Source organism: Dioscorea cayenensis, chromosome 18 (assembly GCF_009730915.1).
Source record: "Dioscorea cayenensis subsp. rotundata cultivar TDr96_F1 chromosome 18, TDr96_F1_v2_PseudoChromosome.rev07_lg8_w22 25.fasta, whole genome shotgun sequence".
NCBI lineage: Eukaryota > Viridiplantae > Streptophyta > Magnoliopsida > Dioscoreales > Dioscoreaceae > Dioscorea > Dioscorea cayenensis.
Genome location: NC_052488.1, coordinates 11,032,495 through 11,104,583, shown reverse-complemented (window position 1 = coordinate 11,104,583; position 72,089 = coordinate 11,032,495). Strand labels below are relative to the sequence as shown.

At 35.5% G+C, this 72,089-nt stretch overlaps 1 protein-coding gene across 1 annotated transcript; it reads left to right on the top strand.

The window, feature by feature from the left end:
• The first annotated feature begins 45,235 nt into the window (after positions 1 to 45,235).
• Positions 45,236 to 46,228, top strand: LOC120282783 (leucine-rich repeat protein FLOR 1-like). Its single transcript, XM_039289630.1, has one exon. The coding sequence runs from the start codon at positions 45,236 to 45,238 to the stop codon at positions 46,226 to 46,228; it is 993 nt and encodes a 330-aa protein (XP_039145564.1).
• The last annotated feature ends 25,861 nt before the right edge of the window (positions 46,229 to 72,089 follow it).

The window sequence follows — 72,089 nt, the reverse complement described above, 5'->3', positions numbered from 1 at the left end:
CCAAACAATGTCAATGAGGGGCTTAATGAGGTCCTCATTGAGCCAGTATACCACTCCAATGAGGTCCTCATTGAGCCCATTTTGGAGAGTGATTGTGGGGGTATTGAGGGACTTTTGGAGGACTTTTGGGGGGACTTCTTGGCAACCAACACTTGGGGAGAAGAAGAGAAATGAAGACATCATTTTGGAGAGTGTTTTTGGCGAGAGGCTTGGAGAGATCTAGGGCTTGAACTTCAAGGGGAGAGCTTTATCATCAAAGGAGGAGGAGCATTCAGCCTTCCTTGGGTTAGAGGAATCGTCATTCGGCCGGCATTCTCCATCCTCATCATCATTCGGACTAGGGAGTGCTATTTATGCATTTATTTCTTGTTTTTGTTGTGTTTGAGATACTTGTTTGTGTGATGGCACACTAGACCCCCAAGGCCACCGGATGTAGGTGAACCTTGGGGGGTTCATCATGTATTTTGGATGCTTCACTTTTATTTGGAATGCATTGGTGTGATTTATGGTTTAGCTCATTGTGTTTTATGCCTAGAACTATTATGTGGAGAAATCCTTAGTTCTTGTTTGGGTTGTACACGTAGACGTGACCTACTTGTGTATACTAGATCATTATTGAGCTAGAAGGGGAGATCTTTGACCAACATGCAGAGAAATTGGATGTAGGTTGCCCCTCCGAACCATGAGGATGAACTTAGGTTAAGTGTATCCTTGTTGCGCGACCTCCATTCACTTAATGAAATTTTAGGGATATGATTAAGGAGAGATCCTTGTCATCATTTGTACGGGATTAGGGTTTAACCGCCGAGAAATTAGGGTTGAACTATTGTTGAGGTCTGTCGGTCTAAATCACCCTTGCTATTTTATTCTTATGCATTCATACATCATGATGACCCCTCTTGGGAATCCTCATCCCTAGGCCTGTTCTTATCATCATTGCTCTTGTGATTCTCTTGCTCGCCTTCGAATTGTTATACTTGTGTTTTATTTACATTCTTACATGTATTAGATTAGTAGATCATGCTTAAGTTGTAAGGTTAGAAAGTGAGTGATGGAGGAGTGATAGGAGCTCCTTAGCCCCGTGGAATACGATCCTTTACTTGGCGACCACGTACACTTGCGGGAAATCAATCAGAGAACATCAAGGAGCTTGCCGGCGCGGATCCGACCAGCTCTCATCACTATCTTCTGGTCTTCATCTTAGGGGAGTTTGCTTTGAGCTTTGTCTTGTATTTCTTGTTTTCTATGTTTTCTCCTTTGTTGATGATGAACTAGACTCCTAAGGTCACCGGGCATCTAGAGAACCTTGGGATGAACTTGCTTGGTTGGATGCTTTAGTTTACATTTATGGCGTTTGTGTGATTTGTGGTTTAAGGCTTGTAATCTTTGATGTGTTGGTTTGCATGAGAACTCTTCATTTCAACTTCTAGGTTATACTTGGTAGCGTGACCATCGCCCTTGTACTAGACACACTTGGTTTAGAAGGGATATATATACCAATACATCGAAGGATTTGGGTATTTAGCACCCCTCCAACTATTAGGGATTGACCTAGTTTGACTATTGGTTCTAATTAGAGAGATCCTGACACTTAATGCAATCATAGGAGGATTTAGGCAGAAGTGATTCCGACCCAATACTTGTATGGGATTAGGGGTTATCACCGTGACCATCCGGGTAACCTATTTTTGGATGTCTCTTGGCCTAATCACCATTGCATTTGTAATTTTAGCATCCCTCTAGCTTTAGTAGTCACAAGGAGATCCTAGCTCGGGGACCTTGCACTTTCATTGCTACTTGCTTCTTTAACATGCTTATGTGGTGAGCCTTAGTCCATGTGTTTATAGTTTTCTCTTTGTTATTTCTCTTATCTTGTTTCAATCCTATATTTAGTAGACTAGACAGTGCCGTCTAGGGGGAAGTAATAGCAGTTCTTGGAACCCCAGGGAATACGACCCTCTCTTGCGTGCACGAGAGGTATTACTTGATGACCCGTGCACTTGCGAATTTATGATCAGTATTACTTAACGACCAGTACACTTGCGGCATTCACAAACTCATTATTTGCATAATTGCACTGTTATTCTAAAATACCTAATAAGTGTCCATCAGTAGTATATTCTCTTTTTGTAACTATTTTGTTCATGACATATCTCCTAATTTCCTCAAGCATGGTAATTACAGGCCTACTCCTAGCTTCAACCATAACTCTATTGAAGGTCTCACACATGTTGTCAATAACATGGGACTCCCATTACAACAACATTCTTTAATGGTAGTGACACCTTACAAATATATGATCTTTGACACCAAGTGACCCGTCTTAGGAAGGTTGGTGGTTCTTTGGAAAAATATTATAACGACTTGCAAGCCTTATAGTGAGAGATTGGTTTTCTATATTCGAACCAAATAATTTGTGCTACCAATATCCAATTGTAATATAGCATGGTTCAACACGAACATGTTTATGTGTTTTTGGATGGCTTTGATAATAAACTCAATAAGATTCTTGATAACATTCTTCAAATATAGCTATTCCTAACAGCTATTCCCAATAGTTGAGAAGACGTAAGCTCACGTTTGTTGAGAAGCTGTGTGACAAGCTGACATCAGAGGAGATGTCGTGAAGGCTCCTTCAGGTGTTGTTTCCGCTTCAAAAGGGTGCATATATGGGAAATTAGTCTCCTCCTCCACCAGTTCTCTTTCTCTTGATAGTAATGGTAAATCCAACTCAACCAACCAAAGATGACAAGTTGATGGGCTAAAATATTCTCACTGTGGAGGGTCAAAGCATATTCAAGACACATGCTTCAAACTGGATGGTCATCCTGATTGGTAGCATTTACTCCAAGCTAAAAAATTTCGTGAGGATTATGAACACTAATGGTGTCTTGGCAAGGTTGTGATAGTAGTAACCAAATCACATTTCTCTCACTCCTCCAGTTGAGAATCCACCATGATAGATAACATACTCCACTTTTCTTTCAATGCTACACTTTTTTATCATGATATAGATGTTGATAGGAAGGACTGGATACTTGACTCAAGAGGCACTGACCACATGACATACGATGCCAAGGATTTTTCACAGTTTTCCATACCTCACTACACTGGCTTTAGAAAAATGGCAATGGGATGGTTTCTTTTGCTACTAGGGCTAGCACTATTATGTCATCGCCTACATTGCCATTATCTTAGACTTTCCTTGTCCCTTCTCTCTCACATAAATTGTTATCTATCGGATAAGTTACTAAAGCCTTAAATTGTGTTGTTTATTTTTATCCTCATTTTTGTCTTCTTTAGGATATTCTCACCAAGGAGGTTATTGGCGATGGTAGTAAGTGAGGAGGGTTATACTATCTTGATGATTTCAGCATGGGCCAAGCAGATCACATGCATCATTTAAGTGATACATTTAAAGAGCACATGCTTCATTTGGGTATATGTAGCATTTGTTTGTCTCTTTATTCTCCAAAAAGTTAGATGCAGCATGTAACTTTAATTCACAATGATGTATAGGGTCCTTCTCTAGTATCTAAATTGTTTGGGATTTGTTGGTATATGATATGTGTTGATGATCACACTCGGATAATATGGCTTTTCTTACTAAAACATAAGGATGTGGTCTTCACCATTTTTCAATTCTTTCATTCCATGATTCTCGAGTCTAACAATGGTGATGAATTTGTGAATAAAAAATTTAAGGACTACTTCCGTATTCATGACCACATGTAATGCACTCTCCTTAAGTGTACCAGTCACACACAAGTAATATAGTGGTATTCCGTGAGGGTTAGGGTTGTCGAACCACATGGAATAGACTCCTAGTACTTGTTGATCTTTTAATGTCTAACCGGATCACAAATTCAGGATAAGTGTGATAACTAGATAGCCTAAAAGAGTGAAAGATGACAAGTAAGGGCTGGAAATAATCTAGGGGAGAAACACAGAGATAGAGCAGTACCCCAGACTAATCCCCTGGAGAAATGTCTATAGACTTGCTTCTAATGCCTACTAGGTAAATCCTAAGATCCTTGCTTGTGCTCAAAAGTAATGTTGCATCTATGGTTCTTAAATACACCAAGTTTTGCTAAGGTAACTATGGGTTTCATACACATCGAGTTTTGCAATCACACAAGGCAACTACCTCTATGGTAATCCACACACCGAGTTTTACCCAAGCAACTATGCAAATCAAACACATCAAGTTATGCAAACACAAGATTTAACATAAGAATACACTAGAACTCTGTAGACATTAAATGTAAGTAAATCAACATAACATATAAACATCTAAGTTCATAGATCCGGGTCACCAGAGAATGGTTAGCCCCTTATAGTTGTACAAATCAATACAATGCTAAGGAAAACAAAAGAATAAGAATCCATGAAAAACTCTCCTCTTTGCTTGTAAATCACTCCAACAGTGCTCCGATGAAGTCCCGTCGGCTAAGCTCTGGTCCACTCAACACATTTCTAGGGCTAGAGTGAATCTATGGTGTAAGAGTGAGAGTGGAGTGGAGCTTAGCCAGCGGGACTTCATCGGAGCACCGTCGGAGTGGTTTACAAAGCAAAGAAGGGAGTCTTTCATGGCTTCTATGTCTTTTGTTTTCCTTAGTCTTGTATTGATTTGTAAAATTATGAGGGTTTAACCATTCTCTAGTGCCCAAGATCTATGAACTTGGATGTTTATGTGTTATGTTGACTACTTGTTTCAAATGCCTATGAAGTTCCATTATTTTCTTATGTTTATTCATGTGTCTGCATAACTTAGCATACTTATTCTGCATAGATGTTTGTGTAAAACTTGGCATGTGTGGATTACCATAGTTGTGATTACCTAGTGTAGTTGCAAAACTTAGCTTGTATGAAACCCGTAGTTATACTTGCAGAACTTGGTGTATTTGATAGCCATAGATGCAAAATTGCTTTTGAGCACCCTCAAGGATCTTAGGATGTACCTGATAGACATTAGAAGCAAGTCTATACACATTTTTCCAAGGGATTAGTCTGGGGCATTGCTCTATCTTCGTGTTTCTCACCTAAAGTTCATTTCCAGCCCTTACCTGTCATCCTTCCTCCTTTTAGGTTATTTAGTTATCATATTTACCCTGAATTAGTGATTCTGCTTAACATTAGAAGATCAACTAGTACTAGGAGTCCAGTCCTTGTGGTTCGACAATCGTACCCCTCATGGGGTGCCACTGTATTACTTATAACGATTGGTGTACTTGCGTAGATTTCATCAAGTTTTTGGTGTCATTGCCGGGGACTAGCAACTCTTAGGAACATTAGGATTCTAATGATCTAGCTATTTATCTTTTTTTCTGTATATATTTCTTTTTATTTTGTTTTTGTTTTATTACCAAATTTTTTAATTCATCCTTCATTTGAGGAGAATCAAGCTATTGATGAATTTCTTTAAATCTTGAGAAATTGTGCAAGTCGCTCATCTGATTATCATCCTAACCATTCCCAAGAAGAGCAAGATATAGCTGATTTGCCAACAAGCTACAAGCAACATAATGTTACAAGGATGCAAGAGTTGGAAGAAATATGGCCTAGTATTCCAGAAGATCTAGATTGGTTTTCAAAATTTATTGAAACTCCTGCATTCTATGAAACACCTCCACAGTGCCAAAGCACAACGAGTTTGGGTGATGGGATACCTCCGATGAACCAAGAAGATCCAGATTGGTTTCTGAGAATTATTGAAACTCCTGCCTATGAAGCATCTCCACTAACAACTCCATATTTTTCCATTCCATCTGAGATAAATTCTACCCTGGACAAATAGAAATCTTTGAGATAGGAGGATGTTTTGACACAAGAGGCACCAATTTCAGAATCAATTGGTTAAGTTGAGAATCAATATTTGCATTGTTCTAATGATAATGTTAAAGCAATTGGGAGCAGCACATTTCATGATTGGATGGGATTAAGTTCATTGAGGGAAGAAGCTCCAATTCTGGTTGAAATTCGGTGCATTCAAGGAAGTGAATGGTACAAATCTCATATTCAAAATTTGATAAAGGCACTTAATGATCCTATACCAGATTAATCTCATGAGCCCATTTTTAATTTCGATCAAATGATTTGGGGTGAACATCATGAGACTGAAGTCCCACAGGTGGAGGAAAAAATGCTTGTAGAGAAGAGAATTCCCTCAAATAACTAGAATCAAGAGTTGGTCACATTTATTTCAGAGCATACACTACCAACAATTCGAGTCAAGGAGCATTGGGATTATGCTAAAAGAGAAGAGGTGAATAAAACATACTTGATTGAGTTTGAACAAGTAGCCTCTTCTCACAAGGATGAATGGTCACATAAGAAGAGAGTAGTTCAAGGAACTAATCTAAGTCATGCAAAAAGGTTAAAGCAATCTTTAGATCCTCCTGTACTAAAATTGAACAACTCCTGTCCCGGGTTGTTCCCTTGGAGGCCTAAGTGTTGATGTTTGAAGCTTCTGTCATTGGTGAGAGCTCGAGGAAAAGGGCATGAGGAGGTCGATTGTAAAAACATAGAGAATTTGGAGACAACCCCTAAAGCCATGTCACATATCTTGGAGTTTAACCAAACTTTTCTCAAGGAATTCACCGGTAAGCTGACAAACTTCTCATTTTTTGGAATCAACTATGCAAGCTATGGACGGAAGGAACACTTGTGTTTTCAAGCCAAAATATTAGAAGAAGAAGCAAACACCAAGACAATGAAACACAAGACTTCTTGTAAGGTTGATGAACTTATTCAAGGCAAGAAGAAAATGTTGGGAATTGAGGAAAATGTGGGTAAGAAATGTAAGCCATCTAAAGACCACATGTGCATGTACTGAGCTTGGATAACTCCCGACCTAGACTATTCCCTTGGAGGCCTAAAAGAAGATGGTTAAAGCCTCTGACATGTATCCCTCTGTGGTGAGTAAATTTGTGCTTCAATGGTAGTAGTTATGCAATTAGTAGCCGGGAGGAGCACATTCTCTTCAAACCTCCCTAAGGTCAGTGATCAAGTACGTCAAGCTAGTGACGTTAAACAAGCACTTCTTCGGAGGCAACCCAAGCAATATTTGTTATTTTGTGTGTTTCTTGTGTTCTTAGTTTATTTTAATTGTTTCCTTTGTGTTGTTTTGTTTAGGTGGTGGTACTTTTGATAAATTTCTTGTTCGATTCTTCGTGTTTTTGTGCATTCTTTATTGCTTATTTTTATTATTAATTGTTAGGGCGGCAAGCCTAGTTCATGAAAGTTTTGTAAAGTAGAGAAAACTGAGCTCTGAAATACTTCCAGGCTGAGCATGGGCAAAGTATGCCCATGATCATGCCATAATTTTCTCAGTTTTCTAGCTGCTGAAGCATTCTAGGTTGAGCATGGGTTGAGCAAGCCCATGCTTCCCAATGAGCATGATCTGTGTGCTCCTTACACGACTGTGCTTCCCATAAAGCACCACCATGCTGACCCTGTTTTCCTGCTATTGTTAATTGGTTATTATTGTTTATTGCATGGCACATTAGCGAGAATAAGAACCGCAATGATGATTCTTGAGCGTCACCATTCTTTATTTTCATTTTTGTTTTCCTTTCCTTTTGTCTTTTATTTTTCGTTTTCTTGAGCTTCACTTGTGCCCCTTTTTGCTTGTAGGATGTGATCCGCATTGGAACATGGAACTAACACTTAGAGAGTGGCAACTACATCACTCCCTCATGCTCAGAAAAGCCTCTCAAACTTCTCCCCAATTTTATATGCCCTCACTTTATTTCTTCATGCATGCATTTGTACATTGAGGACAATGTACGATTTATGTGTGGGGGAGTGTTTTAATTTTGTATTCATTGTGATGAGGCATGACTTAGGAGGATCTATGATTTTATTTTGTGAATTTTCAAGTCTAGGGGGACACTAGTGTGTTTGTGTATTTTTAATGACCTTAATTGTTAGTCTCACTCTTGCTTTGAAAACCCCATTACTTCTCACTTTACCCTAATTTTGGAGCCACTTGTGCTTAGGGAATGCTTTAGCTAAATGACCATTAGTGTTATTTGTTTGTCTAAAAAAAATTGAAAAGTCAGATTTCTTGTGGGATGGCCTACCGGTTATTTGTCAAAATTCTGTTAAAAGGTGGTAGAAAGAGCTATCACCCTAGAAGAGTGAAAGCCGCACTTAAGTAGTCAAATTTTGGGCACTACAAGTGTACATTTGATGACCTATCAGGAGAGAAGGCTACCTTTAGGGTGCATTGTTAGCTAAGCTGATCCAACAATGCATGGGGCACATAATTTAGGGTAATCACACACACACACACACACACACACACACACACACACACACACACAGAGTATAGGGCGAGGGTGAGACTTATCATTTTTTATCAGCTAAACACACTCTAACAACTGGTTTCCCTGTGCACTTTTGAAAATTCCATTACTGAGATCAGAGGTCATGTACTTATCTTCTTTCTTATATGTTGATGTGTTTTTCTTGAGGACAAGCAAATGTTCAAGTGTGGGGGTATTTGATTAATACATTTCATATAGATATTTTTATATCCTTTTCATGAATTCATCTTGTCATTAAGCATTTATTTATTGTGATTGGATGCTACTATGGGTATTATTGTGTAATCGTGCAGGAAAACAGGTTCTTGTGCAAAAGAACAAGATTCGGCACAAATATAGTATGAAAAGATGTCAAAACACAGTGTTACAGGTGAAGCACAATCTGAGCACGGCGTGCACCCTCCCCATGAAAATCTCTAGAATTCCACATTAGGTGAAGCATTGGATTGTAGGGAAAACACTACAGTTGAGTTACCGTAGCAATTTGCTATAGCAATCACTATAGCACAAGTTTGGAGAAATAGCATGGTTTCAATGCTCCTTTTATGGCCGTGCTCTTTTGAAAGCACGGGTATGCTATTTGAAAAGCACAGGCATGCTCATGCTGAATTTCTGATTCAATTGTCTAGACTTTCCTGAGAAATCCACGGGGTAAAAGCACGGCCTAAGCACGATCATGCTTACCCCGAAAAGCACCTTTTAAGTTCAGATTTAGGTCATTTGCAAGGATCTTTTTCTTTTCTTCTTAGGGGCGGCTGCCAAGGTCTTTCCCAATACATTTCTAGGGCTGGAGTGAATCTATGGTGTAAGAGCACGAGTGGAGAGGAGCTTAGCTGGCGGGACTTCATCGGAGCACCATCGGAGTGGTTTACAAGGCAAAGAGCGGATTTTTTCATGGCTTCTATTTCTTTTTCTTTCCTTTGTCTTGTATTGATTTGTAAAATTATGAGGGGATAACCATTCTCCGGTGCCCCGGATTTATGAAGTTGGATGTTTATGTGTTATGTTGACTACTTATTTCTAATGCCTATGGAGTTCTATTATTTTCTTGTATTTATTCATGTGTTTGCATAACTTGGTGTGCTTGATTTGTGTAGATGATTGTGTAAAACTAGACGTGTGTGGATTACCATAGTTCTGATTACCTCGTGTAGTTGCAAAACTTGGCGTGTATGAAGCTCGTAGTTACAGTTGCAGATCTTAGCGTATTTGATAGCTGTAGATGCAACATTGCTTTTGAGCACCCGCAAGGATCTTAGGATGTACTTGGTAGATATCAAAAGCAAGTCCATACACATTTCTCCAAGGGATTAGTCTGGGGCATTGCTCAATATCAGTGTTTCTCACCTAGTTCATTTCCAGCCCTTACCTGTCATCCTTCCCCCTTTTAGGTTATTTAGTTATCATCTTTACCTAGAATTAGAGATCTGGCTTAACATTAGAAGATCAATTAGTACTAGGAGTCCAATCCCTGTGGTTTGAAAACCCTACCCCTCACGGGGTACCACTATATTACTTGTAACGATCCGTGCACTTGTTGAGAGTTCATGAACAAGCAAGGAGAGATACTAGAGATTAGTGGGTAAGCTTATTTATCTCTCACATACTCGTCCAGATATTGACTATACCATGAGTGTATTAAGCCAATTCATGCAATGTCCAAGTGAATACCACATGAATGCGCTAACTCGAATTCTCAGATACTTGAAGTTTTCTCTTTGAAAAGGACTTATATTCACAAAATAAATAAATAAATAAATCACCTAAGGATGGAATGTTATACAAATACAAACTAGGCATGAAACATTTCAGATAGGAAGTCAACCTTAGGGCACTTCACCTTCCTTGGTAAAAAACCTTGTTACTTGGAGAAGCAAGAAACAAAAAGTGGTAGGATTGCCAAGTGTTGAGGCTGAATTTCGTGGAATAGCTAAAGGTGTGTGGGAACTCCTTTAACTTAGAAGATTGTTTACAAAAATTAGATTTGCTTCAAACAATGAGATGGATCTTTTTTGAGACAACAAGGCTGTTATTGATATTTCTCATAATCTTGTTCAACATGACTAACCCAAACATGTAGAGGTGGAAAGGCATTTCATCAAACAAAACCTTGATGCAATGATAATTTGTTTCCAAATTTGTTAAATATGAAGGTAAACTAGTAGACATTCTCATAAAAGCAGTATGTAGTAAGAACTTTCACAGATCACTTGACAAGTTGGAATTTAGAGATTTGTACTCACCAACTTATGGGGGAATATTTTCATGAGTTGTAAGCAAGCCATATTGTAGGCATTATTATGAAATATTTTTTAATTGGAAAATCTTTTCATATTTCTTAAACCTAGTCTTTCCTTATTCACAAATGCAATCATGCCTAGAATCTTGTATAACTAAACATAGAATGAAAGCCTTTATATATAAATCTTTTCTTTATAAATGAGGTATGAAAAATTAGATAAATCTCTTATTATTTTTCTTCAATTTTATCAGAAGATTATTTGCTTGATTTGGGAATTAGTTAGGTTAGAGTAGAATTAAAAAAAATGAAAGATCTCACAAGAAAAAGATGAATGGCCAAGAGTTGAAACTCAGGACTAAAAGATTACAAATTACAAGCTAATGTTAAGAGTGTGCCCACGAATACCAAGGAGTATACTTGTATTAGAGCATTTCATTTGTATAATAATAATAATCAAATAGACGGATCGTAACAAGTAATAAAATGGTACCCCATGAGGGGTAAGGTTGTCGAACCTCAGGGACTAGGACTCCTAGTACTAATTGCCCTTCTAATCTTTAGCCGGTCAACAATGGGTTGGAAATGATTAAACTAGAGTAAGATAAAGGAGAGAGATGGAAAGGACAGGTGGACAAAGGCAATTAGTACTAGGAGAAGTAATGCCTTAAACTAATTCTCAAGTGCATTAGTGTGCTGACTTGCTTCTAATGACTATCAGGTACATTTTAAGGTTCTTACATGTGCTCACAAGTAATGTCATATCTATAGCTCCAAATAAGTTGAGTTTTGTAATTGTAACATGGGTCTCTTACATGTCAAGTTTTGCAATTACAACTACAGCAATCGACACACATCAAGTTTTACAACAACAACTATGAAAATCAAGCACATCAAATTATATGACACAAGATTTACATAAGAACACAAAAAAACTCCATATTCATTGAAAACAAGTAAATCAAAGTACACTAAGCAACATGGTTCATAGGCCCGGGGCATCGTAAAATAGTTAGCCCCTCATAGGTTCACATAAAAGAATAAAGGAAAGAGATATAAGACAAAGAGAATTCATTACTCCCTCTTCCAAGCAAAATCTCTTCAATTATGCTCCAAAGAACTTTTACAGAGGCTAAGCTTCACTCCTCAATGTGCCTTCAACTTTGCCTTGATCTTTCTAGAGAGTGTGGTGAAGATTACTTGTGGCCTACGTCTATCATCTTGAAGTGGAGGTGAAAATCTTGGTCAAGAAGCTCTCAATAATGCTTAGATCTGGGCTTAAAAAACACTTTTCAGGGCGAGTACAGCCTAAGCACAGTCGTGCTTATGCCTTGCGTTTATCTGAAAATTGGCAAAAAATGGCTAAGTGTCCAAAAAATGAAATGCACGGGAAGAGCACGGTCGTACTATGCATGTGCTCCCCAGAAGCACACCCATGAAAGGAGCAGAGAAACTGTTCTTCAGCTATTTGGAGGAGTCTCTGGAATCCAGTGAAAAACACGGGGAAAAAGCGCAGGTGTGCTTAGCCCGTGCTTCCCTTGGAATACACCCGTGCTTGCATTGTTGCTCAACCATCCTGAAACTAGCAATATGCATAGCTAATAAGCACAACTGTGCTTAGGTCGTGCTTAACTTGAACATTAAGGAATTGATGTTCTTTTGCTGATTTTTACTTTGAAACTTCTTCTGTTGTTCTAAAAGCTATCATTCTGCACAACAACAATAGAATACCCAGAATAGCATCGAAATATATACAAATAATGCTAAATGACAAGAAAAATGTAGATCAGAGTTAAATAAAATACAATATGAAATGCACTCATCAAATACCGCCACACTTGAATCATTGCTTGTCCTCAAGCAATGCCTAGATGAGTGCATGAGCTTTGATCTCATAAGAATAGAAAATTCTAAAGTGTAGAGGGACTCTCGGTGGTTAGTGTAAAAATCAGGAATGCACAAATAAAAAACTTCACTCTTACCTCAAAAACCTTGTGTGTGTGTGTGTGTGTGTAAAACCTTACGTTGTGTGTCCCATGTATTTTTGGATTAACCTAGTCAGAACAAACCTTATTTCTAACTGACTAAATGAGTAGTAGCTTCATACATCCTAGAGGTAGCTATTTTTCTCAGTAGGTCATCAAATGTACACTTATAATTCTCAAAATTTGACTATGCAAGAGTGGCTTTCACTCTTGTAAGGGGATAGCTCTTTCTACCATCTTTTTACACAATATTTACACAAAACCAGTAAGTCATCTCCAAAGGAATCCGAATTTCTAGTTTTTTTTTAAAAGAACTCACCCTAGGTCTCTAAGCTAGGTTTCAATCCTAAACACAAGTGGCTCCATAGTCAAGGTGATGTGAACAAACCTAAGTTTTCAAAGAAAGAGTAAGTCTACAATTAGGTTTAAAATAAAGGCACTAACACACACATGCCCCCCTTGACTTAGGAATTTCTATCAATACTAATCATAGATCATCCTAAGTCAGGCAATCATCACAATAAACAAAAAGAAAACCCTCCCCCATACTTGAACTGTACATTGTCCTCAATGTACAAACTTGCATGATGAAATAAAATTGAGGGCTAATAAAAAGAGGAAGGAGTTTATTGGAGCTTCCCTAAACATGAAGAGTAATGTTGCCACTCTCAACGTGCGTTTCAATTTCCATTCATCCACACAATCCTGAGATATAAAATAAGGCACACAAGTGAAGCTCTAATTGATAGAAGATAACTAAATAACAAAAATAAAATACAAAAGCAACAACTAAAATGAAACTAACCAAACTGTTAGTTTAACAGGGGACTCCCCTTACTAACTGAACCAAATACATAACTAACAAGCAAGAAAAACAAAATACAAAAGCTGAAAAAAGTCACAAAATGTCATTCTCGATGTTAGTGTAAAAAACAATGTCTAACTCAAATACTCTATCCTTTGCCACATCATGTACTCCATATATAATTTTGGCAACTTCAATCACACCTTATTTACATATTAGTTTAGACAATTTAAGCTTCTCAATTTTTGTTTTTGCTACTTTCCCTTTAACTCTGTGGAAGCTCCTTATATCACACCTCAAATGTGATGAGGACTCCTAGGCCCTCCCTGGAATCTGTATTGGTGATTTGAAAAAAGCCGGTGCAAGCTCCATCTCCCAAAAGATGATGCATCTCCTCATCTAGGCCCACCTTTTGCAAGACCTCCCAATTGATTGTCATCAACATAATTTGTAAGTGTAATAGTTCTAGTAAAAATAGCCGTTAAATAAAACAATGACAGCATGAGTGTGCTTAAAAGAAGAACGTGCAGGCACAATTAAAGAGCATGGCGGTAATCCAGAAGAAACAAGGCCATGCTTCGGGGTGATCATCTTCCCTGAATGATCACAAGAAGAAATTGAAGGTTCTAGCAACAAAGTGCATTCAAGGATGTTGAGAATTGAAGAATAACATGGAATTATACATTTCACAACGTTTAAAATAAGAATTGCTAAGGATTTCTCTAAATAAAAGAGAAGGTTTTAAATTAACCCTCATGATTTGAAGGGGGAGGAGAAAGAGACAAAATAGAATTAAAAATTGATAGAGCAAAGGTGAAAAACCTAACAATTAATGCAAGGATTATACCAGAAGGAACAGGGAACGAGTATTTTCCCCAAGAGAAGGTGAAGAAATACCCAGTGAGGCAATTGGTTTATAAAGGGAAACCATAGGAAGATGATTGGTTGCCCTGAAACTCACCTAAGCATGGGCATGCTCTTGATGTGCTCCTTTCCAAGGAATGAAGAAGTGGGAAGACATGGTCGTGTTTCCCCCATGCTTGGAAGCCATGTTTGTCATGGGTTTTTAACAACAGCCTAGCAAAATGAAGCACGGTCTCTAAAGAAGCATGTAGACCGTGCTTTTTGGGAAGCATGACGTGCTTCCTGAAATGCTTCAAAAACTTCAAAATCAGAGAAATTCACGGCTTAAGCATAGGCATGCTTTGAGCGTTCTCAGCCTAGAAGCATTCCAAAACTCTGTTTTCTCTACTTTACAAGCTAAACAATAAGCATAAGAGATTTCTCCAACAAGAACAAACTACAGACTAAAGAAACTCCAACCAAGAACAAAAGAGAGACAAATATCCAACAAAGCACAAAATCTACCAAACCAAAGGAGCAACAAAACTATAAAATAGAATACCAACACTACAATTAGAAAATACAAAATCTTGGGTTGCCTTCCAAGGAGTACTTGTTTAACGTCACTAGCGTGGCGTATCATTCTTGCTCATCACTAAGGTTCCTAGAATCGAGAACTCTCATTGCTACCTAAAATGCAATTACATGACTATGGTATTAAGGAGTTAATCAGATTGATCTCACAAAAATTCCAAAATGTAGATCCAGTTGAAGTTGGTGGTGAGACATGTGGCTTCATCTTTTTGGTGGTCACTTGTTTCCACCATTGCTTTGCGCGGGAGATTTTTTTCTTCGATGGTTCCTGTGTCAGAGGAGTGTCAGTAGTAACAAAATCTTGGTTGTACACTTCTTCCACCATTTCATCAGGTTCTTCATCAGAAGGGTCATCTTCTAACAGTTCATATAGTTTGTCCTTCATCCATGTGTCCTGCACATAATCAGAGACAAGGTCATCAACAATATCCACGTAATAACATGTGTCGTCAAAATCCATGGAATGTCGCATAGAGTCCCTGAGCTTGAATGTGATCTTTTCCTTACCCAATCGCAAAACCATTCAACCATCCTTGACATCGATTAGAACTTGAGAGGTTGCCAAGAACAGTCTTGCCGGGATGAGGTGGGCTTTTACCTTGTCATCTACGTTGATGAGTGCATTTCATATAGATATTTTTTATACCCTTTTTCATGTATTTATCTTGTCATTAAGCATTGATTTATTGTGGTTCGATGGTATTATGGGAATTATTGTTTAATTGTGTAGGAAAATAGTTTCTTCTGCAAAAGAATATGATTTGGCACAAATGCAATGTGAAAAGAAGTCAAAATACAATGCTTTAGGTGAAGCATGGGCCAAAAACACAGGCACTATAGCAAAAACTATAGATAAGTACTGTAGCAAATCACTGTAGCACAACTTGGAGAAAAAACGTTGTTTTGGTACCCAGATCACAAGCTTGCTTATGGGAAGCACTGGCCAAGCATGCCCATGCTTAAGCCATGAAAATCTCTGATTTAGTAGAAATTTAAAAGCATGGTCCTGTTCTAGAAAGCACGGCCTAAGCATACCCTTGCTTAGGCCGTGTTGAGCATGAAAATCCGCTTTCAAGCTAGATCTAGGTCATTTTAGGGGGATCCCTTCTTCTATTTTCTGGGGGATGGCTACCAAGGTTTTTCCCTATATATTTCTAGGGCTAGAGTGAAGCTTTGGTGTAAGAGCATGAATGGAGCGGAGCTTAGCCGGTGGGACTTCATTGAAGCACCGTCGGAGTGGTTTGCGAGGCAAAGGATGGAGTCTTTCATGGATTCCTTATCTTTTGTTTTCCTTGGTCTTGTATTGATTTGTAAAACCATGAGGGGCTAACCATTCTCAATACCCTGAATATATGAACCTGGATGTTTATGTTTTATGTTGACTTACACTTTTGCTTTGTCTATGGAGTTTTATTGTGTTCTTGCATTAATTCATGTGTTGCATAACTTGACATGCTTGATTTGCATAGTTGTTTGTGTAAAACATAACTTGCATGGACTACCGTAGTTGTGATTTCCTTGTGTAGTTGTAAAACTTGGCTTGTACAAAGTCCATAGTTAAACTTGCAAAACTTAGCTTATTTGAGAGCCGTAGATGCGACATTGCTTTTGAGCACTTGCAAGAACCTTAGAATGTACTTGATGGATATTAGTAGAAGAGTCCATACACATTTCTCTATGGGATTAGTCTGGGGCAATGCTCAATCTCTGTATTTCTCACCTAGTTCATTTCCAGCCCTTACCTGTTATCCTTCCCCTTTTTAGGTTATTTAGCTATCATCTTTACCCTGAATTAGTGATCTGGCTAGAGATTAGAAAATCAATTAGTACTAGGAGTCCAGTCCCTATGGTTTAACAACCCTATCTCTTACAAGGTACCACTTGATTACTTGTTACAATCAGTACACTTGCGGAGAGTGTATCATACGTCGAGGATTACAAAATCCACCAAGAAAATAAACTTTCCCAACTTCACTAATACATCTTCAATAATACCTCTTAGGTGTTGGGCGAACTTGTTTTCTAATTGAAGCGTCATGGTGGTGGGCTTTGGTTCTCTGAGCTAGAGTTTCTAGAAAATCTTATAGGGCACAAGAATAATGCTCATTCCAAGGTCTGCAAGTGCTTTCTCATCTACAAGTCCTCCAATCGTGCAAGGGACCCCCGGGGTCTTTTTCTTTCCTTGGAATCTTTTTAGATATTATTGCTAAATGTTTTTCACTAAGTGTCACTGTGGACACTTCTTCCAGTTTTCTCTTGTTCATGAACAATTCTTTTAAAAATTTTGCATACCTTGGCATTTGTGCAAGAGCTTCAACAAATAAAACATTTATGTTCAAGGTCTTGAACACATGAAGTAATTTCTTGTATTTCTCTTGTTGTTGATCCTTTTTTATTTTGGCGGGATAAGGAAGTTTGAATTGATAATCAGGTAATTCGGTTTTTCCCTTTTCTATTGCCTTCTTCCTACTATCAACCTTAGCACTTGGACTATCTTGCACTAACTGCTATGCTCTTGGTTGTGGATCAAAAATTTTAATTTCAGCTTCCTTCAAAGTAGGAGATGAGAGTTGCTTACCACTTCTCAAAATGAGAGCTTTCAAAGACTCCTTCAGGTTGATTTTAGTATTACTAGGAAGGATACTTGGGATTCGCTCTGCAAGTGTTATAGCCATTTTTTGGGCTACTTGGTTCTCTAAATTCTTCACAGAGGCATTGGTGTCCACAAAAATTAGGGTGGTTCCTCCACCCCGCATTGTAAGTGCTATTATATGGATTGTTCTGGTACCAGCTATTCTGACCAACATAGTCGACTTTTCTACTTGCCCGACACTAGAATCAGCAGGAGAGGAACTTGGACCTACCTGTGCCCCCAACTCTCATAACTCATCATTGGAGCCTGAGAAGGTGACTGCCATGCATCCAATCTCTTTATAATTCCTTCAACCTGCGCTGCTAATGTGGTGATGGCATCCACTTTATGGATACTAACCGCCTTGATTGCCTGTTCCTCTTGGAATTCCATTGGTACCATTGGTTTCCATCTCCTCAATTAAATTTTGTGCGACACTCGGTTGCTTGCTACACAGAGAACCCCTGGATGCTACATCAAGCATCTGCTTTATTGCAATGTTGATCCTATTGTAGAAGATTTAGATTTGCATCCATTCCACTATACCATGTTATAGGCATTTCTTAGTAACTCCTTGTACCTTTCCTAAGTGTCATACAAGGGCTTAGACTCCATCTGACAGAATGAGGGATATCACTTCTCAACTTGGTAATTGTTACCGATGGAAAATAGAGTGTCAAGAATTTCTCGGCCAAAAGCTTCCATGTTGTGATCGACCTTAAGGCAAGGAAATTAGTCACTATTTGGCCCTTCCTCACACAAAAAAAGGGAAAAAAATTTAGATGAACTACATCCTCAGACACGTTGCTTGCCTTAAAAGTGGCATAGATCTCCGAGAAATTCTTCAAATTCTTATATGGGTCTTCGTCTTGAAACCCATCAAACTAGCACATTTGTTGTACCATTTGGATGAAGTTTGGTTTCAATTTGAAATTGTTCGCTGCTAAAGGTGGACAAACAATGCTACAGCTAGCTCCTTCCAAGTTTGGTTGTGCATAATCGGAAATGCTATGTTGTTGATTCCTAGCCATTTCTTTCGCTTACTCTACCTCAATACTCACTTCAACTGATCCAGTGTTTCTTAGATTAACTTGCCTTAATCTTCTATGAAATTCCATTCAATATCAGGATTAGGGCTTGCCAATGGAGATAAGAAGCTCCCTTGGGGCATATACTTGTTCCTTCGAAATTAAAAAGGAACAAAATAAGAAAAGAAAACAAAGATATATACCACAGAATGATAAAAATAAAAGAGATATTCACAAATATCAACAATATAAATAATGTTTAGATCACTAGATTCCTATTTTTCCTAAAAGTTGATAGTCACAGGCAACGGCACCAAAAACTTGATGTATACTTTTCGCAAGTGCACGGAACGTATATATATATGTTTACAATCATATATATGTTTCTTCTTGAATATGTTACATTGTATAAGCACATGGATACACTAGTGTGTTTGAAACTCTATATGCATGGCTTGTATACTTGTCTAGTTTCTTGGAAACCTTGTTGTATTTGTGACAAGCATGTTTCATTAAACTCTATTATCAGGTATAATATTATTGCTTCCCCTATGTTTTCTTTGTGTTCCTCATTTTTGTATATTTTCAACTTGGATATTTTGTTCAATGTTGTTCATTCTAGGTATTTATTCACCTTACCACGACCCAAGGGTTGAGTGGCGTGGGTGTCCCTCCTTGGGTTGTTGTGGCGGTTGTCGCTTGTCGGTCACATGGGATGAGGCATAATAGCATTCCTGAATTAATATCTCAAGGAGGAAATATATATATATATATATATATAGAACAGTGTAAAGGTTTCATGTCGAAAGCTATTTCTTATTAAATATGTAAGCTTAATGGGTATATTTAGAAACTTAAGCAGACATCCTGCAGTTGGAATCTTTATTTTGATGTAGTTGTTAAAACTTTTTAATTTCACAAAGAATGAAGATGAACCGTATGTCTACAAGAAGGTTAGTGGGAGTAAGATATCATTGTTGCTATTATGTATAGATGACATTTTGCTTATAGTGAATGATATAGGCAAGTTAACTTCGGTCAAAACTTGCTTTTAAACATATTCTCCATGAAAGACTTGGGAGAGGCTACATTTATCTTTGGAATTCGCATCTATAAGGATAAAGTGAATAGGATGATGGGGCTTTCCCAAGGTCTTTACTTAGAGAAAGTCTTGAAGCAATTTGGGTTAAAAAACTTGACACACCCTTACGTGTGTACTGCAAGTGCGCAGGTGTCGAAGTAATAAAGTACCCAAAGGGTGGGTAATCGAATCCATAGGGAATAGACTCTAGAAACAAATAATATTGCTAATTAGCTAAGGAGATGACAAATTGATGATTGTATTTAAGATGTTAATGAAATAAAAGAGCAAGAAAATAAGCTAAAGATAAAGAGAAGGAAACAATCAATGATAAAGCGGGGTACTTGAACAGTGCTCCCCTAGCACTATTATTTCAAGTGCAAGACTAATATTATGCTTCCCTTATTAAGTTTCAAAGAGTTGTGGAAATCCAAAAACACATAGTCCCAAATCTAAGGTCAACTGTGGCTAGCCCTCTACGTATACCCTGGCAGAAAGGAATACTCTCAACACCTCACACTGCGTGGGACTGCTTGGGGTTATTGGGACTCCAAGTAATAAACTCTATTCCCAAATCTAGATCTAACCCTTTGGTCCAGGCGAAAGACCACCTAATCACAACTAAGCCCCAGCGGAAAAGATCTCTCAACACTTCACTCAATTATACATGCACAATTAAGCCCCAGTGGAGGAGATCTATCAACACTTCACTCTATTGTTATTGCAAATAACTCTTGGAATGTGGATGTAGGATAAATCACATCGGAAAAAAAGGGAACGCTCCACTAGCTCTCGACTCACCCTCTCAACTCTCTTCAATCTTGCTAAGTCTAAGCCTAATGGTGATGGTCACTAATCAAAAGGGTAACTAGATGGATTCTCAACCCTAGTGTCACTCTAAGAGAAAATCAAACCATAAGCATTCAAGATTAAAACTCGATTAAAAATGCAATTGAAAGAAATATAATAAAAAACAATGAAACAAAATCATCCTAGGGTTTACAAGTTCAAGCACCCACTAGGGTAGCTCTCCATGGAGCAATACATGATCAAAGAATAAATCAAAGATGAAATCAAATTATTCATAAAAATAACCCCCTTGTTGTCCATGGTAATGGTCTCCAAAAGCCACTTCTCCATCTCCAAGGACTCCTCCGTCAAGCCTAGGGCACCCCTAGCCGAAACAATGCCGTCGACAGCTCCCCAAATAACTCTCCTTCAAAGGAAATTGATGTCGAACCCAGTGAAACACTCCAAAATTTGGCGAAAACCTCCTCCAAACCCTAGTTGCACTCTCTCCAGAAGATAGAAAAAAACTCCCAAATAACTCTTCGAGGCGGATATTTATAATGCTGAAATCGGGATTTCACACACCCCTATGGAATATCCACACAGGCATGAGGATTCTCAGGTTTTCTGAATTTTGCATTTTGTAAACAGTAACAGCTACAGTACCATGAATAGTACTTTTCTGCAGTATTTGCTACAGTAATCCCGAATACCTTTTCTTCCATTGAGGCCACACGGTTGGGCACACACCCATGCGGTAGGTCATGTCGACTGACGCTCTCAAAAACTCTGCACAAGCTTGAACATGAGTTTGTGACTGCCTTTGTGCCCTTCCAATTTGTAGATAACTTTGCACATTATTGGAAGTTGGCACACACCCTCATGTGTTTGATCATGGCTCATGTCTTGACACTTGTTCCATATAAGAGAATCCTCAAAACCTGCATTCATGACCTATTTTCACTTCCTTTCTTCTTATACTGCCTCCACAACCTTGAATGCACAAAAGAACACAAAAACACATGAATGAGCCATAAAACCTAATAAAAGCAATACTCATTATAAGTAAAACATGCTCAATAATATGTATACACAAGAACTTATCAAAACTCTAAAAGGATTCTTCTTGTAAGGTATGGAGTACACTTCTCAAAGCCCATGAGTCCTTAGGGTGAGCAAGATAGAAAGGTGATGGGTATAGTACCCTATGACTCTATGGTTGGCATGGTTGGTAGTCTAATGAATGACATTATATAGTAGACCAAACATTGCTTACACTGTCAGCATTATGAGTTGGTTCCAAGCTAACCTAGGGAATGAGCATTGGATAGCTGTAGAGTGTATTCTAAAGTATTTGAGAAAGGTTAAAGATATGTGAGAAGTGTTTGAGTAAACATATTTCTTTATATGTTTTACATGCATTGAGCATCATTTTTATCATGTTATATGTCTCATAAATTGTATTTGTGACACACCCCTTGCGAGTGCGTACCGCAAGTGCATAGGTTGTCGAAGTAATAAAGTACCTTGTTGAGTGGGTAGTCGTATCCATAGGGAATAGTGCTCAGAAACACAAGTATTGCTATTTAATTATAGTGAAGATGATTTAAGAGTGGTGTGAACGATATCAATACAAATAGAAATAAAGTAAAGAAGAAAGAGACGCAATGGAATAATAGGAGAGGTAATTTATAGAATATGGGGCACCCGGATATTGCTCACCCTAGGACTATTATTTCAAGTGCAAGACCAATCATTATGTCTCCTAATTGATGTCTAATGAGTCGTGGAAATCTAAAGATAGACGGTCCCAAACCTAAGGTCAACCGTGACTAACCCTCACACTACGCCCTGCCGGAAAGGGATACTCTCGACGCCTCACACTGTGTGGGGTTGCATGAAGATTTGTGGATTCCAAGTGATAAACCCTATTCCCTAATATAGATCTAACCCTTTGGTACAGGCGAAAGACCCCTAGTCACAATTAAGCCCCTGCACTAAGGATTACTTCAACACTTCACTCTGTTGCTCATGTGACTAAGCACCAGTGGAGTTTGTCTCTTAGTACTTCACTCTATTGTGACCGCAAAGAACTATTGGAACGTGGAGGTAAGATAAATCACATCGGAAGAGAAATGGGACATTCTGCTACCTCTCGACTCACCCTCTCGACCCTCTCTAACTTAGCTTTGTCTAACCCTCATGGTGTATCACTCATCCACAAGGATTACCAAGATAGATTCTTGACCCTAGTGTCACTCTAAAGGAAAATCTATCCAACAAGCATTCAAGGTTGGAACTCAATTAAAAACATCAATAAAACAAAATCATCCTAGGGTTTACAAGTCCAAGCACCCACCAGCGGTTTAGCTTTCTATGGAGCAAGATACAATCAATAATGAAATCGAATTTAAAAGCATGTAATCCATAAGTAAAACCCCCTCGTAGTCCATATCGATGGTCTTGTGGAGTTGCCTCGTCTTCTCCAAAGGTTCCCTCATCAATCCTAAGGCACACCTCGCCGAATAGATGCCGACGAAAGCTCCCTCAATAACTGCCTTTGAAGGAACGTGGTGTCGAAGGCCATAGAACCACTCCAAAGACCTAGCCAAAGCCTCTCCCCTCTCCAAATCCTAACCGCAAGCGCCTCCAAAGATGGGGAAATGATGAGAAAAAGATTCCTTACAATGTCTGAAATCGTGGTTTTTATAGAGGCTGGAATCGGGCATCGACACGGGCATGTGGAATTTTCACAAGCTCGTGTGAATTTCCAGGAATCTATTTTCTATGAGTTATGAACAGTAGTTGCTACAATGATTTGCTATGATGGTTTGCTACAGTAAACTACTACAGTACTTCGCCAAAATACTTCTGAATCCACACTTTTCATCTTGGCCACATGAATGGGCACACATCCATGCGGTAGATCGTGTTGCGTCTTCATTGAAATCACATTGACGAAGATCTTGCTAGTGTTGAACAAGTCAGAACATATGAGTATGATTGCCTTTGTGCCCCTCCAATTTGTATATTTTCTTGAACACAATAGAGGTTGGCACACACCCAAATGTCTTTGAGCATAACTTGTGTCTTCACGTTTGTTCACTCCCAGACTTTATCAACAAATGTATCCATGATTTACTTTTGATTCATTTCTTCCACAATTATCTTCAAAACCCTAGATGCACAAAAGAACACATATACACACGAATAAGCGATAAAATCTGAGAAAAGTAATGCTTAATGTAAGAAAAGAATACTTCGTATTATTAATACACAATCACTTATCAATTTGCTATTTTTTTGTACAAATAGGATTGTGAAGGCCTTTAGAGAAGAAAAAGAAGCAAAGATAGGTTATGAAGGCACATTTTGGGAGTCTTTTGTGCAACATAAGGATCAAGACACAAGTGGAGCTCATACACATGAGGGTGTGTGCCAACTTGTAAGAGAATTCAAGCTAGATCATGAGGTGGAAGAGCTCATACACTGTAGCAAGTCAATGTAGTAATACTGTATCAAAATACTGTTCACACAATCTGGTAAAAATTTCACCCGGTCATGTGGGTAATTCTCCAGCCCACACGGGCGCGTGGAGGCACATGATAGACATGAGTTTTTGAGTTTAAAAGGCCGATTTGCCTTATTCTTTAAGATAATTTGGACGGCTTTTGATAGGCAAAGTGGCTAAGGTTTGGAGAGGAGGTCTTTGCGAATTTGGGGGGCGCTCTTCACTAACTTTGATAGATTCTTTCTTTGTCATAACATTGAGAAAGCCATCGGCGGCCTGGCTTTGTAGAGGAATCCTTCAAGATGTTAAACGACCCATTAAGGCTATCATCATGAATTCAAGGGGGTTAGATTCCATGGTTTTCATTGATTTACATTGCATTATTTGTTTGTGACTTGCTCCATGGAGAGCTAGACCCTAGAGGGTACTTGGGCATGTGAACCCTAGGATTTTATTCTTTGTATTGATTTACTTTGTGTTTCTATTAAATTCGAGTTTAATTGAGTTTCAATCTTGCTTTCTTATTACTTGCTTGCCTAATTGATCTTATGGTTGATTGGTGTGAATGATTTGTTTACCTTGGTGAGAAAGAGGCCTCTATTAGGGCTAGAACCTCAATATTGAAGAGGGTTGAGAGGGTGAGTCATGAGATAGTAGAGTGTCCCCTTCCCCCTCTGATTAGTACATTCTATCTCCGTATTCCCTAAGCTCTATGCAACCATATTTAGTTTGAGGTGTTGACAATGAGATATTTCTCTGCCGGGACCTAGTAGGGGATTAGGGATCTTTCACCTAGAACTAAGGTTAGGTCTATCCTTAAGAATCGGATGTACTCTTAGGAATCTGACATGACTGATTTGCGTGTGTATAACGTAAGTATAGGGGTATTGAAGTAATAAAATACCTGGTGAGATGGGTAATCGAATCCAAAGGGAACGAAAGTATTAGTAATAAACACTTCTCAGTTATCTAGTCAGAATCAAGATTATGATGAAATGAACTTAATTACAAGAATAAGACTAATGTAATCAAGCAAAGGGAAAGTAGAAAACAAGGGAGATCACAATCAATAAAGATGAGGTACCTGGGTAATGCTCCCCCTAAGATCTAAACATGAAGTGCAAGACTTACTAAATGTTCCTAAACCGAGTTAGATGTGTCGAGGTAATCTAAGAATAATCAGTCCCTGCCTCTAGGCCACCGATACTAATACCCTACGAGGTCCAGGTGGAGAAATCACTCAATCTCAACACCTCACACCACATATGGCCACAAGAAGCTCTAGGGATACCTAGGAGTGCAACCGATTCCTAAAGATAGACCTAATCCTACTTCTAGGTGAAAGATCCCTAACCCCTACAAGGTCCCGCTGGAGAAATCCCTCAATCTCACACCTCACACCAAATATGGTCGTATAAAGTCTAGGGAAAATGGAGATAGGAAGCACTCATCGGAAGGAAAAGAGAACAATCCACTAGCTCATGACTCACCCTCTCAACCCTCTTTAATCATGGAGTTTTAACCCTAATGGAAACCTCTCTCTCACCAAAGCATTAAGTCATGCATTAAAAATCAACCACAAAGATCAATACGACATGCAAGCAATGAGAAAACAAGATTAAAACTCAAATAAACTCATAATTAATAGAAAATATAAAGCAAGTCAGTACAAAAGATAAGATCCTAGGGTTCACATGGCCAAATACCTACTATGGTTTAGCCCTCCATGGGGTAAGTTATAAAGCAAAGTATAATGCAATAAAAAGCAATGTAAACCATAGAGAAAAATCCCCTCGAATTCGTGATGATGGCCTTGATGGGTCGCTCAACGTCTTGAAGGACCCTTCTCCAATGCTAGGTTGCCGAAGGCCCTCTCAATGCTATGACGGAGGAAAGATCTATCAAAGTTGGTGAAGAACGCCCCCTCAAATTCGGCAAAGACCACCTCTTGAACCCCAAGCCACTTTGCCCTACGAACGCTCGCAAAAAGTCTCCAAAGAATGGTAAAAAGGCTATTTATAGGCCTAAACCATGACTATCACGTGCCTCCACGCAACTGTGTGAGATTTCATTTGCCCGCGTGAGCTGCAGAAATTCCCATACAACAATGTGGAATTTTCAAGAGGTCGCGTGAACAATGTTTTTGCTATAGTACTAGTACAGCAAAATACTGCACTGTTTTGATACATTAGTCTTCATAAACATGGCTCACATACTCTTCTCTTGAGGCCACATGGTCGGGCACACATCCATGTGGTAGGTTATAAGACTTTTCCTCGTCGAATCATCATTTGGAAGCTCTTGCATTCTTCAAGTAGGGACATGGTTATGTGACTGCCTTTGTGCCCTTCCAACTAGCAAATTGGCTTGAATCCTCTTGGAAGTTGGCACACACATCCATGTACATGAGCTCCTCTTGTGTCTTGATCCTTAGATTGCACAAAAATTCCCAAAATGTGTCTTTATAACCTATCTTTGCTTCTTCTTCCTTTAAGGTATTCACAACCTAATTTCACAAAAGAACACCAAATACACTATATAAGCCATAAACCATCGTAAAAATGATGCTCAATGCATGTAAAACATATAGAAAAATATGTCTACTCAAGCACTTATCAGAATCCTTAGAGTCTATTGAGGTCATATGTGGTGTGAGGTGTTGAGATTAACCAATTTCTCCACTAGGACCTCGTAGGGGATTAGTATCGGTGATCTGGTGGCAGGGACCGGTTATTCTTAGATTTTTTCTACTTGATTAACTCGGCTTAGAAACACTTTGTGAATCTTACGTTTAATGTTAAATCCTAGGAGAAGCAATGCCCAGGTATCTCCCTTTCATGGATTGAGATTTTCCTCATTTTTACTCTTTCTTGTTTTCTTGTGACATTCATATTTCTCATGATTAAGTTCATTTTATCATATTCTTGATTCCAACTAAATAACTTAGAAGTAGTCATTACTAATAATTCCATTCCCTGTGGATTTGACTACCCACCCATTGGGTTCTTTATTACTTCACACCCATGCACTTGTGGTACACGCACATAAGAGGTGTGTCAATATGCTTCTAATCTATGAATATGGAAAGTTAAGAGTGGATGGTTACATAGATTAAGACATTCAACCTAATGTTGACCACCGAAAATCCACTTCGTGGTATATATTCACTCTCAATGGTGGAGCAATAAGCTGGAAGTGTTATGAACACGATACCATTATATATTCCACCGACGAGGCAGGATATGTGCCTACTTTAGAAGCTACCAAGGAGGCTATTTGGATTAAGAAGTTCTTGATAGAATTTCATGTGGTTCCAAGTGTGGAGATCCCATTATCATTTTATTGTGACAACAATGAAGCTATAGCGTGGACTAAGAAACTAAGGTCTCACAACAAATCCAAACATATCGAGTGTTGATACCAAATCATTCGAGAAATTCTTGGAAAATGTAGCTCAGCCATGCAAAAAATAGCCTCACCAGGTAACTTAGCTGACCCACTCACCAAGTCACAATCATAGGCTGTGCTAGATCAACATCTTGAGGAGATAAGTAGAAGATACAATAGTGGTTGGCATGGAGTGGAAATGAGAGATTACTAGGAGTATGCCCTCTAATGCCAACAAGGATATTTGTATTAGGTCATTTTATTTGTATTATACATTATTATTATTATTATTATTATTATTATTATTATTAGGCATTTATCTTGATATTCATATAAATCTTGTGATGATATTTTAATTAATTTTGGGCATTATAGTCCTTGTGTATTAAATTAAACTTCTACTCTTTATGGGATAAAGAGGAAGGCAAAATAAGGGTTTAGTACTTATACACTTAAATAGTTCACATATCAAAGAATCTTTTATTTGGCATTAAAGATTCGAAAGGATTTGTATGGCATATACTTTGATGAAAAGTGCTAGTTTGACACTATGGGATAGTGGGAGCATATGTCATAGATAAATCAATGGGATTTGTATGTTTAAATATAGCTCACAACAATCAAATCACATGGGTTTTAATCTTTGACAGTCAATAATTGGGAATGTTGATCATGATCATATAAGTGGGCCTTAAACCTAAGATGCCATAATTACGATGTGCTTGTGATGCTTAATCAATTACTAGAGTAGTTAGGCTAAGTTTACCTATAGTAGGGTCAAACCCAAAGTATGGTTATGTCAGGTATATAGCAGTTATGAGTGATCACCAAAAAAACATTCATTCTCTCAGGAATAAGGGAGTTAGCATCCCATGCATTCATAAGTAGCTGAGACTAGAAGACCTTTCCTAAGCAGTTAAACTAATTTTGTGAGACACGAAAGTAGTTTAGCAATCTTACTCTACTATAATTATTTACATCTGACCTAGTTTAGTGAGTTTAACAATATTGATGACTCTCAGTCCGTTGGGACACAAGAACGAAGGGTCTTTACACGTATAATAATCATAATCGGAAAGGTTCATAATCATCTACTTACTCTTGTTCGATTGGACTAAGACATGGGGTCACGGGAATGACTAGGTGTCACCCATGTCCCTTAATATCCTCCAATTGGCAATTGGGACAAATCTATACAGTCATGCTTAAAGGAATTGAAAATCAGTCTCATTTTCAATAATGGGCAAAATTGTCAATTTATAATTTTACGTTATGGGATGAAATGAAATTGTAAATTGGTCTAAGGTTTTGTCTTAAGTTTAAATTTTGATTAAAATTTGATGGAGTTGGATAATTAATAAAAATTTTAACGGCTTGAAGACAAGAGTTGTTTTAGGGTGTGTTTGTTTGGTAGGATTTTAAAGTGCATATAATTGGAATTACCAGATTTTTAAAAATCTTATGTTTGTTTAATTGGATTTGAGAAATTCAAAGTAGTTATAAATGCAATGGTAAGGGATTTTGTTGGATTTGTAATTATGCCCAAATCAGACGTAGTTTAGTCTCCTGCACTTAGTAATCTAATGAGAGTCTTACACGTGGTGTCACGTGAGACTGAATGAGAAGGCCATGGAATTCAAGTCATCCACTTTATCTCTCTTCTTTTTTCTTTTTTTTTTTTGGTAAAATTACAGGTTTAATTTACTTTTTCATTTATTTTGTAAATTCATATCTTTTTATTGTTTCTCAGACCAAAATATTGGCAGGGCAAGAAAAAAATTAGTTCATTGATCTCATTCCTAGATTAACCGGTTCATCTTTACCATTTTTTTTTTTTTTGAAACTAGTAAATATCCCCATTTTTATGTATTTATTATTTTGTAAATTCTTATCTTTAAATTTTTGTTTGGCGGGCTAAGATCTTCCATCTTGTAGGATAAAGAATAGTATATTGTTATATTTTATCTTAATATAAAATAAAAAAAATTAAAAATAAAGGCATGCCACTATTTTATCTTAATAATAAATACTTATTATTATATTTTTATCAATACTTTGCTTTAAATAAAGTCATAAACTGTGTAATATATTTGATATAATTATTAAAAACAACAATAAATTATAATGGAAATATAATTATATATTAAATTAAGTAATTATATTCATAATTATTTTTGTTAATATTAATAACATTTAATTGCGCATTTATAATTAATTAAACTTAATGCTAACCGAAGGTAGGGGTAACTTCACCAAGGGTGTTTATATCCTATAAATACATCTAACCAAGCACATGTTTTCAAATCCAGATTTACAAATCCTTCTAAACAAATATAAAATTTTGAGATCCAACATTTTCAAACACTAGATTTGACTCTCTTGCATTTTCATATTTAGGATTTAAAAATACACTATAATTGGAAATCCATTACGTTTTCCACTACATATAACCAAATGCTACCTTAGTTGCTTGTTTTTGGATTCCAGCATGTGATATAGAGCCGTCGGACCTTTGTTCCAAACTAGAAGATCTAGGATAATCCGATGAACAAATTTAACAAATAAAAGGAATAGATTTGGAACATTCAAAGATATTTTTCAAATCTTTATTTAATTAGAATCAATTAAATTATTGTGTTTACCAAATCGAATAGTTAATATTGCAAATTTGTTTTCGCTTCCGCATGGCTTTAATTGCTTTTGTACAATTTTGTGATGTTATTTTACAGCTAATTCCTCAAGATAAGGGGAGTGATCACGATTATTATGTTGGAAACCAAAATTTGCAAAGTTATCAGATATTAAATCCATGGGTCACGTGAATCTTCTAAAGTAGGGTTTGGTTAGATGTAGTTAAAAATGCAGTGTCTTTTCAATTACAGTGTAATTAAAAATTCTTATATTTGAAACTATAGAAGAGTCAAATCCAGTGTTTGGTTGGATGTTTTTGGAGTGGTGGATTATAAAATTTTGTGTTTGGTTGGAGGGATTTGGAAATCCGGATTTGAAAAGTTCATATTTGGTTTGATGTATTTAGAGGTTATGGATACCCATGGTGAGGTTACCCCCACCTTGGGCACCCATAGGTTTTGTTAAGTGTAAAACACACTATTAAATTCTTTTAATTATAAAATAAATACTTAGGTATATATTTATTTAATTTATGTATGATTAATCTAATATATGCTAATTTTTTTGTTTCATTAAAATTTATTTGTCTAATATTTATGTATGGAAACTAATTTTATGAAGATACATGTGTTTAACAACTAGTTTTATAGATGAAATCAAAGTAAATAAATCTTAGTCAAACAAAACTTATGGCTAATTAAAAAAACAGTTTCAATCAATTTAAAGAGAGTAATCATATGAAAGAAATAATATCCTCACTATCCATTGAAAGAATTGAACATAACAACATTGACCATTCAAAGAGGTAAAAATAACAACATTGCTAATTCATAAAACCAAAACATAACAATATCATGACATTGTAACAATAATGAAAAGGGTATAATTATATCATTCAAAAATTCCAAGTTGCTAACATTTATCGAAGTTCTTCAATAACATAATAATGTCTCAAAAACTCATAATAGTTGTACTCAATAAAAAGAGATTTTGATGTCATGTTTCTTTTTCTTCGTCTTTACTTCTAGTGCTAGCCATGTCATAAGTCAAATCCAGGAGCTGCAACGCAGCAGAAAAATAATCTATTAATTTAATTGAATCAAAACAACAAAAACCTCTCGCATAAGCATGAGAGGGTCATACTCGCTGGGGTCCCAAGATCTACTATTACTTACTATTTTAAAATAAAATAAGAAAATTAACAAAAGAGAAACTTATAAACAAAATGGACTAAGGCACACCACATATGCAAATTAAAAAAGCAAATGACAATGAAAGTGCAAGACCCAGGGCGAGGATCCCCTCCGAAGAAGAACAAATAAGGATGAAATGAGGAAATTAGGTGCGAAGTTGGCTAAAGTTGATCCGCATAGACTGGGAAGTCGACTACCCCGAAACCTCCGTGATGCAGTCCTAATTTGGTACGGGTTGCTCCATCCGGAAGATACCCTTATGATGTCTTTATGCACAGGGAGCCTTGGCTAGGGGAGTTCTAAAGCTCTGCAGGCTAGAACTATCTTGAAATCCACAGGGGGCTATTGGCACCCAGATTCCTTTGTGTACCAATACACTGGATCCCAATTCAAACTATGTGGATCTAATACAAGAGCGTATCCTGCGCATCAAGTACAATTGATAAAATGAATCACAGAGTTCTCATGCAATCTAAGAAAATTAAGCTCACATAGAATGAAACTACACAAACAAGGCAACAATCCATTCATAACAAATAACATTATCCAAACAAGGTCTTCTCCCAAGGTTCACCAGATGCTCGGTGGCCTTAGAAGTCTAGTTCAACATGAATATGAGAGGATCTCAAAATATATAGAAAGCATGAACAAAATCATAGACAAATTCTCTTTGATGTGTTGACTAGAAGGTTGAGATGAGAACTTGTCGAATCCATACCGGCAAGCTCCTTAATGTTCTCTTTGATAGCTTTCCTCTTCTCCCCTTGATCTTTCTCCTCAAATCCTCCTTCTCCAGCTTCCTGGAAGCCCTAGATGATGATGGTGTAAAAAGAGTGGCCTAAGACTCTTTCTTTGATACCCTAACTTCCTTTAGATACTCTTCATCCCGAGCCTTACGAATAGTCCATGAAGGCGCATGGTAGCAAGCAAAGCTCCCAGCCGATTCCCGCACAAAAATATCTCTGGTGCTACAGTAATCCATCTGCAAATAGTAGGTGCGAGATTTTCTAGTGAACCTCATGGGCAATCCATGTGGGCACAAGGTAGCCCATGAGGCTTTTCAACCAATTCTTTGTAGTCACATAAAGTCTTTCAGTTACAATATCAACTACAGTACGCGATGCTTTAAAATGTCATTTTTGGTGCAGATTTCTTCCCAAATGCATTCTTAAGTCACCATGGCTTCTTTTAGGTTTGTAACACAAATAAAACTAATTTAAACACAAAAAATGGTATCGATTCATAAAAACACATATGAATAGTACAAGAATTATATGTATTAAATACATGCACTTAGTCGCTTATTAGGGGGGCAAGTATGCCTCGATGGAATGAATAGAGACTGGCACCAAAATGGTCACTACCAAGTGAGGATCTGGTGTAAAATGGAGGAAAGAGCTCAGGAGCAACGGAATAGGAAATGTGCAAAAGAATATAGGAGAATAAGGGGGAAGAAGAAAGTGAAGGAAGAGACCCTTCACTTCTCAAAATACACTTGCAAAAAAACAGGGGCGTGTATCTCGACTTGTGCACATATACTTTTGTTGAGGTAGAGTAGTAAGGCAGCCACTTAGTCCTATATTTACATGGTGTTTAAAAGCTTCACCTATTGGTGTATTTCTTTGTTTGCAAAACAAGTCAGTGTAAAGTACATCCCAAGATTTACATGACTGAGTACACAGCCATGTATCTCCTTCCATGCCCATGTAAATCAGTTTTTTGGGAAACCTATGCCTTTAAAATGCAACCAGAGAGTAACACAGCCAAATACACGATTGTGTATTGGTTGTGTACAGTTTCTAGACAGCAAATGTCCTATTTTCACAACTCAATCCTTTTCAATTCGCTCAAATGCCAAAACACAACTATTCTAAAGAATTTTGGGCAATAATGTGCTATGAGCAAGGACCTAATTGCATGCAAATGGCAACAAGAACAATTCAAATCATGACTTATTCAAAACTTACAAAAAAATGAACTAAACTATTATAACTAAAGTAAGAAACTTGGGTTACCTCCCAAGAAGCTCTTGTTTTATGTTACTAGCTTAACATACCTGCAAAACTCATTGAGGCTTATGAATATAGAGCACTTTCCCTCATAACCAAATTCATCGCCCAAATACCTTTTTAATCAGTGTCTATTAACTTTAGAGGTGTCCTTATCAGGATCAGTTACTTCCATGGTTCCATTTAGAAAAACTTGTGTTACAATGAATGGTGATGACCATCTTCATTTTAGGATTCCCAGAAAAAGTCTCAGTCTCAAGTTAAATAATAGCATTTCATCTTCCTTTTCAAACTTCTTATCCCTCTCTATGCGCTTGTCATGGTAGCGCTTCACTTCCTCCTTATACAACCTGAAACTCTTATAAGCCCCTGTTCTCCATTCTTCTAACTCATTTAGTTGGAGCTTTCGATGTTGTCTGACTTGTAGTAAATCAAAATTCATTACATTGATCACGCAATAGGCCTTGTGTTCTAACTCCACCGGTAGATGACAGCTTTTCCATGGACAAGTCTAAAATGAGTTGTGTAAATTGGTGTTTTGTATGTTGTTTGGTATGCCTAAAGAGTATTATCCAATTTTTCAGACCAATCTTTTCAATTTTTCCCCACTGATTTTGCTAAAATCCTCTTTAATTCTCTGTTAGTAACTTCAAATTGATAGATTGTTTGAGGGTGATATGTTGTTTCCAACTAATGCGTCACTCCATATCTCTTTAAAATTTTATCAAATTCATAGTTACAAAAATGGGTGCCTCAATCACTAATAATTGGCAGCGGGCTACCAAATCGTGGAAAGAACCTTTTGAAGAATTTTACTATAGTTCTTGCATTGTTTATTGGTAAAGCTTGGGCTTCCACCCACTTGAACGCATAATCCATGGCAACTAGAATGTATTAATTTACGTTAGAGCTTGGGAATGGTCCCATGAAGTCAATCCCCCATACATCGGATATCTCACAAAATGGAATGGAATTCTATGGTATTTCATCTCTTTGTGATAAATTTCCCACACGTTGATAGCTATTAATACGCCCCTTGCATATCTACAAGTGCACGGGTCGTAAGAAGTACTATAATGTACCCAAGAAGGATTGAGTAGTCGAATCCAGAGGGACTGGTAATCTTCAAGTACTAATTTCTTTTCCAATATCTAACTTGATCAAAGATTAAGGAAATCTCTATTCTATGATTCTAAAAGGAATAAGAAATGTGAAAGGAGGATGGAAAGAGATGGGATAAAAACTAAGTCGAAGCAGTAATGAGAAGTAGTGCCATGGACCAATCCCCTAGTGAAATATGTAGTAACTCTTCCACAATAACTATTAGGTACATCCTATGAATTCTATGTGTGCTCTAAAAGCCATGTTACATCTACGACAATTAAATACATTGAGTTTTGCAATTGTAACTATGGTAACCATGCACATCGAGTTTTGCAACTACACTATGACAGTCACAACTATAGCATTCAACACATGTCGAGTTTTACAATAACAACTATGATAATCATGCATATCAAGTTATGTAACACAAGTTTTAACATAGAAAAAACCAATAAGACACCATAGTTATTACAAATGAGTAAATCAACTACACATCATCAACAAGGGTCAATAGTCCGGGGCACCGGAGAGGGGTTATCCCCTCATGGGTTCACACAATATGGAAAATATAAATAAAACAATTAAACAAGAATCCATGGACTCCTTATTGCTTCTCAAATCTCTTCAATTGTTCTCTTCACAAATATAACTCATGGACTCCTTATTGCTTTTTCTTCGATTGTGCTTTTCACAGACATATCTAGGGTTTTCATCAAAACAGAAATTTCTCCAGACTGTAAAGTACATGGTTGTGAAGCACACCCTTGCTTGGCTCATGCTTCCATAAGCATGACCGTGCTTTGGGCTCTGTGACCATGCTTTCCTTCTTCTAACATTTTCTTGAAGTCCTGTAATTTGCACAGGGTATTATCAGTCCCCCAACATACCCGTGCTTTGCCTAAAGAGTTGTAAATTAATTCTTTTGATGCTGAATTTGCTCTAATACTCATTCTAATATCCTAAGACCTGTTAACCTACAAAAACACATAATTATACCCAAAATAGCATCCAAATATATAAAACAAATGCTAAAAGACAAGCAAAATGCATATAAGAGATATGTAAAATATAGATATAAAATACATTCATCAGGTGTCTCAATTTTGCACAAATTTCTAACAATCTTGAAACAATGTCAGCCAACAAAATTTTATCTCTAACACCCTTTCAACTATCCTATTATCGCCATAATGTCCTCCAACTAAACTTGGATGGTAATGTGCAATGATTTTCCAACCCTTGAAATGTGGAATGCATCTTTGAATGATTTGATATAAACAAACTCGAAGTAAATATGGATTCTCATAAAAGTGGTCCTTCAAATCATAAAATAATTTCTTTTTCTAATGATATATTAACCCTTGTGGAAGAATATTACCAGATAGGTAGTTGTCAAAGCTGTATAGGCTGTGAGACCAGCAGTTTACATGTATACAAGTGCGCCACAGGTTGTGTGGCCTATATAATTATCATGCCAAGCTTGGCACAGGCTGTGCGGATTCTCACAGCATGTGTGGTTTGTAGCCCGCTTGTGCACAGTTGTAGCATAGTATGTGCAGCGCTACACAGCTTGTGTGGTTTGTAGCACGGGTGTATTAGCCCATTTTTCTCCTTCCTTCTTCTTTATTTTCCATCGTCTCTTATCTTACTGGCATTCTTATGGCTTTGTGAGAGGGGAATGGTAATTTTTTAAAGATTCTTACCATCATAGCATCCAATGAAAAAGAAGAAAACCTTGTTTTTTTGCATACTCATTGGAAGGTCTCATGCCGAGGAAAGAGTCCGCCACTTATGGACCACACCATGGGTGCCATCACCACCACTTGAGAACCTTTTGAGTTGCTGATTTAGATCATCATTTCTCTTCTTATGTATTTTTGTTTGTACTTTGTTTGTTTCCCTTGTTTTATTTTTGTTAAGCTACACTGATCCTCCTTCTAACTCCACAAGTTATCATCATGTGTATAGAGAGAACCCTAGAATTTTGATGTTCAATGGGAGTGTCACACCTCCTTGCGAAGTAGTGAACTCGCCAAGAAAGGATACGTACCCACTGTTTCACACCAAGCTTCACTTTTTTTAGGAGATCTATGTTAACTAGGGGAGTATTGATTTTATTTGTGTCTATGACTTCCTCATTATAATTTTAATGACTATCTTTACATGTTTCAATGTGTACATTATGGACAATGTACACATTAAAACATGTTTAAGTGCTAGGTCAATGAAGGCACATTATGATCATTCTTGGGAGACTCGTGATTTACAGGGATGATTTTTGTTAGGTAGTCACTTTGTGGTACTTAATAGCTATTTTTCTCTACAATTTCATCATCACACACATTTGAGCACAAACCCTGACTATTAGCCTAGACACTTAGGTGTGGATTTTGTGGATGAGGACTTAGTACTCATTTAGTTTCTTTGTTTTTGTTAAAAAAAGGCCGGAAAGTCTGATGCTTGTGGTTGCCCCACCGCTACAATTTGTATAGAAAGATGCTAGAAAGAGCTACCATCTCTGAAGAGTGAAAACCGGTCTTGAGTAGTTAAAATATTGTGCAACATAATTGTGCAAGTGATGACCTACCGAGGAGAAAAAAACTACCTCAGGGATTGTGTGAAGCTAATACCCAATTTGAGAACATTTGTTGTTAATTATTTGTTATAGAGTAAAAGGTCTAAATTTACATGTCAACCTAGAGTTGAAGGGAGACAAAGAAGGAAGGGTCACACACATACACCGGAGAATCATATTGTACAGTGAAATTTATCTTTTTAGCATGATAAGTTCACTACCTAGCATTTGCATCTTTCTAAGTTTATGAGACTTCCATACTTGAAGTCCTGAGATTGAGCACTTATTTCTTTTGTTTTCACTCTATTTGCTTGAGAACAAGCAAAAGCTTAGTGCGGGAATATTTTTAATAAGTGCTCATTTATACATGTTTTCATTTACTATTTTGGAGTACTTAACTTGTTCTCGAGCCTTTATTTTATCATTTTGATGATTATTTCATTTCTTTTTATTTGTAGGTCATGTTTGATTATCATGAGCAAAAAGGAAGGAAACCAATGTGAAATAATCCTAAAAGCACCCTGATTAGCACAGGCTATGCCGGAACCCAATTATGTGATTATGTAAGCCCTAAACTCGATTCTAGAGAGGACTTTTTAAGGGGTTTAGCTACCATCTTTGCCATTAGATCTTAGAGGAACAATCTCTCAAGATTTTGGGTAGGTTTTGGCTAGGAGAAGCTTGGAGATCTTGGAAGAGTTATCGGAGAAGAGATTCAAGATGAAAAATCTTGGTTCCTCCATGAAGCTTGTAGGGTTCTTCATTTCATTGTGGAGTTTGAGGAAGTGTTTGCAATGATTTATTTTTTTATTTTAGTACTCTTAATTTGTTGTTTGTTCATTCTTAATATGAGTGTCTAAGCTTCCTATGGGTTTCCGAATTAAGGAACCCTAAGATGAACCTTGTATGTGAATCTTGATGTTTCGGTTTTAAGTTTTCATTATTGTGTTTTGTCTATGTATGTTCAATGCTTATATTCTAATTAGCGAAAGCTTGAATTCATGATTTGAATTTCATGCTTGAGATTGAGAAATCCATGTGATTAGATCCTCATAGACAAAAGGAGATTGAAGGTGCATCAAGAGATTGATCATCTTCCTCCTCCCGTTGTAGGGTTACTCATAGTTCCTCCCATAGTAGGGTTACTCATAGGTTAGAAGCCAGGTACTCACCTTTGAGCAAGTAGATATGCGCTAACCCTTAGTGAGAAATTCTTTGTTCTTAATGCTTTCATGTTAGATTAGGATTATAGAGATATCTCACCGAAATCTTCTTGATTTAGACGCTAATAGCTTCGAGAGAAGTATTGGTGTGTTTATGGAATTTCCACGGCTCAATTAAAACTTTATTTAGATATGAAGTTAAGGTTTAATACTTGAGAATTCCTAGGAGAATCAATTCCGGGACCCTCTCGATATATTAAATACCTCCAACCCTCGCCCTTCTAGTTCATTAGCTTTATTTTCTAAATTTATTATTTAGAATCTTAATACAAAGCCCTTCTTACTCATAGTAGGAAATTAGTTGGTTCTAGGTTTTTTTTAAATAACTATGGTTTAAGCTATTCTTTGCTAAGATTTTTTTTAATTCATAGTTACAATAAGTGATTAACAATTTGGTTTTTTCCCCCTTTTAAATTATTTGTTTTATAATTAATCAAATATTATATTATATATTTTATATATCAAATAACTAAAAAAATAATTTATAATTCTAAAATAATACTTAAAAATATCGTTATTAATCTAACATTTATCCGAATGATCTCAAGATTGAACTATTTAATCTAACACCCAAAGCTTGATGTTTGACTTCTAATAACTATACTCCAAACATTATGCAAACTATTAGTATACTTATTCCCATAAAATAAAAATTACTTTTAATAATTTTAATTTGCTTGAAATATTTAATGGAACATTTAATTGATATAAATAAATGGAATTAAAAACCTCTCTCATTGTTAATACCACATTTAATAGCTTCATGCTTGAAAAATTGTTGGGAAGTAGTCTTCTTCATTGGTGATGAAGCAACATAATGGGGAGAATTCCCCGCCATCTTTGGCGTAATCAACAGATGAAACATTGGTACATGCATTATAGATAATGAGTGAAAGGAGGGTGATGCTGGCAAACTTTTTGAACAATTAAGTAAGCATTAGAAGTCTGTGCATGTTATGACTAGTGTTGGAGTAACTAATGGAATAAAGGCCTCATTCTTCACGCACTCATCGATCGGGACAATGTTAGACGCATTGTAAACGATTAGTGAAACAAAATAAGAAATGAAAATATGTGAACTGATTAGAGTTAAATGTGTGCACTACGAGTATTTTGAGGTGAAAATGCATAATGTTTGGTCTATTAATGCTGTTACAATTATTCACTGGCTACTTAGATTATGTTATTACGTTGTTAGTGTTTGGTTTCGCGACTTTGATTTTTTTTTTTTTTAATATACCAACTACTTAGTTTTATAAATGCAATGGTTGTTTTGAACCCTATGGGTTTGTTAGTATTGAGTAATGGTTCCCTTTTTGTTCACATTTTGCATCGATACTCAAGTTTGAGTATCCATCATAAGTCACAATCCTTGCAAGAGTACTGGTTTACCCATAGACAAGGTAATGGTCATTACTCTCAAAAATGGAGTAATGACGGTCATTAACCCATGCAAAATGGCATCATTACCCTTATTTTTTTCTTTTTTTAATTATAATAATCTAAATAAATAATAATATTATGAATATTTTATCAAAAAATAATTTAAAATTATCAAAATTATTATATAATTTACATAGTTAATTAGTAATGAATAAATAATAATACACATTAAAGTGAAATTTATTATAGCAATTAAAATAACAATCATGTTCAATATTTCACAAATAAAGAATTATTCACTTAATATAAATTAATTAAATAATGAATTATTAAATTAAAATATTTATTTTAAATATTTAATTATAGTAATTAAAATAAAAAAATGATATTTAAGATAGTTTATGAATAAAAATGTAGTTTTTATAAATTTATTACATTTTACTTTAAAAATATAAAAGTATTTTTACTATATTACTTTCCCTCCCTTCTCTTATTCCCAATAATTTATCTCTCAAAACAAACATAGTTTTATTACTATTTCTATCACCTTATTTCTAGTCTCATCACTTTCACTATTTCCAATCCCATTGCCCCCGTTCCCATTCCATAAACCAATGCACCCTATACCTTTCTCGAGGGTCATCTTCTTGTTAGCTTTTCTCGAGTAAACTTAGTCTTTTTGACTCTGCAATTAAAAAGTCATTTATTTTATTACTTCATTGCAAAAAAATAAAATAGTATGATCTATCCTTTCGATCAGCAACAATCATGTTGCCATTGTCACAAGCAATTTTCGTGAAGTGAGGGATGATAGTTATGTTAGAGAGAGACAAATTGAAAACATGAATGTATTTCTTCTGTTGAAATTAGAATCAAAACATAATTTAAAAAAATATATTATTGTTGGTATGATAAAACACAAATTATTATATAATTTAAAATATTTAAGTATTTTTAATTCTAAACAAATCTTAGGCATAAGTACATTAAATTAAGGGAAAATTACTCTTCACCCCTCGTCATTTTCAAAACTTCCCAAAAACTCCCTCCAACTTTTGCACACCCCGGACAGCCCTCCGTTATATTTTACATTCCCTTTAACCCCCTGCCGGTAAGTTGAACTGGGTCCATGATATGAAATTCCTTTTTTGCCCTTGCAAAAAGAGGGAAAAATGGCGCCCAATCATATCATGTCCGAACTTTATGCATAGTTTTCCAATGCCTCCTGCTTGCTTTTTCTCAAACAAAGTTTAGGGTGCTCATATCTTGTTCTTCTTGTTCTTGTTCTTCTTTTTCTTCTTCTCATTTGGTGTACTCAATTTTAGCTCTTCCGATTAAATTATAGAGAGTTTTTGTGCTGTTGCTAGATACAAGAGGATCGAGTCGTAAGCGTCCGAGGACGGTGAGTTGCGTTTTAGCCATTGCCACCCTTCCGGTCCGCAAGTTGTGTTGTAGCCATTACAACGCTTCCGGTCACAATCGCAGATCATGCAATGAATCTGTTGCCGAGTAGGCATTGTGTATATACTTCTTAGTATTGTTTAAATATTGAACTTTAGATTTAAATATATCTGATCTGGTTTAAATATTGGCTTCTATGTTTAAATTTGTTCTTTTATCGTTTAAACTGTATTTTTATCCGCTTAAAATATACAATGCGATGGTGGCAGCGGTCTCCAAGCGTAATTAATGCACGCTCGGTTACCCAAGCGTTTCCACTACTGTCGCACATAAAAATCGGAAGCCGAAGCGGCATCAGGCTGTTGGATTTCGCAGTATAAATGGGAAGGAAGAACCATTTCGTTGAACATACTCTACTGGCGCAACCACTCATCTTCCTCTTCCTCTTCTTCTTGTGTGATGGTCATCCTGTCGAGTCGAACATTTGGTGTTCACGACATTCGCTCCATTCAAACCACATTTTTAAGATCATAGACTTTTTACAGGATGTGTCATGATTGTTTTCCTCTTGTCATCCCTAAACAGCCTGTAGGTGAAAACTTTCTTTTTCTTGCCCAAGTCGAAATGTTCGCCTTCTTGCTCTACTCTACGGGTAAGCAATGACGGAAGTGCATTTTGCCTTGGGTCAAGAAAAGAAAGTTTCACCTACAAGTTGATTGCGGATGATTACCAGAAGAAGGTTCATCACATATCCTTTAAAAAGAACTTGATCTATAAAAAAATGTGGTCTGGCTGGAGCGAGTGTTGTGGACACCCTATTCAAAGGTGTACTTGATCTATAAAGCAATGACTGTCCGTGATGGTTACGTCGTTCGTTAAACGGAGAGTTTGAAGCTTAAACAGAGAATTTTTGTATTGTCTTACATTCTATTTTTATCAGAGATTTGTATTTTAAGTGAAGGTCATTTGTAATTACGCTGATATTTAATAATAAAATGAATGTTGTATTATATTGTATTAAATGTATTTTTATCAGAGATTTGTATTTTAAGTACATTTCATTGTAATTACGTTGATACTTCATAAGAAACTGTTAAACTGAGAAAATGAAATTTAAACAGGGCAAAATAAAGTTAATATTGAATAAGAATGTTATCAGAGATTTGTATTTTAAGTAAGTTGATATTGAATAAGAAAATGAAATTTAAACAGAGAAAAATCAAGTTAAAGGGAAAAAAAGCGATACTTAAACGTTTAAATATTTTAAACAAACAAACCTATTTGAGCATCACCTTGTGATAACTTTTCAAATTTAAACAGAGACATAACAATTTGAGAAACAAAGAACGGCATTGTAAACAATACAAAGCAGTTAAACAATAATCGATTTACTCTTTTAAACAATGACAACGGTGTTTAATCACATACATAAAAGATGTTTAAAGCGGTTTTACATAATATTTACATGATATAGACTTTTAGTTAAAAAAAGTTAACCGTTATTTTAAACACTATATATATCTGTTTAAACATAAACAGCTTGACGTTTAAACAGAGACTCATGTTGAGGTGAGAACTTTCATTCGAGCGATGACAATATGTCTTCCTCGCGACATTGACATATATTTCACTTTTTGCCCTTGAGATGGAGGAAAAAATACTGCCCAATCACATCACATCACGTCTAGTCTATCCTCTATGCATACAACTGTGCACTTTTTTGTTTGCCTATCTGACTGTTGTTTGTTGTTTACATCTTCTTTTTCTTCTTCTTCGTCTTCTTTTTGTTCTTCATTTCATTTGGTTTGTACGATTTGGTTTTCGGCCGGTATATTATGGAGAATTTTTGAGGTATTGCTAGATTCAACGGGGAGGGAAGAGTGCTAATGTTCACGGCTCAGACTTCTTGGGAGTTGGTGTTAGCTGAGATATGTGAGCGATAGGGTCTCGAAGTTTCCCTTGTCACGGTGAAGTTTATCACACCAGATGGATATAAAACGGTTTGTCCAATAGAAAACGATGTTGACTTCCAGCGAATGTGTCACGTGCACTCCATCTTCAAATGCGGTGTAGTTGATCTTGTTGTCGAGACAGACAATGTGCCATTACGGAATCCTAATGAAAACTAGTTTTACTCGTTGTAAGTTCCTTCTCTTTTATTTGATCCAGTTGTATGGGTTCATTATTGTTTAAATATGTCAGTTACTGTTTAACATATTATACTATTCGTTTACGTTAATTAGTAATGGTTTAAGTATTTAATTTAACGTTTAAATATTGGCATTATCCCTTAAATATTATATTCTCCGCTTAACATATTGATCTTTTCATTTGACTGAAGTGTTGGCAGGAATTCAGATTCTGCGAGTGCTCCCGTTCAATCCCATGGTGACCCTGACGGTGTGGGATGTCTTCCTTCCTCGTCAGATCATTCTGAAGTGCTGTCGTTGGATATTGGACAACGTTTTGATGGTGTTGAACATTTCAGGAGTTTGACAAAATTTTCTTCTTCCCCCCTCTGTCGAACAAGTTGGACAAGAGCGCTCTTGATGGAGTCTCTGTGTCTGTCATAGGTTTTTGATAAATACCTACCTTCGAACACTGAGCGGATTTTATTCTTCTTAAACACGACTGCGTCGCCATCACAACGCAGACCAAAAAAGAGGGCCACATCTTGAGGCCTGAAACTCAGCAGGCTTTCCCCGATCCTGAATTTATTGGTGCGGCCATCGTACCTTTGCAATAGAGAATCAAGAAGGGCCCTCTCTTGGTAGATAGCTTCCAGTTCAGTGAATGCTGCAAACGGTGTCCTTCGGATGATCTCCCAGTGTCGAGGGGTCATGTTATCTTTCAATTCAGCTAAGGTCTCCACTACCGGTGTCAAATAACATCGCCCATTAACTAGATTGACCGCCATAGTCAAAAGCCTGCGACAATAACAACACATTAAGCGGAAATATAAGATTTTAAACGGTAACCTTCAGTTCTTAAACGGAGATATCATTTGTTAAACAGAGAACTAGTTTATTAAACAGAGACAACAATACTTAAACAGAGATAACAAAATTTAAACTGTAACATCTCATTTGTTAAACGTAAACCTCATTTTTTAAACTGAAACCATATCAAATGAAAGGAGAATTGTACATTATAAATATTACACAAATCATAACAATCGAAAAAACTATTCCGATAGTATATACAGACGAAAGCGCAAAACAACACAAAACCGTAGCCGAGAAATTACCCTGCAGACTAACAAAACCCCAGCAGAGAAATCCCCCCGCAGACTTCAATATCTTCCAACAAAAACAGGAGCACAAAACAAAACCGAAAAATCTTTCTTTGTAATGAGCAGTTAATATAAAAACCATACTCAATACCTTAGTTTGCAAACTGATGAAATGCCAACTACTTTGCGGGGGACTTCTCCTACGAGATCTTTCGGTGGAAAGGGAAAAAGCTGCGATTACAGAGGGTCGTACGTAGAGACAACTCTCGAGACGACTTGAAATGGTTTAGCGAAGACTCTAGTTGAGAAAAAAATAACTAAAAAAAGCTCCAAGAAATTCCTCTCTTGGGGTTACCCTACGAAAAAAACCCCCACTTCCTCTCATACCTGAAAATGGGTCAGAGTCACGACTCCCCATGCAAGGGCATTTTTGTCTATAAAATTTTAAAATAACTCCGTTGACATCTGTTACATGCTTTGGGGGTTGAAAAGCATGGAAATAAAAAGGAAGGGGTTTTTGGGGAGTGCAAAACTAACGGGGTGGTTTTGGCAATAATGCAAACTTAGAGGGTGTTTTTGGCAATTTTCACTTAAATTAATTATGCATACTACATTAATGTGGTTGGAGAACCACAAGATAGAATAGGATAAAAAACACTCCATCCCGTTCTTTTTTTACTTGTCTCATTTTAGAGTTTTTTTTACTTGTTAATTTAAAAAATTTGTAAGTATAAATATTATTTTTTTAAATTTACCTTTTGTATTTAATGTACTTCCATAACTTCTAATAAATTATATTTAATTATTTATTTTTTAAAACATATTTTAAATAAAAATAATTTTTAAAAATGAATATAAATTTTATTAATTTTAAATTACTAACTCATTTTAGCGAACTCTTAGATCTATATAATTAAGTTAAAATAAATAAATAAATAAATAAAACGGATAAGAGAGTAAAAAATTATTTCATGCATAATTTCCACATGTGGAACATGAGCCGAGGAGAGTTGTCGCCCGAGCCATCTGCTTGCGTGGCCTTTACCTAATATTTTATATAGAGAAGGCTGAAAGAAGTCAGCACAAGGGGCAGAAGTGATATATTCTATTTTCTTCCAGCCTGTTTCCAGGAAGAAGAAATAAACGTATTATTAATTCATATTACAAGGCATGCATCATGCGTTGGCGCAACCCATTCTTCTCCATAAATACTTCTCTTTGCTTTGATGCTTTTCAATCTCAAACCAAACCATACCAAGCATGTCTAAGCTGCCATTACTCCCACACATCACCGTCATTCTCATGCTACTGAGCTCGTGTTTCCCTCTCTTAGTCTCTTCAGCCAAGTGCCACAAGGATGACAAGAAGGCTCTTCTCAATCTCTTCACCAGACCAGAAGATCTCTCATGGACATCCAGCACCGCCTGCTGCTCTTGGCCTGGCGTCATCTGCAGCTCCCTCACCAACCGTGTCCTCACTCTTGACATGAGCTTCTTTAACATCTCTGGCACCATCTCCCCCTCAATTGGAGACCTCCCCTTCCTCTTCAGCATCAATATTGAATACTCCCCTTCCCTCACTGGTACTATCCCATACTCAATCACCAAACTCCCTCTCACCAGCCTCACAATCAGATTCACCTCCCTCTCCGGTCCCATCCCCGGCTTCCTCAGTGAATTAAAAGAACTCACAAACCTTGACCTTTCTGGCAACCTCCACACCGGCCCCATTCCTGACTCCATTGCTTCGCTCCCTAAACTTGACCGTCTTACTCTCTTTGGCAACAAGCTAACCGGCACCATCCCACCAGCCCTCTTCCGCCGTCTCACGTCCAGGAACCTCCTCTACCTCTCAGACAATCTCCTCACCGGAGAGATCCCTATCTCTCTTGGTGATGCTGACTTGGGATATATCTACCTCGCCGGAAACCGTTTCACTGGTGATGCCTCATTTCTCTTTAGTCAATCAAAACAAGCCACTGAGATCGACCTTTCAAGGAACCAGCTCGAGATGGACATGTCCTCACTGAGTTTCCCTCAGAACTTGCGCTTGCTTGACCTGAGCTTCAACCGCATCAACGGCACCATCCCGGCGTCGCTGGCTCATCTAAATGATTTGAACACTTTCAATGTCAGCCATAACATGCTATGTGGTAGGATACCAACTGGTGGGCAGATGAAGTCGTTTGACGCGTCTTGCTACCAGCATAACAAATGCCTCTGCGGAACTCCGCTGCCTAGCTGCCACCATTAGCTCTACAGATATCCACGGCCAAGAAATGAATTGATCGTTGAAAATGCAGATTCGGACTAGGCTGTTGTTGGAGGCAAAGTATGCTTTTCAATTTTAAGAAAGAAAAAAATTGAAAATCAATGTCTACGTAATTAATGAACCTGATGTTTAAATAAATAATGGTATTGTGAACTTCTTGTTGTGCAAACCAAAGGCATCTTTAATTATCAAATCATCATCATCATCGTTATCATCATTATAAATCTTGTTTACTTTAACTATACCAAAACTCACATGAAGCCTGAAAGAACAAAATAAACAAATAATATATTCAAGTGGAAAGTATTTAATAGTCTCCGAGAAATTTGCACTTTCCCTATTAATCTCTGCTAGTTTCCCATTTCCTTGAAAGTCCCTCCTTTATTGAGTTTTTTTTCCAATCCAGATTCCACAAACGATGTGAAATATGGGGTTAAGTGCCAGTGGAAATTACCGGAATGTCCCTTTAGTAGAGAAACTTCTCTAACCACGCGAAAAGAAAAGATTACCTTTTTTTTTTTCTTATTTCTTATTTATTCTTTTTCTTCATTTTCTACTTATTTATTATTTATTCCTCTTTTTCTTCTTCTTTATTTATTATTTATCAATATTATTTTTAATTATTTAATTATTTATTTATTTATTATTATTATTAAACATTATTTATTATTTATTTTTTGTCAATAAAATCTTTTATTTCAACATATAAACATTTCGGAAAATACAAATCCATAACATTGGAAACACATATACAAAGGAAAATTGAACAATGAACTGGAAAATCGTATAACACACAAGTACAACTATAATTACATAGGAACAAACACAATTAAACACGAACAAACATAATCACATAAAAAGAAGCATACTTACATAGGAACACTATATACTACACAAGAACATCTAAGATTATACAGAAACATTTGTTATCAAACAGGAAACAAATAAAATATACACACACCTACATGTAAACATACACATAGATAGTACAAAACTTGAAAATAAATAAAATAACTGCATAAAAGATTTTTTATTATTAGTCCTCAATGACTGCATTACATGATTGATGATTATTCCTCATCTCCTGCAAAAGCACTTTCGTTGACAGCACTGTTGTAATCGTCAACCACTTCATAAGTGTCATCGATTGATCGGCCCACCTGCAAAAACTGACTGTCTTTGACAATTTGTTCAAGTTTCTTTCGTATCTCAAGGCGAAGGTATGTATCCCACTTAGGTGGCACTTTGTGCGGCTCAGCTAGCATGTTCATAAGTTTAAACCTACACGTTAATATGCAAGAAGGCAATTAAAAGTTGGTAATTTATATAAACAATTAATGTTACAAACGAACCTATAATAATACATAGCAATGTACGATTATACGCATTAACTATATTTACTACACATGCAGTGATTATATTACATATGAATGTAATATCATACAAACAAATCGAAAATAATACATATGAATATAGTATTTTATACATTAACGTTAGGTAGTACACAAGTATAAAAAGTATTACACATTAACAGTTTTATCTACATATGGCCGTTTAGTACTACACAGGAACAAATTGGTTTAAACACTAACAAAAAATTTTACACGCTAGCGTTTACTAATACATAGAAAAACACTAAACTGTCGATTTAATTTAACCTAATAGAATCGACCATGCTCGTTACTGGTAAATATCTTGGCCTCCAAATGGCACTGTCACAACCCTTGCGTATATGTATCGCAAGTGCACGGGTTGTCGAAGTAATAAAGTACCATGGTGAAAGTGTAGTCATATCCACAGGGAATAGTGCTCAGAAACACTAGAATTGCTATTTAACTATGGTGAAGATGATTCAAGAGTGTTGTGAACAATATCTATGCCAATAAAAATAAAGTAAAGAAGAAAGAGACGTAATAGAATATGAGGAGAGGCAATCGATAGAAAATGGGGCACCCATGCATTGCTCACCTTTGGACTATTGTTTCAAGTGCAAGACTAATCATTATGTCTCCTAACTGATGTTTAATGAGTCGTGGAAATCTTAAAACACACAGTCGCAAACCTAAGGTCAACCATGACTAATCCTACACTATGCCTCGGTGGAAAGGAATACTCTCGACGCCTCATACTGTGCAAAGTTGCTTAAAGCTCTAGGGACTCCAAGTGATAAACCCTATTCCCTAATATAGATCTAACCCTTTGGTCCAGACGAAAGACCCCTAGTCACAATTAAGCCCAACACTAAGGATTACTTCAACACTTCACTCTGTTGCTCACGCAACTAAGCCCCAGTTGAGTCCGTCTCTTAGCACTTCACTCCATTGTGACCGCAAAGAATTCTTGGAACGTGGAGGTAGTATGAATCACACCAGAAGGGAAAGATGACATTCCGCTATCTCTCGACTCATCCTCTAGACCCTCTCCAACCTAGCTTTGTCTAATCCTAATGAAGTGTCACTCATTCACAAGGATTACTAATATAGATTCTCAACCCTAGTGTCACTCTAAGGGAAAATCAATTCAATAAGCTTTCAAGGTTGAAACTCAATTAAAACATCATTTAAAGACACATAATAAAAAGTCAATGAAGCAAAATCATCCTAGGGTTTACAAGTCCAACACCCACTAGGGGTTTAGCTCTCCATGGATCATTACGCAATCAATAATGAAATCATAAGTAAAAGCATGTATCTATAGATAAAACCCCTTGTAGTCTATATCGATGGTCTCGCGGAGCGGTCTCATCTTCTCCAAAAGTTCCCTTATCAAGCCTACGACACACCTCGCCGAATCAATACCGATGAAAGCTCCCCAATAACTATCTTCCAAAGGAACGCTATGTCGAAGGCTGTAGAACCGCTCTAATACCTAGCCAAAGCCTCTCCAAACCTTAGCCGCAAGCACCTCCAATGGTAGACAAAAAATGGGGAAAAAATCCTTCAAAACGTCTCAAACCACGGTATTTATAGGGGCTAAAATCGGGCATCCACACTAGCGTGTGGAATTTCCACACGCCCGTGTGAATTTACAGAATTCTGTATCCGGCGAACTATGAACAATAACTGCTACAGTGATTTACTACTGTAAACTTCTACAGTACTTCACCAAAATACTGCTGAATCCACACTTCTCATCGAGGCCACATGAATGGGCACACCTCCATGCAGTAGATCGCATTGCATCTTCAACTAAACCACAATGACGAAGATCTTGCTAGTATTGCACGAGTCAGAACACATGAGTGTGACTACCTTTGTGTCTCTCTAATTTGTGTATTCTCTTGAGTACAAGGGAGGTTGGCACACACCCAAATGCCTTTGAGCACAACTTGTATCTTCACGTTTGCTCAATCCAAGAACTTCATAAAAAAAAAATTACATCTACGATTTACTTTTGGTTCCTTTCTTCCACACTTGTCTCCACAACCCTAAATGCAGAAAAGAACATAAATACACATGCATAAGTGATAAAATCTGATAAAAGTAATGCTCAATGTAAAAAAAATACTTCATATTACTTATACATAAGTACTTATCAGGCGCAGATAATAACCATGCAGCGATGAGAGGAAGGCTCTCGCAACTACGTTAACAAGACCCTTGAATTGATCCTAAATGAATGTAATACCTTTTGTGTAGTCATCTTGACTATACAATACCTCCATGAGAGTAGCAAGAAACCAATTCCAATTCTCATATGTTTCATTATCGACCACAGCGATAATACATGGAAGATACACTCATTGTCATCTTTGCTTGTTGTACCTAATAGAATCCCACTGTATTTACCAAGCAAATGCGTTTCATCAACAACAAGTAATCCCCTGTACCCCTGCTTGAACCCCAACAAACAAGCCCAAAATGAGAAAAACGCACGCTTAAATCCCTCACTGTCATTCTCAACGATGGCAATATTGAATACCCCGTGGGAGGATGTTGGAATAGAAAAGTCTCAACATCAGCATTTATGCTTACTAAGGAGTCCCTGCATGACAATGCATAACATAGACAATATCAAAAACAAAGTTTAATACACACCAAACTTAAAAACTACACAAAAAGGATAATATTACACAAGAATGCATAATATTACACAGAAAGTATTGATATTACATAGGAAGTACTGTTACTACAAGAAACACATGAAGCTAATTTAATACACATAAAAGTGTTTAATTATACAAAAACACACAAATTAAAGGTAACTAGCACTCGATTTGGCAAAGTATTTTGTACGAGTGATAAGTGCTTGTGTATTAGTAATAAGAAGCATTCTTTTCATACATTGAGCATTACTTTTCTCAAATTTTATTACTTATGCATGTGTATTTGTGTTCTTTTGTGCATGAAGGGTTGTGGAGACAATTGTGAAAAAAAGGATCTAAAAGTAGATCGTGGATACACTTTGTTGATGAAATCTTGAAGTGAACAAACGCGAAGACACGAGTTGTGCTTAAAGACACGTGATTGTGTGCCAACCTCCATTATGCTCAACCAAATACATGGTTTGGAGGGGCACAAAGGCAGTCACATTCGCATGTTCTGACTTGTGTAATGTTAGCAAGATTGTCATCAAGGTGATTTTTATTGAAGACATAGCACGATCTACCGCATGGATGTGTGCCCATTCATGTGACCTCGATGAAAAGTGTGGAATCAGTAGTATTTTGGTGAAGTACTGTAGTAGTTATTGTTTCATTGACCATCGATATAGACTACAAGGGGGTTTTACTCATGGATTGCATGTTTTTACTTTTGATTTTATTATTGATTGTATTTTGCTCCATGGAGAGCTAAACTTCTAGTGGGTGCTTGGACTTGTAAACCCTAGGATGATTTTGTTTCATTGACCATTTATTATGCTTTCTTTAATTGATGTTCTAATTGAAATCCAATCTTGAATTCTTGTTGAGTTGATTTTCCCTTAGAATGACACTAGAGTTGAGAATCCATCTTGGTAATCCTTGTAGATGAGTGACACACCATGAGGGTTAGACAAAGTCAGGTTGGAGAAGGTTGAGAGGGTGAGTCGAGAGGTAGCAGAACGTCCCCTTTCCCTTCCGGTGTGATTTATCCTACCTCCATGTTCCAAGAGTTCTTTGCGGTTGCAATAGAGTAAAGTGCTAAGAGAGAAACTCCGCTGGGGCTTAGTTGCGCAAGTGACAGAGTAAAGCGTTGCAGTAATCTTTAGTGCTGGGGCTTAATTATGACTAGGGGTCTTTCGCCTGGACCAAAGGGTTAGATCTAGATTAGGGAATAAGGTTTATCACTTGGAGTCCCTAGAGCTTTAAGCAACCTTTCACAGTATGAGATGTTGAGATTTGAGCGCTTTCTCCACCGAGGCATAGTGTAGGGTTAGTCACGGTTGACCTTAGGTTTGGGATCGTGTGTTTAAAGATTTCCACGACTCATTAGACATTAATTGGGAGACATAATCATTGGTCTTGCACTTGAAGCAATAGTCCTAGGGTGAGCAATGTTCGAGTGCCCCACTTTCTATCGATTGCATCTCCTATCATTTTATTGTGTGTGTCTCTCTCTCTCTTGTTTTCTTTATTTTTATTTGCATTAATATCGTTCGCACTACTATTGATTCATCTTCACCATAATTAAATAACAATTCTTGTGTTTCTGATCACTATTCCTTATAGATACGACTACCCACTCACCAGGGTACTTTTACTACTTTGACAACAAGTCAGGTGTCAGAAACTTCACCCTTACTAGAGAAACGTCCAGTGCCCATCACTCACATATTTCATCCATTACTGTTTCCCATGAACTCAATACGGTGAATTGAAGCAGACATCCTTCTCCTTTGTATCTCGCCACGGCACAAAATGTTTCCATTGATTATAAGCACCTACATGAAATTTGGAAAAACTTGAAAGGTTATCGGTTGTTACTTACTATAAAATATGAGAAAATGAAGAATCTCAAAAAAGTATTTTCCATGGTCTCTAGAAGATGGAGAATAAAAGATGAAATGATGAAGAACCTAAGAAAGCTCTTTTCACGGGCTCTAAAGGTGAAGAATAATAAGGAGGATAATGAAGAAATCGAAGGAGAACAAAAGACAGGGAAGTTTCAACAACAAGATGAAGAAGAAGAAGAAGTAGAAGAATAATTTTATAAAAAAAATGTAAAAGTTCTGACATTTGAAGTTTCCTTGGGATTTGGTTTTAATTTTCTCCAAAAGTGGATGAGACATGGAGGGAAAACTCCCTTTAATCTTTACTTTTGAGACAAGGGCAATTTTGACAATTCACAGCCACTTAACTGACGACTTTGATGGCAATGACTGAAAGGGAATGGAAATAATAAAAGAGGGACTATATGGAATATGGAAAAGTCAGAGGGAACAAGTAAAATGAAATTTCCCAGGGACTAAGGGCACGTTTGGTGCTTTGTAGTGAAAGACTTTCCTTGTTTGGTATGTTTCCTCACCCAATGCTATAGAAATTAAACTACAAATCAACTCCCACATTAAAAACCTTTATTGATACACTATACAAAAGTGGGCACCCCACCGTCTTGCATAGGGGACCCTTGTCTCATACGTCGTGTGAAATTTGAACATGTGACCCCGTGCACTAGAACAAAATGCCTTAACAATTAGCTAGCCCAACATTGGCAAATTATATATAGTTTTTGTCATCGTCCTAGTGCATTCAAATCTTTTCTACACTTATATTTATATACATCCATGTATATATATATATATATATATATGAATCAAATTATAAGTTCTTGATTGGACCCATCCAAATGATATAGATCATTGTGAGAGAAATGTTATTAATATAAATTGTTACATATATTATGAAACAAAATTTCAATGGTATAAATTAACACAAAAATCTACCCCCTCACCCCCTGATTGGCATTGATCTCAGTCAATGAGTTCAAAATTGTACATGATTCAGGTTTTTATAGCATCATTAGGCCATACAACTCGTAAACATTTGTTGCTGATTTTTTAGATGAGGAATAATAGCAATAACTAGCTAGATGCTGGAGTCAAAATTAACTCTATATATTTTCATCTTGTTTTGAAGAATTTTTTATTTAGAAGTTAGATTTTAATTATAGCATATTAATTTTTATTTAACAAGAGTAATATTGCTTTTGGGGCAATTAGTCTCATTTGGAAGTTGAATAATATGGTGATGTTTTAAATTTTTTTAATTAGTATTGTTAGTTCCGCTGGTGTGGTTTGTGGGTTTAGTGAACACTCAAACACTCATAGAAATCTCACACAAACCAAATCAAAAGGAGACACACAAAATTGATAACCCAGTTCGGCGTCAACTCACCTATGTCTGGGGGAGCCAAGCCCATGGATAAATAATCCACCTAAAGAGGTGAAAATACATGAGTACAAATACTTTGTCATTCACACTCGCAAATAAAGATCACTACCCTCTCTAAATTGTTTAGTGCGCAAACTATCTCAAGCTCTCATCACCCCAACAATCTCAGAGCAAGGTAGCTTAAATAGACTCCTCAAAATCCTAAATATAGCACATACATCTTTTAGAATCTCCGCGGCTACTAACTTTAGAACCTTCCAAAATTAGCTGTTACAACTCATGTTGTAACACAACTTCCAACATGACCCTGATTGCTGACTTGATTGAGTTATGGTTTTGTTGCGAAGCGACTTCAAGAACCATCAACCTCCTGGTCATGCTTAGTCCTAGTCGATGTAGCCAGATCTTCCGATCCTGACTACTAGTAATTAGTCTGCCTCCTCAGTTCCTCACCATGCAGTTCCCTCGCAAGGGACGCATGACTTGATCTTCAATTTAATTCACCCAAGTTTGGCCTTCAAATCCTCCCAAGAAAGATCTTAAATCAATCATGCCAGTCATACCAACAATAGGCATATCTTCAATCACACCCTTAATAATCTTCAATTATACCATTGATAGTTATTTCTTCAATTAAGCTCCATCCATATTTAGTCTCTAATCTAATCTCTCCAAATATGGTCTTGATATGATCTTGCCTTCAAGTAGTAACACATACCTAAAATAGCTCCACCAAGATCTCCAAGATATTTGCCTTCAATCTAAGACTCCTTGCCGTGTCACTATACTTGCCATGTCATCATCTATGCCACGTCACAATGGTTGCCATGTCATCTTGAATTGGTGTCAAATTATGCCAATTAAAGTGCTTTGCACCAACATGTATAAATTTTCTTAGCGAATTTTGAGGCTTTGCTTATTCATGGAATCTGCCTTATGGGTATCCAACCCTTTGTTTCATGCCGTGTCCTTCAATTTGAATTCAGGTGTAGGTAACTCTTCACTGAAAACTTCTCTAACTCAAACCATATATATAGCATATGAATGTGTCTAAGCTAAGATTACCCCCTCCACCACCTTCATTCTCATGTTAATGCACTCCTTATCTGCCCTAGTCTACTTAGCCAAGTGCCAAACTCTAAACCTATGTTGCATTGCCAAAATAACCGTTATGTTACATATAGTCATACTCAAATTCAAGTATATTTTTTTTTAAAATTTATATCTTTTTATTATTTTTATATTTTTTAAAATTAACTTTCTGGGCTTGTTTAGTTGTCATTATAACAATGAGATAGCATATAGAAGCATGGAATTGTCACGGTTTATTAATTTAATTTAAATAATTCTAATTAAAATAAATATATAAATTTTAAATTTTATTTTAATGTATAGTAATTATCAATTAATTTATTTTTTTAAATTAATTATTACATATATTTATTTTAAAAAATTAAATCGTTAAAAAATTGATGTTGGGCTTTGTCAATTATTTGGTTAGAACTTTTGCATATCATTGAGTTAACCAAGTAATCTCATAATAGCTAGTGTCATGCCTTGAACCCAGTCTACGGAGCCCGATACACTGACAAACGGCAGCATATCTATAAGGCCTAGACTAGGTGAGCATGCAAGGCCTCAGATCCTGTTTCAAAAATAGTAGATACTATCTAGCATAAATACAAACTTCAAAGTAAAAGTACTACAATGTGGAGATACAAGAAAATGCAACTAACAAGGATAATAAAAACATAATTATTCAGTATTAGTGTTTAGGTCTACTAGAAAGGTAATAATTATTAACTTGAAAGAAAACTAAAAAGCACTTCGCTCAACAGCCCCTGCTAAGCTATCCTCCAACATACCTTGATCTGAAAAAATTTGATGAAAACATATTTATGAGCTTAAAAGTCCAATAAGTAACCACTAAAACTATTTGAATCATAGCAGTTCTTAAAGACTTAAAAATTAGTACAAAAAAACATAGCATAGTACAATACTTGTTAGATACAATTCAAAAATAAAACAATAAAGCAAAATAGAATCTTTGTTAGATAATCCAGAATATAACTCTCCTAATATACTATTGGCAAAACAAAATATCAGAGATCATTTATTTAAACTTGGTGACCCGAGTCAGAGATTAAGAATTCATTTGTTTACCATTGGTGACCCAAGTCAGATTATCAGAGGCCGTTATTCTCCACCAATGAAACGGTGTGAAACTATACTTTCTTAACAGAGTTACATGTTGACAAGCTCAATGTCTAACCCCTAGTGACAAGGCTAGTGCATAGTTAATTAGAGACTATACTTGTTATGATAAAATATTTCAAGTCCGCAAAAAAAAAAAAACTAACAAAGTAAATGCTAAGAAAATACAGAATGAACAACCAAGTAAAATTCCTACCAAGCATATGATCCCGTTTTTATAATATCAAACTAAGTAATTATTTAAACTTGAACCAATAATATATAAAAGTTATCAAGTAACTAAGGGCTTGTTTCTCATCATTTCTGTTTTTTCAATTTTTTGTTTTTGCTTTGTTTTTATTTTGTTTTAAATTTTTGAAAACAAAAACATGTTTGGATACACTAACTATTGTGTATTTTAAAAAACTGAAAACAAAAACACGTTTGGCTAGCAGAAAATTATTATAACATTTTCTTATCAGTTTTTCAAATTCATATTTTTATATATTTTTCTAAACTTTATTTTCCATATTAGTTTACTTGATTGTATTATTAAATAAATTTAATAACATAATTGGTATTGTATGGGTAAAGAATATCTCATAAAAATTACACCATTTGAAACTAAAAAATATTTTGGGTCTTGCCTTAAAAATTTTAATATATATGTATATATATATATATATATTTATTGGACTTCTCCAATTTTTTTAAAAAAATAAAGAGGGAGGAGGGGCAATATAAAGACATAGTTATAATTATTTTTTTTAGATCAACTAAAAAGTCAATAGCTCAAATAATAGATTTTTACAAGTATTTTTTCATATATATATATATATATATATATGTAGTTTGTATGTTATATCCTAGTTTATAAAAATCAAGGGTTAAACAATCATTTTTCACAAATACTTTCTAAAAAAATAATTTTTTATACTATATAAACTAATTTTATAAATATTTTACTTACAAATATATTTTTAAAAATTATTATTATTAATTTGTAAAAAAAAGTTTTTTTTAAAATAAAAATTTAAAATTTTAAAAAATTAAAAATAAAAATAGAGGGGGGGTTTCATGTATATATATATATACAGTGTATGTTATATCCTACTTTATAAAAATCAAGGGTCAAATTATAATTTTCATAAATATTTTTTCAAAATATAATTTTTATACTATATAAACTAATGTATAAAATATCAAACTCAAATAATAATTATTTCTATATATTTTTACTTAAAAATATATTTTTTTTAAATTATTAGTATTAATTTGTAAAAAAATGATTTTTTATAAATTAAAATAAAAAATTAAAAGAAATTAAAGAATAAAAGAAGAGAGAGAGAGAGAGGGGAGGTTTCATGGTGGGAGGAAGAATTTTGAAAACATTTTAAAAAAAAGTTGAAAACATAAAAATGTTGTTTTTTGTTTTTTTGGAAACATGGGATATATTGTTGCCAATTTTTTTAGAAACAAAAACAAAATGGAAAACATTTTTTACTAGTTTTGTTTCCAAAACATGAAATTGAAACCAAAAAATAAGAATTGGCAACAATGGCAAACGACCCCTAAATAATCCAAATAATTCAAAAATAAAATTAATCAGAAAATATATATATATATATATATTCAAGAAATCAAGAAAAATATAAATAATAAAAATTAAATAAAATATTTGATAATTCAGATAATTCAAAAGAAAAAATATATAATTAATCAGAATTTTAGATAATTACAAGATAATTTTGAAAATAGTGATAAGTATTAAAGTAATAATAATTGACTAATCAACAGTGATTTAATTATCAATCATGAATGTATAAAATAATTAAATTAACAAATTTAGCTAGTGTTAAAAAATATATATAATAGTATAATTTATATGTAATTACTTACTTGATTAGCGATTGACAATACTTCCCAAATCCTACGATAGGTCAAATCTCCTTGATAGGACCTATAGACATATATAATAATATTAAACCCCTCTGGACTACCATGATATCTATTAACACACTAAGATAAATCTAATGACAATTTTACAAAACAAAATCAAACATTCCATGTGTGTGTGTATATATATAAATGCTACCAGAATAAAGAAAACAAACTCACTAAGGACCGTATAATTTTGGGATTAAATGTCTTAATAATTGGGTTAAGATGTAAATGGAGACAGGAGACAGCACATTACAAGGTCTACACCCATTCTGTAAAATGAAATTAATTTCATTTTGCATGCAAAATGAGACATGACAAAATGAGTACCCAGAATGAAATAAGTATTAAAATTTTCAAAAATTTTGAACACACGGTTAGGGTTGAAAATTTTGTATATATTTAAGCTAATAGTACCTATTAGCCTTCTAGTGAATGAAACTAGCTAACTATTCTACCACTGTATTTCCCTTCTAATGCTGCTGCCATCAAAACATCAAACTAAAAAACTTCTAGATGAAATAAGTCAAGACTTTAAGGGCTAAGGTATAGGATAATAGGGAATAAACTCAATCAGTTAGACAATAATGTCAACCATACTATAGCCTATAAACTATAAACCAAACTAGTACAAATTTCAATCTATAAGAGATTTCAATATCAAGATCTGACTGAACATAGACACAATTTTATTAGGAGCAATCTCTAGAAAGTATTAGCACTACAAGAAAACATGGACATTAGGGATGGAATTTTTCCAATGGAATTTTTCTATTGGTGAAAGTCAACATCACCAACCGATTTTGTGACGGAATTCCAATGGAAAAGATTTTGTATCTTAGAACATATTAGTTACTGAAATTCATATTATCATCAACAGAATATTCGGTTAGTGATAGTTTTCATCGGGAATTCCATTGGAAAAAACATAGAGATGAAACTTTAGGTATCACCATACTATCACCAACAAAATTTTGTACTATTACCAACGGAATCTTGGATAATCACCAACGAAATTCGATACTATCACTAATAGAATTTTATATTATTACCAACGGAATTCTATACTATTACCAATAAAATTTTTATTATCACCAACGGAAGTTTTTATTATCATAAACGGAATTTTGTATCATCAGCAATGGATTTTTTATCACCAGCGGAATTTGATACTATTACCAACGGAATGGTTTTTTTATCAATAAAGCACACAAAACTACAAGACAACAACAGCAGTCCCAACAGGATAACTACTTACAAAACAACCCTTAGATTCAACCTAACGCCTTTGGCGTCGTCTTCTCTGATTCCTTTGCTCAACTATTGCACCATATTTGAGAACCGCATGAGCGTCATCTTAGGTTGTCGCTGTGTCTCCCATTACTCCATACCGTCTGCGTAGTCACGACATGTGCCGTGGTTCTATGTGGTACTGTTCCACGTAGATATTTCGCAACTCCGATGCAATGATCGTGCTAAAGTCTCTAGGTCTTATGCTCACCACCAGGTGTGTCTGCGGCACTAATACGTGAGCCTGAACTTGCTCCTGTCTGACAGGTTTCTTGCTGAATTAGTCCATTAGTGTTGGGCTTGATGTTTCTTGGGACACTTCCGAAATTTCTCCTTGCTCATCTGCAACAATAGCAACAGTTCGAGCTTCCTATTCCTCCCTCAATTGTTCCTTTAGAAGATAACTCTCTACTCTTTGTCTACCATATCTTGAATTAGGTGATCCTCATTGTTGTTTGGGTGGCATATTAGCTGACCCTTCAAGTGGCTTGAATCTGGTTGAAAAATCTTCGATATTTAACACAAACACTCCCGTGACATTCTCCTATAACTCATACCATGAACACAACATTATAACAAGTTAAGCGCCTACATGAATGCTACTATCACCGCTTGTTCCAAAAATTCTAATCAATCCTCTTTCGTGGTGCCATTCAATGCTCCTCTGAATCACTATTCAATGCTACTATTACAAGAGCCATTAATGAAGCCTCAGAGAAAGAGAGTTAACTCGGAGAGAGAAATACACACCAACAAAATAAAAAATAAAAAAAAAAGTGGCTGCTTTAATTGATTGGCTATTTATTTCAGTATGTTTTTTTGGGTTTTTCCATGATCATTATGTTTTACTCTCTTTGTATAAAATTGACTTTTCGTGGCCTTCATTTTTTTATATGAAAAATGACACACTGATTCTTTTTTCAAACTAGATTAATAAATTTTTTATTGTACTTATTATTTATTATTTAATTTGTTTATTAATAAATTACTTAGATCAGGGAAATTTCACTTAGTTATTGCTCAAATTCAACAGTTATGCCTTGTTTGGGTACCACTAAATTCCATAGGAATAGTGATGATTCCTATAGAATTTAATGTTACGTAGGAAACTATGATAATAGCTATTTGGACACTAGTTTTGAAGTATAAGATTACCATGGAATGACATAAATTCCGTAGGAATTTGTAAAAGAGAGGAACCTAGATTTTTTTTCCTTTGTTTTTCGGGCTTTCCCTTCTTCTTCTCCAAACACCCGTGTCTTCCCTTCTTCCTCTCCAAACCAACCCTTGGCCCCTCCCTAGCCCTCTTCTCCTCACCAAATCCTCTCCTCCTTCTCCGACGGCTCCGACCCCAATACCTTAGTGCCAAACCCAAGTCCGCTCCCTCCCCCAGCACACTGGCAGCATCACCCCGCTCTCTGCCATGCCGAGCATCATCAGACCCCAGTCTTCGCAGCAGGCTAGGGTTTGTATAGCCGCCGCCATTCAGCGACTGCGGGTGAGATGATGAGTCAGTGAAGTGTTAAGTTATGATGAGTTTGATAGTAATGGCTTGGATTTGGTTGTAGATCTTCTCTACAAGGACTACCAGACTGATCAGAAGTTCACTCTCACAACCTGCACCCCAAATAGAGTTGTAAGCTTCTCCTTTCTATTTTTTCAATTCACTTTTACGGTTTGTTGGTTTGATTTTCTGGCTGTTGACATGCTTTTTTTTCTTGATTTTTGTTTTTGGGGATGAGAGTGGTTTTGTACATTTTGACATGAAAATGGTTTTTATTTAGCATGATTTGAGCTAATTTCTTGACGATTATGTTTGCGAGATGGTGCTGTGTTGCATTGTGTTTTTATGGATGTGATTATGGGGTGTGATTATTATCCAGTTGTCTCGGTACTGTTGTGAAATTAAAGCCACAAATGGCAGCTTGGTATTTTCTGCAGCTTGGTGTTTCATCTGAATACATTCTGCGAAGAGTGAAAAGTTTGATGAGTTTTTTGATATTGCTCTAGTTTAATTCAGGTGGAAATATTTGAATGCTGATGATGGTTTGGGAGTTTAATTGCATGATAAAATTAAAGAAAGATTATGCATGGATTTAGTTAAAGATTGTATGAGTTTAATTTGGGCCCAATAAAACTTTGGAGGTATTTAAGATGATAATTTGACAAAGATTTGGGAATTTAATTGCATTCCGCATATGAAGAAAGAGTATGCATGAATTTAGTATTATTGATTTTTGTTTAAAATAGATTATTGATTGATAGATATGAGTTGTTGCACATCCTCTACCAAGCTCGATGACAACTCTCTTGATAAGCATAACAGACCTGAATATGATTGAATGGATGTATGTTTATATACATATACATTATTTATCCTGGTTTCTCAATCATTCAGCACAATGCTTCTCCTGATTCCATGTGTAATTTATTTGCCATATCTATTTTTCTTATGTTTTCTAGTTATAATGATATGCTTCTGTGTTTGTTTAGCCTACCAGCAACAACCCATTGATCTGCTATTAATTATGAAATTTTTTTAGTTGTATTAAGATGCAATTTTTTCCCTCATTTATTTGGATTGGTTTCACAGCAGACCTTGAATATTGTACTTCAAAATGTTTACAGAAAAATGTTGTTGCATTGTTTTTTGTAGTTCTAAAATGTTGTATTCTTACAAATTGTTGCTGAATTAGAAACCTTGTGAACTAGTGCATTAATTGATAGCTGTTGTTCAGTGCAAATTAGTTAACACTAGTAGTTGCAGTACTAATCCAAATGTTAGGCATTGCTGCATTATTTTTATTTTTATTTTTATTTATATTTTGTTTAGTTTTCCATGATTAATCTCAACAATATTTGTGTTTAATCTTATCCTAATTATTACTTTGTATAGATGGCAAATCAAGAGAAGACCGACACAAGGGCCAAATGGAATGAAAATCATAGGGCTAATCTAGTGAAATTATTAGGTGATTATAACGTTCCCGTGTATCACTCACAAAATGGATTGACTAAAGAGGCATGGAATAGAATATTACGTGACATGGTAACAAAATTCCCTACTTTAAAATGCACGTCATGATTACTAGCGTTGTGCGCAAGTGTGCACACAAACATTGCTCATTGTTCCTCGATTGTAATTCTTTTAGAGTTGCGAAGAAGAGATATTTCCCTCAAACAATTAGCAAGTGCTTCAAATATACGAGGCTTCATACGAAATTCACTTTTACAACGTGCCTCATGACCTTGAAGAATTTCTTGTACATATGCATCGCCTGTTAATATTGATGTATGACAGTGCCTAGTTTCTGAACTTATAGGAAATAAACTTGGTAAAATGGTGAACATGAATTCGTCATCATCTTCATTAATCTTTCTCCATTGATCCAGATCCATATTGAAACAAAAGATTTTGAGACGTAAAAATTTAAGCTGAAGAGAGATAAGTTTACAAATGGCATAAGAGTGTTGGCTTTAAATAGAGAGAAATTGTTAGCGGCTAGTTTTTAAAAAACTCCAACTGCTAGTTTTTCAAAAACTCCAACAGCTAGTTTATTTTTTAAAAAACTCTAATGGCTAGTTTCATTTTCAAATTTAAAAATTCCTATGGAAAAATTCATGCGCACATCCAAACACTGATTCTGTAGGAAATTTTCCTGTAGTAAATTCCATATGAATCATTTTTGAATCCTATGGAATAAAATTCCTACATAAAAATTTACTATGCATCCAAACAGACCCTTAATGTAATAAAATGATAGTAGTCAGGAGCTCGTTAGGAACAAACTAGTTCCTGACCATTATTTATTGCAATAAAATGACAGTGGTCAAGGGCTCTTTCCTTTCTCAGGTAAACAAAGCCTACTGATTCTTGAGATTCAGTAAGTGCTTGATAGATTAAGAATAAAGTAGTGCAATAATGCAACAAGGAGAAAACCAAAAATAAAAATAAATTAAATTAAAATAAAACACTGGTGTACATGAGCAGAAGATAAAGAGAGGCAGAGCATTTTAAAAATATAAAAAAAAAACGAAATATTATGACTCAAACCTGTTTCATTAGACTAATACAATATTGTTTTGAAGAATCTAAGAAACACAATAAAATTTCAGGTATGAACCCTAGAAACATCACTACTATTTTAACTCAAATGCTTGAGTTCTTCTGCCGATTAATGCAGAAATTGTAGAAAATATAAAACTTTTCAACTTCATCAATGAACAACTGAGCACAAACGATCATATTGACAAAGAAAAAAACAAAGTTATTGAAGAAAAAAAATCAACACAAGGAACAAAGGGACAATAACGGCTAGGGTGGAGGCTATGGCGGAGATAAAACGAAATCAGGAAGATTTATATCACCGTAGGCTTTTATTCCAGTTAATATATATACATATATGTCTATAATAAATTTCCAGCATTAAACTAACCTATTAATATAGAAATCCTACAACTTTGTGCCCTGATTTGCAATAAAACTTTGGTTAGTAAAAACTAAGGATAACATTAATTAATGGCCGGAGTTTGAGGAGTACTAGTCCCTTCAATATACCTCTTGCTAATAACTCCATCAACATTTGTGCCAAGGAAGTGAAGCAAACCATTTCAGTGAGTAATAAATACTGATAGAGAATATAATATACTACATAAAATTGAGAGTTGTAATGCATTAAATTACTTTTAAATTTTAAAATTTTATAATAATAATAATAATAAGCTCAACGTTATTACTCCCTCCGTTCCTATTTATCTATCACAAATCCATGTTGGTTTTTATCTGTCATTTTCTAACATCAAGAAGCATTTATTATTTTTTTTTCCAAAATTACCCTTAACACTCTATTCAATTCTCTTCTTCAAATTAAATAAGAAAGAGAAATGTAAATATATAAATTAGGGGTAATTTTAGAAATGTAACTAATTTTTTATAAAATTTTGTGAAATAACTAAGTTTATTGGTATGTGAGATTCGGTTAATCACAACAGATAAAAAGAAACAGACGCGGTATTTTATTATAATAATAACATTGCTTTCCAGCCCCGGCTTCTTCTCGTATAAGTTTTTTTAAACAATTACTCCTAATTAATTTAATTAACTAATTAATAATAATGATAATATTTCACTCTGTTCTTAATATAATGGTCTTAAGCATCGCGAGTGGCCCTTTTTACCTGCCACTAGAGCAGAATTAGGGTGATGCTGCTGCTACATCTGGGAAGAATACGATCTAGCTCCGATCATGGCGCAAAGTGTATGAACCCTAGAAACATTCTGTGTAAGCATGTATATGGCCTTGAACTAATTATGTTTGTTGTTTCCAGTGTTTTGGTTGTTTTTCTAGTTCTGTTCATGATTTTTACGCATCTTTTGAAATCTATAATTCAATGAGTTTTGGTCTTTTTGCTTCAATTGTTTTGATGTTTATTTATTGGTTGTGCACTGGATTTTTTTGGTTTTGCAGCTGGATAATTGCTGGATTTATAGGATCTAAGAGGTCCCTGGGCAACAGTAAGTTTTTTTATTGCAACTGTGATTGATTTGATTTGATGGTATTGTTATTCTTTTCTAGGGTTTTCTTTATAATTTGGATGGATTTGGATTATATAATATTGTGAACGTTGGGTGCTTTGGATTTGTGGAGTTGCATTCAGAGTGATTAAATCATTGAGCTTAAATTTGGATTTGCATTCAAATCCTAAGACTTAAGTTGTCCAGCCCACCATTTCTCATGGTATCTGCAGGTTATACAATGTTTTTTTATCTGCAATATTTGGATTTGTGTGTTTTTCTGTATTTAATTGCTAATTTTAGTTTTTTTGGGTCTGAGTGATGCCGTTTAGGTATGTGAATCGAAAGTTTAGCAACCAGTACAAAGACACGACTGGAGCTAATTTCTTGACAAAAGAAGTACAAATGGAAGATAGGTTATTCACATTATAGGTGAATTACTTCTTTTTCTATTGAATTTTGATTTGCTATAGTATTGCATATTGTTTTGTTTCAGAAAGTTGAAATTCCAATACTAGTGGTTTATTTATTTTAGTGTTATAAAATTTAAAGAATGATTTGAGTGGTGTTAAGTTGCAAATGAATAATTATGAGTTGGTTTACCTGTATTTAATCTAAAACCAAGAAACGGATTTTTTTGGGAGAGAGAGAGATGTAACTAGGAGAAATTAAATGGTTGTTTATTTTAGCTATATTTTAAAGATTTTTTATCAATCATTAAGAGATAACCTGGAGTTGGTAAAGTCAAATCTTGATCATTTAATGTTGCTTTCCATTAATGAAATGCCCTGATTATTTGCTTTCCATTAACTTTTTGATCAATCAAATTGCCTTTGCCACTTTTGGATAATTTTATGGGTTCTAATGTTGTTTTAATTAGAGACTAATTATGTGTTAAGCTGTGTCTTTGATGTTGTTAGGAATCAAGGATCTTTGGTTAAATTTGTAATCTTTTCCTTTTGCCCTTTTGTAGATGATGAGAGCTGGGTCATGCTATTAGGATCTTGGTTTTGTGCTTAGAGCTTATTATATTCTCAAGCACTTGTAAGTCAGGTACTAAGCTGATTGTCTCAACTTATGTAATATTGTAATTAGCCAGGTACTAAGCCAAGTGATAAGCCACTGTGTCTCTCCTTCATAACAATGTTCATGTGAAGCTTGATCCCTTACTTAGTATGGTTTGGCTGTTGTTAGTTTTGTTTTTTGTGTTGATGAAGGTGAAGTCATTTAGGACCTAGCTAAGAACTTGTTTATAGCCACTCCCGTGTAAAACTTCATTGTATGAGGGTTTTGAATTTGTGAGTAAGATTGGTTTATCTTGTTTAACTTAGATTTATTTGGTGGGATGTTTGCCAATAATCAAATGAGTATAAATTGTTGCAGTAGGAAGAGTTCTAAATAAATTAATTTAATGAGTTTAAAATTGTTACGGCAGAGGCTACATCTATTTCTCCTCTGGAAAAGATAATCCTGCGAGTTGTGGTGTAGATGATATATGCTACGAAAGTTTTTTGAAGGTACCTCAATAACTTAAATTCTTTTGAATAATTGGAGAAGACAACAAGCATATGTCCTTTGTGTTTTGCGTTTAAGGTTGTGGTATGGAGATCCGAGTGTTAAATTGTTTGGAGGGTGAAAAAGGGGGAATGAATGACAACATCTTTGTTAAAGTAAATTATACATGGGTTCTTCTCAAACAGTGATTTTTTTAATATATATAAATTTAATATGGACAAGTAAATGTAATATATCATTTTCAAGGAAGAGTGCAATGACATTAAAATGGAAATTTGGTTGTTTATATTATTATTGGGGAAACTGTAAGACTGTTCACTTTGATTCTTAATCATTAGCTTTGGGCATCCTGTCATCATAATGTTTGTGGGGAAAGATAATCTTGATTTGTTGATAGCATTATCTGCAAATTCTTTGCCCATCTAGAGCAATGCAGCTTTCTGATGAAACATTCTTTTATTGATATTGAAAGGGTTGAGGTGAGGCTTGAAGAATTGATGAAGCATTCCATATTCTCGAGGCTACATCAGTTTTAAATTCCGAGCCAACTAGAAGAATTGATGAAGCATTCCATATTCTCGAGGCTACATCAGTTTTGAATTCCGAGCCAACTAGATTGAATTTGTTAGGGAATACTGGGTCCTTTGGTAATAGGTGATCATGTCCAATTAATCAGTTTTTGATATGATTTGTCTACATGATTTGGTATATTAGTGAATTTTTTCCCAACAACTTATTTTATTTTTGAAATGAGTTGTGCACTGAATGATTTGAGAAAAATTCAAAGCATAGGTTGGACTTTTTGGTGGCATCATATTCTGAATTCTATAGATAGAATAATAATAGTAAATGCTTTATTTGTATTCATGAAAGAATACATATTCTGGCTCTTAAAAATCAGATGAATAATGGATACAGACGAATATTGGCCATGTGCTTGCTTAAATGAGCATGGATATATATCAGATCAATATATGAAAGCAGTTGAAGATTACATAAATTTTGCAATGAAAGAGCAGTGGTTTGTTAGTGGTGGTAGAATTAGATGCCCTTGTTTGAATTGTCAGAAACACATGTTTCCAAAACATGATGATGTGCGGTGACACTTATACTACAGTAGATTTTGTAATGAACCAATTTCTAGTGGTGGGTAATCATTAAGAAATAGGTAGGAGGTTGACGAACAATTTTTCAAAACGGTAGAAAATCCATATGCTTCCATTGTTAGAGATGCTTTTTACTCTAATTTTGGCTCAAATATAAATTGTGATAATGAGTAAATATGTGTGGAGCAAGAACATAGTATAAGAGCACCAACCTTTTTTCTTTGATGAATGATGCTGACCAACAATTGTGGTCTGGTAGCACAAAACAAACAACATTTTTAGCCTTGTCACAACTATTAAATTGCAAATCAAACTTCAACATTAGTGAAGCTTGCTTTACTCATCTCATAACTATCATGAAGGGTATGCTACTAGAGAACAATAATTTGCTAGAGAATTATTATCAAATGAAGAAGATGGCAACATTTGGCCTTGAATATTTGAAAATTCATGTATGTCAAAACAATTGCATGCTGTTTAATAAAGAATTTGAAGCGTTAGATTATTATTCAGTATGTGGTCATCCTCGATACAAAATTGAATTATTCAGAAGTGAAGGTTTCAAAAATTCCTTTCAGGATTTTGCGTTACTTCCCGCTTATTCCTAGGCTTCAAAAGCTTTTTATGTTAAAAAATGTTGTGAAGAATATGACTTGGCATGCATACAATCAAAGCTCTTCTAGAGTAATGGTTCATCCAGACGATAGAGAAGCATGGCAGCATTTCAGTTGCAAACTTCAGTTGCAAACATGAATCTTTTGCCAATAAAGCAAGGAATGTAAGGTTAGGGCTATGCACAGATGGTTTTAACCAATTTAAGCAGGGTGCAAGACCCTACTCTTTTTGGTCAGTCATGCTCGTGATATACAATCTACCTCCTTGGATGTGTATGAAGAAACCATAATTATTCCTTAATATGGTTATTCCCAAGTCCGAACAACCCATCACAGAATATAGATGCCTTTTTGAGACCGCTAATGGATGAGTTGCTAATTTTGTGGGGGGTTGGGGTTCAGACTTTTGATAATTATAAAAAGGAATAGTTTTCACTTCCAGCAGCATTACTATGGACAATTATTGACTTTCCTGCATATGGCATGTTATTTGGATGGGGCACTCATGGAAATTATGTTGCCCTTATTATATGACAAATTTGAATCCATTTAATTTAGTACATGGGAGAAAACGATGCTTTTTTATTGTCATCGACAGTTCCTGCCTTCTGATTATCATTTTAGAAGGCAAAGAGATAAATTCAGGAGGAGAGTAGATTATGATCATCCTATTCTACGCTTACCAGATGAAGAAATTTTGAAGGCATTGGACGACTTCCATGATTGGACATTTGGCACAAAATATCCTTCACAAAAACCAAGGGGCTATGGGGTAACTCATCACTGGGTGAAGAAAAGCATTTTTTGGGAGTTACTGTATTGGCATACAAATTTGATCCATCATAATTTGGATGCCATGCGCATATTGAGAAAAATGTGTTCGATAATATATTCAATACCATGATGGATATTAAAGGCAAGACAAAGGACAAAGTAAAAGCACGATTAGATGTAGCAGAATATTGCAAACAACCAGCTTTACATTTGATTAAAAGAAATGGAAAAATATTTAAGCCTATAGCTTCATATGTTCTAAGAAGGAAGATTGATACAGAGTGTTTAATTGGGTCAAACAGCTTAGACTACCTGATGGTTTTGCCTCTAACATAGGGAGATGTTTTAACATTGAAGAGGGCAAGGTCTATGCAATGAAAAGCCATGATTGTCATGTGTTTATGCAATGAATGCTTCCAATTGCGATTCATATTTGTTGCCCTCTCCAATTTGAGATCTTTGTTCCACTGAAATAACTATTGATCATATGGAATTGTTAGGAAGAAATATCATTGAAACAATTTGCAAATTAGAGAAGATTTTTCCACCTGCATTCTTTGATTCAATGGAGCATTTAGTCATCCATTTACCTTACGTGGCAAAAAGTGGGTGGGCCAGTTCATTATTGTTGGATGTACGTGTTTTATAGGCATGAGATTTAGATAGTATGTTTAGCAAGTTTAATGTTTAAGAGCTTTTGTACTAAAGTAAATTGTATTTGCTTAATGTTTTAAGGTTTCTACATAGTCGCAAGAAGAAAGTGAAAAATCCTGTAAATGTTGAAGGGTCAATTTGTGAAGCATATATTACTGAGGAGATTGCTTCCTTTTGTGCCTTGTATTTTGAAGAAAATGTACAAACAAAGTTTAATAGAGTGCCATGCAATGATGATGGAGGTGAGATGGATCACATGGAACGTCTTTCGATTTTTAGACATCCTAGCCGACCCCTGATCTGAATTCAAATAACACTTGATATTTGACAACAAATGAGTATTTGGTTACAGAAATCTATGTCCTAATAAATAATAATGAAATGGTTCCATACATTGAGTAAGTAATATTTGTTTCTTTTTATTTAACTATGTAGTATTGAAAATTATTACTTAATCTAACTTGTACATCACATGATTTAGGATATTTGATGAGAATGTGAGGAGTGAAACACCACATATTACTGATAATAAATTGGAAAAATATGAGAATCCACATTTATGTCATGATTTAAACAATATATAAGTATTAAATTACATACAGTTTATAATCATTTTAGTTTCATATATTTGTCTTCTTATTAAAATTTGATAATTTTTTAGGTCCAAGAGCATTTCTTCAAAATTGATTCTCGTATTGCTCAACCTGCTCATGGTCCATCTCGTTTGGTAATATGCTACAAAGGTTACTTTGTGAATGGTTTCAAGTTTCATAGCAAAGAATATTATCGTAATTGGTCGACATTGAATTGCGGTGTATGCGTGATAGGGAGTTATTACATTGACTATGATCAGGACTTTTATGGTGTCTTGGTGGATATAATTGAATTGGAGCATTTTGGGATTGGAAATCGAGTTATCCTTTTTAATTGTCATTAGTTTGATATAGATAAAGGATTTTATGTGGATTCCTGCCATGGTCTTGTGGAAGTAAATTATAAATTAGTACTTGCTACTAATGGACCATTTGTGTTAGACAGGTAATGTTATCAAGTTTATTATAGCTCTTATCCTTCAACAACTCAACATCGGTAGAATTGGTGGGTTGTGTTCAAAACCAAGGTAAGAAGTAGATTTTTCTTTTCCACTAGTGATCAAGAAGTCCTTGATTTAAATGAAGACGTTTACCAAGAAGTTGAAGTGTCTAGACCAAGAAATGTTATCTACTTAGAAAATCTTGATAATGAAAGAATACTTGTTCATGGTGATATTGAAGAAGTGGATGAAGTCTTAGAGGGTGAGGGAAGAGAAGAAGAAGAAGAAGAAGAAGAAGAAGAAGAAGAAGAAGAAAATGATGAGGACGATGACGATGATGATGATGACGATGATGATGATGATAAAAATGATGATGATGATGATGATGATTAGGAATATATCTACACAATTATAGTGGACTACTAATTATGGCACTATCATAATATCTTATGATGAAGCTTTTAATATATTTATCAGTTTATGATGCAATTTTGTGATAGATTTAATTGTTACTATTTTTTTTTTACAAATATTTATGCATTTATAGTAGAGCATCTTTATTACTAAGATAGTATCTTATTTTCTATGTAAGATATCATCCTTAACCAGAAAGCTTGTATGTGTTTTTAGAGTTTGAATGTTATTGATTGATTTAAATTGTTACCATTAGCATTTTTTTAAAAAAAATATTCAATCACTTATAGGTGAGTATTAATTTTTTGTTTATTGTTTCAAGATATCATGCTCAAAGGGAAAACTTCAAATAAATCTAAAGCTAAGAGAGGCCTTGGAGATGGAGCAGTTGAAGAATCTCCAGTTGTAGCAGCATGGGGAGCATGGTTTAGACCTACTCCATCACCATTGCAGAGTACACCTTTGATGAACCATCCAATTAACCCACATGCTTCATCAACAGAGGTTCCGGAGACCCAAAATCCAGACATTGGGTTTGAAGAAACTGAGGATGCTTTTACCCATGATTTAGTAGGAAGAAAATGTTCAAGAGGTCCAAATAAAATAATACCTACACCTACAAATGCTAATGATCGAGTCTTCATTACTACCTTACATGATGAGTATGTTCATTTGTAATTCCTTGTTTTTATGCTAAAATTGTATGTAACTAATATAAAATAGTATTATTTTGTTGCATTATTGTAGGAAAATTCTTGATCCTAAAATTGTAAGAACAATTACAAAATCTCTACAACTAATCTTCAATGATGCATGGCCAACATGGAGATAAACTCCTAATGATACCAAAGAGGATATGTGGGCAAAATTTCAGGTGTGTATCAACTTTAAATTATTTATATATTTTTAAATGTATGTAGTACACATTACTTATTAGGTATTTTTCATGGTTTGTAATAGGTTCTTATATGTTTGTGAGTAACATGTTATGTAGGTCAATTGGATGCTTGGTTTGTAATAGGTTCTTACAGTAAGATTTTATGTAGTTTTAATAAAAAAGATTTTAATTAATTAAATCATCATTGGTTAGTAATTATTGCCATGTGGAATGGTCCCTCATAGTTCGTACAGAAACACGGGAATAAGTCTACTTCTGTCTAATTCTTTTTACAGGTTTATATGTAATATTAGACAGAGACAGGGGAAATGCTTGATTTTTGGTGACAAAAAAGACCAATTGGCGATTGAAGTTGGTCAAGTGGTGTGATCGACCCACTTTGGCACTTAGCTAGCCAAGGCCCAGACCATTCACACTAGGCCTCATTTGGATAAGTTCTCAATGAGGGCAGTGTCCGGTGTCTAATGGTCATGCAAGGCATCATTTTCTCAGCTGGGGAACAGATCAGGTGGTGGGGTTGCTTGTTGACTACTCTTACGCCCAAGTCTTTGGCGAGTTAGTTATGAATTTGGTGTAGATATTGG

Coding starts and splice junctions, on each gene's coding strand:
- LOC120282783 (XM_039289630.1), top strand. CDS start 45,236: ATGTCTAAGCTGCCATTACTCCCACACATCACCGTCATTCTCATGCTA.